The 72,089-nt window shown below is 39.4% G+C and overlaps 1 protein-coding gene across 1 annotated transcript; it reads left to right on the forward strand.

The window, feature by feature from the left end:
• The first annotated feature begins 648 nt into the window (after positions 1 to 648).
• On the forward strand, positions 649 to 59,946 carry SHCBP1 (SHC binding and spindle associated 1). The gene is made up of 13 exons (XM_004600976.2): positions 649 to 712; positions 3,812 to 3,979; positions 4,380 to 4,495; positions 6,293 to 6,501; positions 15,644 to 15,736; positions 20,430 to 20,663; positions 20,755 to 20,923; positions 21,529 to 21,649; positions 31,216 to 31,347; positions 31,894 to 32,012; positions 52,434 to 52,520; positions 52,880 to 53,021; positions 58,779 to 59,946. Exons 1-13 carry the CDS (start codon positions 649 to 651, stop codon positions 59,102 to 59,104), a joined length of 1,980 nt encoding a protein of 659 aa, XP_004601033.1. The 3' UTR covers positions 59,105 to 59,946.
• The last annotated feature ends 12,143 nt before the right edge of the window (positions 59,947 to 72,089 follow it).

A 72,089-nucleotide genomic window follows, 5' to 3' on the forward strand; every position in this document is an offset into this window, starting at 1 on the left:
TTTAGTTGTGGCAGTATATTCACATCTCTTCATTTCTGGTATGTGAAAGAATGGCTTGCGGAAGGTAACAGACACCATTAGTAATGGCAGAAGTTTACATAGTATGTTTTGTTTTTCGGACTTTGGGCCACATCTGGCTGTGCTCAGGGCTTACTCCTAACTCGGTGCTCAGGGATCCGTCCTGGGTGCGTGAAAGGCAGGCACCCTACCAGTTGTACCATAGCTCCGTTTTCTACATACCATGTTTGTTCCCAGTGCCTTTTCCTCTACCTCCCATTTCTTTTTGTAAAAAAATAGTTTAATTCACTTAATGAGTTTTTAATTTTTGTTTAATGACTGCTGCTACACCAAGGCATACCCTATTCCAAGGCGTGGCTTATGAGCTTCTCCGAAGAGAGCAGCAGTCCGCCGGCCGATAGAGGGCGCCGAGGCGCTGTCCCTAGCGTTGGTGGAGATGGAAGGCGGGGCTCGTGAGAAAAAAAAAAAGAGAGAGACACGTCAGAAACCTGCTTTTAATTGGGCAAGAGCTTCGGCCCGCCATCCAATCAGAAGCGGCTGCGTCATCACTTTCCGGAGCTAGGAAGTCACCCGCGGAAATTTGAAATGTCTTACGGGTTGCCGGCGGGTGCGGGGCTGGGCGTGAAGGCGATGGCAGAGGAATCTGAGCACGCAGACTTGGAGGCCGACGAGGGGCTGGCGACCCTCGAGAAAGGTGAGTGTCAGCCGGGCCGGAGAAGGCGCAGCCCCCTCGTGACGCCGGTTTCCGGGGTCCGCCTTCCGGGGCAGGCGTGGATCGCCGGTCTCCGCTCCAGCTGCCCGGGCGGCGCCGCTGCCTGCGCGAGGCCTGGAACGCCCGAGCTGGCGGGGCTGTCCGAGTTCCCGGGGCAGCTGCTCCAGCTCTCAGCCCGGCCTGGCGCAGCGGGACCGGGACCGGGCCGGGACTTCTCAGCCCGCCTGCATGCCGGCAGGGCACTGCGGGTGTGTGCGCGTTCCTTTGTGGAGAGCGGGCGCAACTTTTCCATCGGCACTCTCTTTTCGGGAAACAGATGCAACTGGAACCCGTGCTCTAGAAATTTGGTCTAGAAACTCGAATCCTAGGTCTAGACTCTCAAAGAATCTGTCAAAGAACGCGAACACACACACACACACACACACACACACACGCACGCACACATAAAACCAAAGAAGCTAAGCAAGCCAGTTTAGAAGCACACACACACACAAACACACACACACACACAGAAGCTAGGCAAGCCAGTTTAGATACACACACACACACACACACACACACACAGAAACTAGGCAAGCCAGTTTAGATACACACACAGAGAAACTAGGCAAGCCAGTTTAGATACACACACACACAGATACACACAGATACACACACACACATACACACACACACACACACACACACACGAAGCTAGGCGAGCCAGTTTAGAACTGCCTGAAAGCAAGGCCCGGGTTTCCTAAACTTCAGTTTTCATGATGACTTTGTTTTGGTGATATTTTAAGGTGATTCAGGATTTTTCTGTTGTGTAGTAGACAGAGTGCTGATGTTCGCTGTGACTTAGTGGCACGACCAAGCCGTCGTGTGAACCGGGAAACGTCTTTTGGCTTCTGTTTTCTCATCTGGAAAACAAACAGCCACTAGCCCAGTGGAGTGGTGAAAAATGAAGTGGAATGTGTGAGAAGTAACTCTCAAGTGACTGTTAAGGATTGTGCGCTAAAATGTAAGGGTATTCCCCTTCCGCCCTTAAAAAATGTTTTTAAAGGGGTCAGGGAGATAAGACAGCTGGTAAGCCTTGCGTGGGACCAACCTGGGTTCACTTCCCTGCACCCTGCGTGGTCCCAAGCACTGCCAGGAGTGATTCCTGAGCAATGAGCCAGTAGTAAATCCTGAGCACCTTCCGGTGTGGCCCTAACCAAACCAAAAAGCTGCCATAAGATACACATAACATAATTTACCTTCAGCCGTTGTAAAACGCACAGTTCAGAGGTATTGCACAACCAATGCTTTGTTGTATAGCCATCATCCCGTAATTCTCTTCATCTTGTAAAAGGGAAACTATTGACTAAATAAAACAAAACCTATTGAACAATAATTTGAGTAACTAAACTTAATTCCACCACTGAGCTGTTTGTAAACTGACAAATGTCTTTTGGCTTCTGTTTTCTCATCTGGAAAACAACCACTAGCCCTATGAAGTGGTGTAAATGAATAACGAATAGCGTTCAAAACTTTCATCAATAGCAATAAATAGACAAAACCAATTGAACTATAACTCCAAAATCTCACTGGCACCCTCCATTCTGCCTTCTGCTTTTGTGATTTAGTCAAAATTTAGTGAAATCATTTGTGACTTCTTTGTGACTGGCTTATTTTACTAAACACAGAATATTCAAGGTTCAGCCATGTTGCAGCATAATGCAGAATTTTCCTCCTTTTTAAAATCAAATAATACTTTATTATATGTATTTATCTTGTTTTGCATGTCTGTACATCTGCTTGTGGACACTTGAGTTACGTCAGATTTTAGCTATTGTGAATGATGCTACATTGAACATGGGTATGCAAATATCGTTTGGAGATTCAGCTTTCAGTTCATTTGAGTTTATATCTAGAAATAGAATTGTTAGGTTACATGGTAGTTCTATCTGTAAGTTTTTGATAGTATTGCTACCTTTTTCCCTTGATAGCTCTTGCTGATTTTCTTTTGATAGATTAAATATAAAATTATTAATATCATAAAAATAAAACTGCATATACAAATGTTGTTTAAAAACACATATATGCTGTGCCCTTAATTAAAGTAGGCATGTTATTTTCATTTTTCCTTTTTAGGCAAGGAAACTGAGGCATAGATTGTCACACTAAGTAAGATCTCAGGTTTGTGAGTAGCAGGCATTTGAGTACATTTGGGCCATTTGTGGAGTCAATTAATCCTGGTGGCATGGACAGGGCAAAAAAGTCTAAGGAAGAAGAAAATATCATGGGGCTGAGATTGAGATTGGGGAAAGGCTGCTATTGGTAATCATCTCTGAAACCCACTTTAGAAATAGTTTGCTAGTGCATTGTCCCCAACATTGTTTATTTAGTAGTCCTTTTTGTTTATTAAAAACATACTTGTAGACTCAGATTTGCCTTTGGCCAAATCACATTTTATGAGATCTAATTACATGTAGCCCTAACCTAATGTGATTAGCATTTCCTAATCTTTTCCTTAGCTACAGTCATTGAAATTAGTGAGGAGGAACCTAGTAGCTTTAATGAATATAGCCTTATGCATTATTAAGAATCTCTCAACCCTGTTGGAATGAGAACCTTTGGCAGACTGATAATTGTAGAAATAAAGGAGACTTCAACTCTTCTGAGGAAGAATATGAAATTAGCTCCTTATTTTAGTACAGGCTTATAGAATTGTTTTGGAAAAGAAAATTACTATGGTATTTAACCATGATAAGTTTGCTATTTAGCTATAGTTAAAAATTAGAGCTGTATCATTTGAAGAAGATTTTCTTGGGTGATTACCCCTGGATTAGGAAAAAGGTATTTTCTCCCTGAAAAACATCACAGAACAACAATCTAACAACCTGGTGAAAGATTTTTAAGTTCTTATTAAAATCTTACTAAATTTTGAGATATTTTGAAAGTTAGAAAACTGGTTTCTGCTGACAATGAGAAATGTAAATAAAGTATCATACCCAAACTCTTGTTTATGTTCGGAGTTTTAAGGCAAAAATATCAAAATAGAAGGACTCTATAAGCATTGGATAGTTGAGCTGTTTATCTTACTATTTGTTCTTTTAGATTTGTCCCAAGATGAAGATTCATGCAGTGATTGTAGCAAGCACGATCAGCCAGGAACTAGTTTACAAAGTTTTGTGCTAGAAGGAAAAACCCTTTTCCCGGAAATGTTTCAAACAAATCATCTTTTATTTTATGAACGATTCAGAGCCTATCAAGATTACATTTTAGGTGAGTTGGTTTTTTTTTTTTTTTGCTTTTTTTACATTTTTGCTTCTTTCATAGTTTCAGTTTTACAGTAGCACTGTAGCACTGTCATCCCGTTGTTCATCCTAGTTGCTCTAGTGGGCACCAGTAACGTCTCCATTGTAAGACTTGTTACACTTTTTGGCATATTGAATATGCCATGGGTAGCTTCCCAGGCTCTGCCATACCGACAGGATACTCTCGGTAGCTTGCTGGGCTCTCTGAGAGGCGTGGAGGAATCGAACCCGGGTTAGCCCATCAGTTTTACAGTAGCTTATCTATTTCAGTTCCTCATATTGAGAGCTGTTGGTTCTGAGAAAGTACACTCTGTAACTTTGTTCTGCTTTATGGGCCTCAATTCTTACTGTGTTTTATTTGTTTGTAGCTGATTGCAAGGCCTCTGAGGTAAGAGAATTCACAGCTGAGTTCTTGGAGAAGGTCCTTGAACCATCTGGATGGCGGGCAGTCTGGCACACTAATGTGTTCGAGGTGCTGGTTGAGGTAAATTTAATTCTGTTGTTAAGACATTTGTTTCTAACTAAAAGTACTTTCCTTCAGGCAGTAATAACCAAAGTGCTTATTTTTAATTAAAGTTTATGAGCTGATTGAAAATACCATGCTTTTCACATCTAATTGCCACAGTGTATGAAGTGTGCTGCTGCAAATTTTAAAGGCCACTGAGAACGAGTTCCCAGGGAATTGATGTGGTTAAAGTGTAAGTCTTTTTTTGACAAGGAAGAATGGATTTATAAACCTAAGAAGTAGAGGAGGTATTTAAGATCATTTAAAAATAGAGACCTAATTATGAAGTCAACCGGAGTTTCAATTAATTTTTTTTTACCTTCTTAGTTGTAGCCCATTAAGTAGCTCAGACCAAGTAGCATTTTAAAACAAGCCTTTTTTTTTCTTTTTGCCTAACAAATTTGTAGGTATGTGGTTAATCTCTTGATAATGTGTCTCATTGCAGAAAGTAAAAACAATCTTATTTTTCAACTGACTAGGCCTTTTCCATTAGATTTGCACTCTAATTACAGCTGTGAATTTTTCTCAGCACTTGTTAACCAGACCACAAAAAAATACCCAGTTAAACTATAATATTAAACCAGGGAGTGTAAATGAATACAAGTTGTAACTGCATCTCCTTTAGATAATGACATCACATACTGCAGTGATTATGAGGCAGTGGTTTGCAGCTGTTCTTTGTGTTTTTCAATTTCAGATTATGTTAATATTTTTGTACAGATAACAAATTGGGCTTGATAGCCCCCCACATCAATTCTGTAAAAGCAGCTATAGGCATTATTTTATTTTTGTTCATTTGTCTGTTTATTTTTGGTCTTCCCAAGCAGTGCTCAGGCAACTCCCTAGTTGCCTAGTGATGTCTGGGGGTGAGGCGGGTAGGGGCTTAACATGCAGAAGATGAAGCTAGGGGGTTGCATATAAAGCATGTGTGCCTAATTTCTGCCATGTCCCTGGTCTATAATCATTAAGAGAGCATTAAGAGAGAACTGTGTCATCAGTCTGCTCTGAAATATTGTTTCTACCAAAGACACGACAGCAGTTAGCTTTATGCTTCTCATTGTGTTGGAGAACACTTAGACACCTCCTTCTCATGCCTTTCAAATCCTGGTCTTCCCTTCTCTCATTTTTTGCTGCTCCTTGCACCCATAGTGTATTTCCTTCCTTTTATTCCAACAGCAAATGTTGCCTTTCTGCTAAGCTTGTCTGCGGTTGCTGAAGTCTGTCTCTGGCACCGAGCCTTTTGCATTTTTCTGCTTTTCAGAGGACTGCTTCCTTTGTTCCTTTTCATTGTTCCCAGAAGCACTGCCTCTAACCATCGCAGCGAAACTAGACTTCATCCCTACTAGTTGCCATCTTGTGTGTTTGTTTCCTTGACATTCTTTTTTATTACGGATTTTAAAAAACCCCTCTGCTCTAATTTCATGCTTTTAAAAACATCCATGCACTGCACTGTAGCACTATTGTCCCATTGTTCATCAATTTGCTTGAGCGGGCACCAGTAACGTCTCTATTGTGAGACTTTTGTTACTGTTTTTGGCATACTGAATATGCCACGGGTAGCTTGCCAGGCTCTGCCATGCAGGCAGGATATTCTCGGTAGCTTGCCGGGCTCTCTGAGAGGGACGGAGGAGGAGTCAAACCTGGGTTGGCCACGTGCAAGGCAAACACCCTACCCACTATGCTATCGCTCCAGTTCATTAGGCTATAATGTTCTATATGTGTTTTAATTTAAAATATCTTTAATCACCATGTTAAATTCCTTCTTTTAAACTTCAGGTCATAGATGTGGACTTCGCAGCCTTGAAGGCAGTGGTGAGGCTAGCCGACCCTTACCTCTGCGAATCTCAAGTGAGCACATTTACCGTGGAGTGTATGAAAGAGCTCCTCCAGCTGAAGGAACATCAGTTACCTCTGCAGGAGCTGTGGGTGGTATTTGATGATTCTGGAGTATTTGACCAGACAGCACTTGCTATCGAGCATGTCAGGTAGGATGAAAACTCGGTGAAAATAATCACGTGGCCAGAAACTTTGAATAAAGTGCAGCAATTCCAATCTGTTATTAGACCCAGATTTAAAATTCATACTTGGGAGGGAGGAATGGAGAGATAACTCGAAGGGCTAGAGGGCATGCTCTGCACCATGGGTCGCTGGGTTTGATTCCCTTTACTCTGTGATTTCCCTGAGAAACCAGGACTGACCCCTGAGCACTGAGCTGAAAGTAGCCCCTCAGCACTGCCAGGTATGGCCCCTCCCCCACCCCGCCAACCAAAGTAAATAAATAAATAAATAAATAAATAAATAAAACTCAGACTTGTTCATTGCAATATTTAAAAAATATTCAAAGACAAGAAACTCTTTAAACGACAAACATTCACACAATTGGTTAGGTTTTAGGGCTATGCTTGGCTTACTGCTGGCTCTGTGCTCAGGAATCACTCCCGATGGGGTTCAGGGGACCATACGCAGTGCCAGGGATTGAACTGATGTTCGTCACTTGCAAGGTCTGTGTCCTATGTGCTGTACTCTCTTTGCCCTACTCTGTGGTCCCACAGCTATTTTCTTTTTCCTTTTTGGTGATGGGCTTGGTGTGGCTAACACTGTTCCCCTAAAACTTAAAAAACATTTACTATCTTATTAAAGTTACTTAAAATTAATCATCATCATCATCATCATCATCATCATCATCATCATCATCATCATCATCATCCCGTTGGTCGTGGAATTTCTCGAATGGTCCCAGTAACTTAAAATTAAAGTTACTTTAATTTTAAAAATGTGTCTTTTTTAGGGGCTGGAACAATAGCACAGTGGGTAGGGTATTTGCCTTGCATGCGGCCTACCCGGGTTCAATTCTTCCATCCCTCTCGGAGAGCCTGGCAAGCTACCGAGAGTATCCTGCCCGAATGGCAGAGCCTGGCAAGCTATCGTGGCATATTGGATATGCCAAAAACAGTAACAACAAATCTTACAATGGAGACGTTACTGGTGCCTGCTTGAGCAAATTGATGAACAACAGGACAACAGTGCTACGACAGGGCAGTGCAGTCCTATTTTAAAATATTTGAAAAATCCTACATAATTATACTTTTATTTGGTATTATGTTAGGTATTATTAGGTATTCATCTTTTCTTTTTTTCCCGCAAAATTTTATTTTATTAAAGCTCCGTGAATTACCAAGTTATTCATAGTTGGAATTTTGACATACAATATGTCAATATGAAATCTTGCGATTTCAGTATTGTTGACTCTGTGGTTCAGATGCCTCACCACCACCAAGGTACCTGAATCCTCCTGAACCCTGCCCCGGTGTTTCTCATCTATCTCTTCTCTCCCTGCCCCCATTTCATTCTCCTCCCTATATTCTGGGGCCAAGGGTGATCTAGGTAGTTATCTCCCTTTAAACCATGTACAATGGAATACTATGCAGCTGTAAGGAATGATGAAATTAGGCATTAACCATTTCTTTTGGTATTCTATATACTTTGCTAGATACAAAGTGTATTCTATATACTTTGCCCTTTGATAGAATTTTTTTCCATTCAAACAGTACATAAGGCTGATTTAAGCATGTTTATTTTTGTTTATATTTTAAAAATACACCTACCTGTTTTTATATTTTTTGAGTTTTAAAATTCTTTCTATATTTTAGGTAATGATCATTTATCATATATGTCTTTTACAAATATTTTCTCTAAGTCTGTGATTGCTCTAATAATTTTCTTTTTCTTTTTTTATTTAAAAAATTTTTTATTTATTTATTTATTTTTCTTTTTGAGTCACAGCTGGCAATGCACAGGGGTTACTCCTGGCTCATGCACTCAGGAATTACCCCTGGCGGTGCTCAGGGGACCATATGGGATGCTGGGAATTGAACCTGGGTTGGCCACGTGCAAGGCAAATGCCCTACCCGCTGTGCTATTGCTCCAGCCCCTCTTTTTTTTATTTTAACCATTTTTATTGAGGTTCGGGTTTTTCAACATTGTTAGTCGATTTTTCATGAATACATCATTCCAACACCATTCTCACTACCAGAGGACTTACTTCCCTCCATCAGTGTCCCAAGGATCTTGCCCACTTATCCCATCCCCACTTAAGCTCAGTTCTATAGACAAAATCTCCAATTCTGATGACTTTGTCCGTTTTTTCCCTTCCGATGTATACCTCGACCAAATAATGGCCAGTTTCTGTTCCGGGAAGACTATCCTCTTCCATCTACCATGCAGCTTCAGGAGGGGATGAACATCCTTATTCACTTTTATCACTTCCACATCCTTTATCTCTGTATTTGGAATAGATCTCTCTCTTTCTATCTCTATGTTTTATTGTGGAGGTGGACAGAGTTAATCGGGAATTCCAGACAGAGTTTATCTGTGAACAGAGTTAATTGGGAATTCCACAAAATTATAAATCTATGATATAATAAATAAAAAATATTTTTCAAAAATTCTTTTTGTTCCAGGTATATAAATGGAAGGATTAATATTATGAATAATTTAGTGTTAATGCACTTTAAGATTTATGAGATAGATAAATCCTACAAAGAAAATTTAGTAAGAGTGAATAGAATGAAGAAAAATTTAAGGGGAATATCTGAATAGGTCTATAGAAATATAAAAGTTTGCTTTATTCTAAGAAATGGAATATTGGTTTTATGTTAGAAAATGTATTATAGATACTGCTTAAGTACCTGCATTAATAAGTAAAGGATTATAATAAAATTCTCTATGGATATAAAAGGGAACCTAATCAGATATATAACATTTGATAAAAACATTCATTTCCTATTGCGAATGTATAAAATAGTGAAGTAGAGTAGGAGTAAACAAACCTTTCTTAATCTAGTAGAGAACAGTCAGTCATAAGCGCCATAATTGAATGCCAAGCAGGGTCGAATGCTGAGGAGTTTGTGTTGCCTTTTAAAGAAGCTTCTTTAATGCTTTTTCACAAGCTGGGTTTCAAGGCTGTGAATTCCTTAAGCTGTTGCCTCTCCCTGAGCCTCTGTATTGTTCCTTTAAAACTGAATGATATCTAGCTGAATATTCCTAGGGACCTATTCATTTCATCGAGTTTCTGTACTGTATTTCTATGGATGTGGCCCTACTGGTCTCCATCACAGTTGTGGTGGACCAGATGGTTCCTGGCATTGCGGGGCTTGAGGGCAGTTCCAAATCCTCTGGCCTTAGCACCGAAACATCCAGAATTACCCCCAGACTCCTTTGCCACTGCATGGGAGTACCCGCCCCTCCCCCCAAAAAGTATAATGTGTTCTTCCTTCACAACCTTTGCTCAGTATTCCCAAATGTTAACATGATGTAAACATATTTAGAAAGTTTTTGAAAGTTCCAACTTCAGATTGTGTACTTGAATATCAGAGGAAGGAGGCAAAGAGGAAAGAAGACTTATACATTTGATTTTTCCAAGGGTCTATCTGATTAAAGAAGGCCATTTCCAAGATGCTTAGGGAATGTGTACATATCCTTCAGCCACTTTTGACTTTGTTGATTTCCACTTGTACAAATGTGCCTCTTGTCCTAGATGAGAAGGAAGACCTTCTGTATAAAGCCTTCTTCTAGATTAATAGGTATATATATTTTAAAAAGCTTTTGGATAGATTTTTTTGATAGAATTCCTGATACAGACATTCTGGATCTTTTGTGTTTTTATTTATTCATTTGTTTTTTTTGCTTTTTGGGTCACATCCAGCTGTACTCAGGGGTTACTCCTGGCTCTGTGCTCAGGAATTACTCCTGGCAGTGCTTGGGGGGACCATATGGAATGCCAGGGATTGAACCCAGGTTGGCCGGGTGCAAGACAAATGCCTTACCCACTGTGCTATCACTCTGGCCCCCACTAAACATTTTTAAATGCTGTTTAAGAATGCTGTTTGAGAAACTGGAAGACTGGGTGATACAATGAGCATGCCATTAATATTGTTTGCTGTTTGTAGTTTTAAAAGTACTTGCTAGTTTTGAGCTTGCTTTTGCTAAGCTTAATTTGAATACAAAGAAGCAAAGTGTCCAGGGTCCCGCTGCTGATGTCCCCAGGAAAAATTTAATTTTATGCAAGAATTTTACTCTGTATTCAATATTAGGTCAAGCAATATAAATCTAAATAATTGGCTTCTTCCCAGTATGGAAACAATTCTCTGTTCTTCTCTCATTAAAAAAAAAACCACAATAGAGGGACTGGAGTGATGGTACAATGGGTAGGGTGCTTGCTTTGCACCGGGCCAACCTAGGTTCAATCCCCGGTACTACATATGATCCCTGGAGTACTGCCAGAAGTGATTCCTGAGCATAGAGCAAGGAGTAAGCCCTCAGCACCACAGAGTGTGACCTAACCCCTAATCCCCAAGCACTCCAAAATAAACAATAATGACAGCCCCCCTCCAAACAATAATGAAACCCCAATACATTCATTTAAGTTGGCAAAGGGATGACTGATAAGTTCAGGCAATTCGGAAACAGGGAGCTGATCTCATTTAGTATAAAAGTTAGAAAGATGAGTCTCTGAAACTAATAATGGTTTTATTTAAATAAGAACCTAAACTAAATTTATTTTGAGGGTTCAAGTTCTGGTCAGTATCTGGAAAATGTCAAATTATAAGGATTTTGTTTGATTATTTTGTAAGTACTTGAATGCTGAATTCTTCCTGAGTGAGGTGTGAGGTTTGACTGGTTCATGAACCAAATAGCCACTGAGGAGCTCTTGGTCCAAAGATGGAAGATGAATCTCGATGAAATAATTCCACAAAAATCTATGGATGATTGGAAAATGCAGTGTTAGCTGTAAACAAAGTAGCCTAAGACTAGCTTCTTTCGCTGTGTCCTGTGATTATTTCCCGAGGAATGGTTTTGCTGTGCTTGACTCTGAAGGCTTAGCTAGACGAAGGGGCTTGTGGTGGGAGTTGGAGAGGAGCAACTTGAGGAGTCTGGAGGGTTGGGGCGCAGAAAGGCCAGTGTCAATATGGGACAGACCTTGGAAACTAACTTAGAGAAGTACCAGGATAAAAGTTAGTTATATCAGAAGATATGGGGTTTTGTCAGCCTTTTTTTTTTCCCCCACTTAATTTTTTTTTTTATATTGAGGCATTGTGGTTTAAGAGTAATATTGAGTCATTATTGTATAGAGTACTATGCCAATCCTTCCTCAAATGTTTAAAAGTCCCTCCACCATTTTCCCATGATCTTTTCTCTCTCCTTCTCCACTGCCTTTTCTTTGTTGTCTTTAAGACTAGCCTGTATAACCATGGAAGAGTTTCCGTTCAGATATCGCCAACTTTTTGTTTAAAACATTTTATTCTGGCTGCTTTGTGAAAATGAGTTTATTGAGATGGAACTGCCAGACCGATTAAGAGGCAAGAGAGTGGGACTGGAAAGATAGTACAGGAGTTAAGGCAGTTGCTTTGAAGGCAGCTGATTGATTTAATCCCCAGTGTTGCATTTGGTTCACTGAGCACCAAGCCAGAAATAATCCCTGTGCACTGCCAAGTGTGACCCTCCCTCTCTAACTCCCAATAAAGACAGAAAGTGGACTAAAGTTGAGGCTAAGAAGAGGACAGATTTGAAGCTTGTTAAGAAAGTGGGATGGTTAAGACTTACGGATATACGTGGATGAAGAGGTGTGGGTAGGTGTGGGAGAAGTAGGATTGGCTCTCAGCTTTCTATCACCAGGGAATAAGCAATGGTTTATTGTGATGATGTGAATGCCCAGTGTGGAACTTGTGAGCATCATATTTGAGCAGGGTCATGAAGCCTGAGTCTTAGCTTACCAACCACAGAAGGCGAAAGGCTCTTCCAGTAATCCAATTTGTTTGTCACATGGAGGTTTGAAAGAGCTTGTGAAGTTGGGAGCTTGCTTGCAGAGGCTCTGAGTATCTGTGGGAATAGAGTTCAGGTAAACGTACTTTATCCTGGGACAGCCAGTGGAGCAGTGGAGTGTTTTAGTTTTATTTTTTGTTTTTTTGTTTTGGCCATACACACAGTGCTCAGGAGACCCTGTTGTTCTGTTGATGGACCCTAGGCTTCCTGCATGCAACCATGTGTTCAGTTTGTTGAGATTTCTCCCAGTCCCCAACTGGGCCTTTGAAGTTACTCTCATTGTGTAGAGGCATACTTAGGGTTTAAAAAAAATTTTTTTTTAAGTTTTTTAAAAGAGGAACTCTAGAAGAAACTGGCAGTCTAATTTACCAGAATTAAGAGATGGTTTCATTTCCCTGCTTCTTCCTTTTTATAGCAGAGCTTCTTGACAGAGTTACATATTTAGTTACAGTCTGTACTTAACTGTCATTCCAGTAGTGCTCCTACACCTACACCACGACTGAAATTGTGCTGCGTTCTCCATGTTCTGTGTACAGTTGTCACTTCTCTGATCTCATCTTGCTTTGCCTGTTGGCCACATTTTACTTATTTGATACTTTTTTTATCTTTTTAATATATTCTTGGTGTAATATACTTAATATACCCTTCATATACTCCCTGAGACATCCACCATTCTGACAGTGCATGATTTTATTGGCCATCTTGGCAGGCTCTTTTTTTACTGGGGGCGGGGGGTCCATAACAGTGGTACTCAGGGCTTTTTCCTGGTTCTGTGCTCAAGAGATCATATGCACTACTGGCGATGGAACTGGGGTCAGCCATGCATGTAGGGCAAGTACCTGTCCCCGAGTCTCTTATCTTGGCTAGCTCTTCCTCTACACGTGCCTGTAGCCAATCACAATTCAGTCCTTGACACTACACGTACCCCCAAGTATCACAGGGTGCAGCCCTGGAGACCCTTGAAACCTCTCCATGTATGACTTTGGAGCCCACCTAACATCAGAATGTTGAATTATCTGCAGTTAGCTTCTAGGTTGTTTTCTCCCTTTCTAATTCACATTGGAAGTACATTGGAATCATGAAGGAATTTTCTTCATAGGAATATTCCAACTAATACATGAAGAAGGGATGATGGAATATTTATATTTTCAGCTAGTAATATATGAAATAAAGATTCTAGTTAGTGATCATCACTGACTGCTTTGCAACATTAGGTAAAAAAACAGATGGGAAACTATTGTAGGTGTATCAGGTTGATAACATCTAAACCCATTGATCGATATATATATATATTTTTTTGGTCTGGAGGAGGGGCCAAGGGATGCAGTGCCACTCAAATTCTGTGGTTCCAGGGATTACCAGGATCATGTTTGGTGGTGTTCAAGGCCGTCAGGGCTGCATTCTATGATGCTTGGGAGATCATGTGGTGCCAGGGATTAAAAAAGGATTAACTGCATGCAGGGTATATACCTTAAGCTCCATACTACAGTTCTGGTCCCCCATTGAAATCACTCTTGATTATCAAATAAAATGACCAGGTATTATGTGCTTTTAGATGGCTATACACTGTATATCCTTTGATGTATTCTTACCAAAATAAGAAAAAACCCTTTCCTTATCCTGATCAAGTTTCCCGGTCCTTATCAGTTTGTAATGAAGGAAGGAGAAACTAACAAAGATTCCTATGGAGATGAAGTCAAAATTCAAAGGGGTAAAGCTGTTAAATTGCAAGGATTAAAAAGTAGGAAGGGTAATTTATAATGAAAGTGATTTAACTAAACATAGATTTCACTAACTAAATTTAACTAAATCCAAACTGACCTTAGTTTGGATCCTGATTTAAACAACCCAATAATTGTAAAACAACAATAACAACAACAGAAGAGGCAATTGGATAATTGGATATGAAAGAATGAAAACATTTTTGTAAAAAAACTAAAGCACCGAGGGGTGTGAGGGGTGTGAGGGGTGTGAGGGGTGTGAGGGGTGTGAGGGGCGTGTACCGAGGGGCGTGTGCAGGGGCGTGTGCACTCGTGGGCTCTCCGGCTGTGTCTCACCGCCCGCATTCGGTGCCCTGGAACTGCTGTGTGTGCTGTCGGTCAAGGGCAAGCGACAGAAGGAAGAAGGCCAAACTGGTTGCTCGATCAGTTTATTTCGTTCTCTCTCTCTGCTTCTTCTGAGTCTGGGACTCTCTCTGGATCTTCTTCTATCTCTCCTGTCTTCTTCTGTCTCTCCCTCTGTGCCCCACAGTCTCAGTTTATATAGCAAATTACATAGGGCAGTAGCACAAAGGTGGGTTTAACATCAACAAAGAAGGGTAAGACCATTTCTTGAGGAGATTAACAAAATCTCATCTAAGGAGATCCGCTCAAGGGCGTGATTCCAAACAAGGGTGTGTCAGGGTGTGAGCTAGTAATCTGCTTAAATAGTTACAGTAAATCTACTTCTATTATTTCTAATATTTCTAGCAATTTCATTCTGTATGAGCACAGTAAGAGATATAAAGTTAGGTTCTTCCTGAGGACATCTCACTATATAGTCCTCGCGCCAGGTTAATCTTCCTAACCCCAGCAGGGTCCTAGTCTTTTGGATCATGACAGCACTTGTCTATGATCAAGCTCTTATAGTTAAGAATTAGGCACTTTGGCCAGACCCATCTCGATGCCAGGGTAGCACATAACTCACCACTTGCCCTGGATCTGTCCTGTCCCTCGTGGGACCCTGCTTTTGGGGTGCTAGGAACTGAGGGCAACTGAGGCTTAAGTGGAGAAAGCAGATGCCTGGGAATGAATAATATTTGAAGCCAATTAAGTCCCAAGTTACAAAAGTATAATATTGTCTTCTTGTGTCCATACAGAAAGGCTCTAAGGTAAACTAAGTTCCCTGTGGCAAGGCTAAAAGGACAAAACCCATGTTATCCTACACATATCCTACACAGTTTTGTCATAAGGATTTTTTTAGGGTGGGGGCAGAGAGATGGCACAGCAGGTACGTTTATCTTGCAGGCAGCCAACCTGGGTTCTTTTTTAAAAAAATTTATTAGGAAGAAAGATTAGGTCACAGTAGTGGTACTCAGGGCTAATTTTTTAAATTTGTTTTTTGGCTACGCCCAGTGGAACTCATTTCATGAGAAACCTTTTGCTAATTCAAAGAAAATGTGACTTACAACTATGAAAATCAGCAGACATGCACTGTTCTTTACTATTGTTGATAGACTTGTTTTGATTTATGTATAGCTCCCCAAATCCTAACAAAATCCTAACATTTTGAGACTGTGAATTTGAATGATACTGATTTTCATTTCAGGTTTTTCTACCAAAACATTTGGAGGAGTTGGGATGAAGAAGAAGAGGATGAGTACGATTATTTTGTCAGATGTGTTGAACCTCGATTGAGATTGTATGTATTTATAAATACTCTTGCACATATAGAAAAAAACAGCTGTCCTTGGCTTAATCTGTGTGGTATTTATCTCCAGGGGCCCTACATATATGAGCAGACTCACACAAACTGTATAATCTGGATCAGAGAGATAGTACAGGGATTCAGGCGCTTGCCTTGTGTGCATCTGACCCCAGTTTGATTCCTGGCACTGTGTATAGTCCTCCTAAGCACTGCTAGGGTGTGACCACAAAATCCAAACAGACAAGAATGAAAAGCAAATAGTATAATCCATTGACAACTTTCTAAATGAAACTCATACAAGTGCAAAGAAACCTATTAGAGTTTATAAGTAGAGTCTAAAACTCCTGAGTCTAAAAGTAGAGAGTTCAAGATGACCTGAGTTAATAACTCAGTTTTGTAAATCTGAATTAGCTCAGTTGAGCTAGTGTGTTAAATTCCTTTGTTAAATTCAAAGATGGTTGTTTAAAAATGTGAAATTATTTGAATTATAGATGATGACCCCTTTTTTTTTCTTTTTTCAAAGTAGGGTTTTTTTTTTTTCTTTTTGGGTCACACCTGGCAATGCACAGGGGTTACTCCTGGCTCTGCACTCAGGAATCACCCCTGGCAGTGCTCAGAGGACCATGTGGGATGCTGGGAATCGAACCTGGGTCGGCCGCGTGCAAGGCAAATGCCCTATCCACTGTACTATTGCTCCAGCCCCTCAAAGTAGGGTTTTACTAAGAGTTCTAATTTTACGAAATAGGTTAACTTATCAGATTTGCTTCAGGATGTTATATTGAACTCTTGTTCTTAAATCTTATTTCACAAATAGATGAGGGTATTGAATAGTTAATATTAATATTGAATAAAATTTTCCAAAATTCTTAAACATACTCTTAATAATATGTCATATTTTTGTAGGGAAAAATTATTTCATACAAAAGTACCCCAAATAAACAAACCATGCAGCCGAAGTAGTTGTTCTGCATTGACTATTAAATGTAGACTTTTAACTTTCCACTAGGTGGTGGCCTAAGATTAGCTAATTTTTTTCTTGCATTCCTGAGTGATAATAGGCAGTGCTGAGAGGATAAAATTAGAGCTTAAACTACCCCTCCAAAAATTATTAGAAGCCTGGGTTTTTCCTGTGTGTGGCGATGATTTGATTACATAAAGCAGTAACCCTTTTTAATTCTGTGAAGCCTAGTTTGACTTAGAAGCTTTTACCTGGTTTAAATAACAAGTGAAAAATATGTGAAATATCTGATAAATGGTTCTACCTTGTTTAGAACTATAAATGACTGAGTTCTTCATAAACTGGCTGTGATTTCTACTTAGACTTTCTGGTTTATTCACTGTACAGTTTATATTTTCCCATAGTATATTGAATAAAATGCCAAAATTTCAGTAAGCTTGCACATCTTTGGAATACTTGCTCTTAAAAAGCTACGATTCATTTTGATTGAGGTGAATGAGTAGTAGGTGACTATTGTGTGTCAGAAAAATTTCGTCTTTATTTGGAAAAAGATTGCATTCTGATTTGGCAGTGTTACATGTGTGAACAAGAAATGACTTACATACATACTTTGTACATCACTGGCAGACGGAAACGTATAAGGCAGGATTGTCTTCCATTATGAGCAGAAGCTATGGCACTTGATGGAGAATCTGGAGTATTATCCAATGTAGGTTAGACTTTACAAAGAGTCCTAGGCTAAGATAAGAGTATAGCTATCAAAAGGCTATTTTTATTTTTATTTTATTTTTAAATTAAAATAATTAAAAAATTAAAGTTGTTCAATTTTGATTTAGATACTATGTATTTAGTATTAATAATAGAGCTGCAGACATACAGTGTATCACCACACCCACCACCAGAGAGTCAATCCCTCTGCCATGTCTCAAGGTCCCTTGACATCCAACCATTCATGTCATTCCCTTGGTAAACTCAGTTCTGGAGTGCTCCTCTTAGGGGCTTTTGCCATTGACCACTTTTTTTTTTTTTCAGGAGTGGGGACATTGGGGCTACACCTAGTGGTGCTCAGGGCTTACTTAATCTTAGCTCTGTGCTCAGGGATCACTTTTGGTAGGCTCAGGGAACCATATATGATGCTGGTATCGAACCCAGTTCTACTGCATGCAAGGCAAATTCCCTGTACTCTATATTATTGCTCTGGCACCCATTGACAATTTCTTACTTCCTTGCTTGGTTTCTTTATATTCCACATATTAGAGAGATCATTTTGAAAATTGTCAGTATTCTGTAGATTAACTTTACTTAGTATGATACCCCCTAGTTCCATCCAAGAAGCTCCTAATTGCATAATTTTGTCTTTGCTTATGACTGAGTAGTATTCCATTGTGTATCTAACCACAGTTAATTTATCCACTCATCTATTCTTGGACACTTCAGTTTAACAGGTAATTTTAAAGGTAATCATGGCATATTTTCCTGCTTTTGTATCATGTGTAAATACTTTTCTTGATCTAATTCAAAGCACTTTGCTTCAAAACTTATGCCTCTAAAATAGTTTATACATTTATTCACAGACTTCAAGTATCACTATAATAGGAGAGAGACATTGATTGGCATAAATATTGAAAAGGCTAAGACTTATTTTAAATTTTGAATCTTAGTCATTATAATGGGCTGGGGCAATAGCACAGCGGGTAAGGTGGTTTGCCTTGCACACGGCCAACCCGGGTTCGATTCCTCTGTCTCTCTCGGAGAGCCCGGCAAGCTGCCGAGAGTATTTTGCCTGCACGGCAGAGCCTGGCAAGCTACTCATGGCATATTTGATATACCAAAAAACAGTAACAAGAAGTCTCACAATGGAGACATTACTGCTGCCCGCTCGAGCAAATCGATGAGCAACGGGATAACAGTGATACAGTCATTATAATATATCTGATCTAAAAGACATTGATTTTGCCCCCAAATTCTTACTTACACAGTTATCATTAAATGAGTATGGATTAACCATTGTAGACAGAATCCTTACTTTTCAAACATCATCTAATTCATTTACTTGAAATGCAAGAAGCAAAGATATTTAAATGTATAAACATTTAAAAATTATATATTTGGTGATCACCATGATTTGTTATAAATTGTTTAAAATGTGATTCTGTCCTTCCTCCCTCTGCCATCTTATTTAGAGCATGACAGAGTTTTTTAAAAAAAATACACCCCCCCAAAAAAAATAAAAAATTAAGGCAATAGTTCTGAACCTTAACTAATTAGAAACCTCCTAGAGACCAACTAATTGGTCTGAGTAGTGTGACCTGTTCATATGTATGTTTAAATGCTTTCCAGTGGTTCTACTATGCCGTCAAAGTTGAGGTATCTCTGGCCCAAGGCATGGCTCGCCAATATGTTTTTAATTGAGAAATAAAGCAATTATTTTAAAACTATAGGTAATGACAAAAATATTGGACTTTATTTTTAAAATCTATTAATTTCATGTTCATGAATTAGCTTGATTGTGTATTCATAATTTTTTTTTCACATCTAGAAATTGCATCAAGTTGCTTTTCCATTTTTGTTTGTTATATTTAAGATTATATATATATATATATACACATTTTGACATACACAGTTATCACTTGTGTTACTTTTGTATCACTTGTCATCCCGTTGCTCACTGATTTGCTTGAGCGGGTGCCAGTAATGTCTCCATTTGTCATTGTCACATGCCAGTGTAGCCCAATGGCATGTGCTTGCTCCAGGAACACGAAGAGCATTCAACCGCTCGTTCAGGGTCCTGACTGAGAAGTCTGAGTCTGACCATCTCGTAGGTGGGCGACCAGGCGGTCTTTTGATCCCGTGGAATCCAGTTGGTAACAGCTCTAGTCCAGTGGTCATCCCTAAATTAAACACAATTTTTTCCTTCCAGAATCTCAAAGGCTTATGCTTTTTACATACTCTAATAATCTTCCTTAGGTAGTATTCAGCATGATATTATGCCATGATATTTGAAATGTGAGGAAGTCCTGGGCTGTAGCGATAGCACAGTGGTAGGGCGTTTGCCTTGCACATGGCCAACCCAGGTTCAATTCCTCCATTTCTCTCAGAGAGCCCGGCAAACTACCGAGAGTATCCCGCCCGAATGCCAGAGCCTGGCAAGCTACCCGTGGCGTATTCGATATGCTAAAAACAGTAACAACAGATCTTACAATGGAGACGTTACTGTGCCCGTTCAAGCAAATCAATGAGCAACGGGATGACATTGACAGTGAGGAAATACTAGAATATTTAAATCATTTCTAATTTTCAATTCTACAAATATGGTATTTTATACATTCTAATGAAACTATTTGGGATGCTTCCTTCTCCACCCCTAATGTCTAGGGCTCTCTGCCACCCACTCTATAAATTGATAGAAGAAACAATTCCTTTTTGAATAACGATTATAAAAGGTGCAGCATTAATGTTCAGAGTTTCTAAAGCACAAATAATTGGATTTTAAAAAATGGTGCAATTCTTCAAAAGAAGAAAAGGAGTGACCTTAGTGAAGTGGTGGTGCTTAAAACTTTGAATAACTTCCACTTACGATGAAGTGCTATTCAAAAAACCTTAACATTTTTCTGGTTATTTAACATAAAACATTTTGCTTATTGGCCCTTCGAGGACCAAATGGCCTGCCTTAATGGTAGAAAATGTGCTTGAAAAGCAATTGGTTTCAATTTGCTTTTTACCTTTTAGGCATTATGACATTCTTGAAGACCGAGTTCCTTCAGGACTTATTGTTGACTACCGTAATCTCTTGTCGCAATGTGAAGAGAGTTACAGAAGATTTTTAAATCTGAGAAGCAGCTTGTCAAACTGTGACTCTGATTCTGAGCAGGAAAACATCTCTATGGTAGAAGGTTTAAAATTGTATTCAGAGATTGAACAGTTGAAACAGAAGCTAAAACTCATTGAGAATCCTTTGTTGAGGTATGTTGGCGTTGCCCGTGTAATTCCCTCCTCGCCTTGTTTCCTTACCAGGTACCTTACTGAGAACTAACTAGTCTCTGGTTTATTTAAGGTACGTGTTTGGTTACCAGAAGAATTCTAACATCCAAGCAAAGGGAGTTCGTCCAAGTGGTCAGAAGGTCACCCACGTGGTCTCGTCTGTCATGATGACTGGTCTGCTGCATTCCCTGGTTAGGGACAGACTTTGTCAGGAGCCCTGTGAGGAAGAAATAGAAATTCAGGTAAATGGAGAGTTTCTTATTCCCGATGGCTTTTTCTTTCCACTTCTGATTCATTCCAGGTTTTTATGAATTCTATCAAGTTTTCAGGAGCTTCCCAGAGTTGGTTTTCTGTGAAATGGGAAGTACTTAGGATATTGCCTTTCATCAGCACTAATCACTTAGCAAGCAGGCTTGGACTTTGTATAATAGCAAAGGAGATATTTAAAAGTATAGGTATCAGAGATACTGTGGGTTTGGTTCTAGGCCACGGCAATAATATCATGGTAATAGGAACCACAAAATCTTTGGTTTTCTGGTGCATAGGAGAGTTATGTTTAGATTATACTGTAATCTATTAAAGTATGCAATGGCATTGTCTAGAAAAGCGTAAACACCTTAATTTTTAAAAACTATTGGTAAAAAAATGTAGTCATCATCTTCACTTTAGCAAGTCATAATTGTTTTGCTTATAAAAAGCATTAACTGTGAAATGCAATAAAACAAAGCATAATAACATGAATTATGCATGTCTTCTCTCTTCGAAGTAAGATACATTCACACTCAGAGTAATTAATACTCAGATTGCTTTCGAAGGCTTGTATTTTCAATATATTGTTGTTTCCTAGTTCCATAGTGATCCTCTGTCTGCCATAAATGCTTGTTATGAAGGCGATACTGTTATCGTTTGTTCTGGTCATTATGTGGTACATGGCTCATTCTCCATTGCTGACTCCATTGAGTTGGAAGGTGAGTATGAAAGATCAAACAACCAAACTCTCAGGTATGAATTGCTTAAAAAATAGTAAATCCTGGAACTTGAATCTCCAAAAATGTGATTCCACCATTTGATTTCAAGTGATTTTCCTTGAAATAAAAAGGTTGCACTATTGACCAGTGTTTGAGCAATTTAAGATATGGTGTTTTTTGGTATGATATGTGTTGGGAAGACAAGCACATAACAAAATGGCTCATAACAAAATGGATCATCAGGAAGTAGCATACTTTCCATATTATAGATTGTTATGAGTAGGAAATCTTCATTTCTGAAATAAAACTATGTTCCTAGCAATATTTTTTCAAGGTTTTGAATTTAATTTGATGCTTACTCTTGGCTCCTGTGTTGCAAATATTTATGTGCATGTTTTTTGTTTTAATTTTAACTTTTTGTGAGAGGTAAAGTACATTTATCATTAAATCAGACCAAAACAACTTTATTTTGATTATGAGTTTTCTGTATGTCACAAAATGTACATTTTGTGTCTTGACCAAAGTATTGCCTCTGAAGATATTAATGTTGAAAGATCCTATTAAAAATAACTTTTTCGCAGTTATGATCTTATAATATATCTAGGATGCTTCCTAAATTTAGGTTACTTCCTAGTCATTCATCTCAGTCCTGTATATTTTCATAATGTGTCAAATTTAGATGCACCTGTTCAACTATCTACCAAAAGAGCTTCAAGTTAGTAATAAAGCTTGTAATGCAAAAAACCATATATCATTTTAGGAGTTGTGCAGCTGTTCACAAATTGCTTAAGCTGTGTTCTTTATCTTTATCTTGTCAAAGCTTCTTAATGGAAGCAAGGCTGGGAGTTTAATTTCCTGCTGTTCACTACCACATCACCTCATCCCCCTTTTTGTTTTATGTGTGTAATTTTTGTTCTTTCTCCTCTCTAACATTTGATATATAATAGATGTATGTATATAAATAAAACATCTGCAGGATAAAATCACTATAATAAAAACTTTTTGGTGTAGTGAAAATAGCATTGATATTATAGCTTGTGTTGTAGATAAGAATTGTTCCTAGATTGGTGAGGAAATTATAATGTAATTGCCAGAGTGTCATAAATAACCAGATAAAGTTTTGATAGTTACCTATAAAAATAACGATAAATTTGCTTACAGAGAAAATTTCTAAGACTTGAGGAATCAGATATTTCTAGTTAACACTAGAAAATGTGTTTTTTTTTAAATTAATTTTAAAAAATTGAATCACAGAGATATACACTTACAAAGCCGTTCATGACTGGGTTTCAGTTATACAATGTTCTAACACCCCTCCCTTCACCAGTGTACATTTCCCACCACCAATATCCCCAGTTTTACACCTGTTCCACCCCCTCCCTGCCACTTGCCTCTATGAGAGGTACTCTCTCTCTCTGCCTTATGGTTTGCAATCTCTCTCTCTCTCTCTCTCTCTCTCTTTCTCTCTCTCTCTGCCTTATGGTTTGCAATACAGATACTGAAAGGTTATCATGTATATCCCTTTACCTACTTTTAACTGAGTGTTAAAATAATTCTGTCCAAAATAATCATTTTCAACTATTATTGTCATACTGGTTCCTTCTCTATCCTAATTGCCCTCTGCATCCCCCCAGACCCCCTTACCTGCTCACGCACGCACGCACACACACTTTTTTGGCAAGCTTCCAACCATTGACTAGTCCTCCTGGCCTTAGATATTAGTCTCATACATTTTTTTTATCCCAGAAATTTTTGTAAGATTAATTTTATCTGATAGTGATCTATAGCTACTGCTAATAAGAACAGTGTGTGTTATTGTACCTACCATATACAGGATATTCACACTATATGCTGTAGGGTATTTCTGGAATAGAATATCTGTTCACTTTAGGTGATGAGTTTATCTTTAAAACTGCTCAGAATATGTAACCTATTTATATAATAATTTTCCCTTTAATATAGAAGTTCTGTATATTTTCTGTTATTTTGATGATAAATTGTTTATTGTAGAAAATGTACAAAGTACAGCAGACATATAAAAAGAATCAGAAAAAGAGCTAACTGTAATTCCATCATGCAGCTTCTACCCCTGGCTGCATTCCCTTGTTAGAGTCCTTTTGCATTCTTTATTGTCCCTAAAATCTTGTCTGTACTTCTCAAATATATGTAAATTTGGTAGCTTTGCCTATTTAATGCAAATTTTGTTTTCCTCATTTTAACACAATTAGATATATATATTTTTTTGCTTTTTGGGTCATACCCAGTGATGCACAGGGGTTACTTCTGGCTCTGCACTCAGGAATTACTCCTGGCAGTGCTCAGGGGGCCGTAATGGATGCTGGGAATGAAACCTGGGTCGGCCTCGTGCAAGGCAAACGCACTACCCGCTGTGCTATCACTCCAGCCCCCACAATTAGAATTCTTACATGTTTGTTCATGTGGTTTTCCTTTTTGTTGAAAATCAGGTAAGTTCTCTAGTTTTCTTATACATCAAATTTAGTAAGTCCATTGAGAAGTCTGACGTCTGTTATTAGTTTAATTAAGATTTGTAGAGTTCCATTTATTTTTTAATTGGCTAACAATATAGATCTTTAAACTTAAAAAAAATAAGTAAACCATTTTTGATCACTGTCAGATTTTGTTTAGGAGAGTACTAAAATTAGATAGTCTTAATGCTTGGGCAGTTTCCAACCTAAATTTCTTTTCCTTTGTTATTGTTGCTGTTGTAATAACCAGATGTCACACACACCTGGCTCTGGTGCTTGCACATTTAAGTTGTGGTCCTTGATGGGGGAGTTGTACACCTGGTAATAATGCTTGTAAATACTGCTGCATGCTACCTGGGTTCACGCCCTGTAGTTGTGGTACCCCCTACCCCCCCAGATCTGGCTGGTATGTGCTGGAGATCACACGCTGAGCAGCGGTGCCAGGAGTTCCAAACAGCAGAGCCGCGGGTCCTGCACTTGGCAGTGGCACCAAGCATGGAACTCACAACTTTCGGCTGATAAGGCAGGAGCTTTAAGCCACTGAGCCGTCCCCTGGACGGCCTCCACCCCACAACCCAATTTATATTAGAATAATAGAATCTTAGGGAAAATTTTCAGTGTTACATGCTTTCAAGCCTTTCAACTCAGCTGTAAGATTGTTTTCTTTTGTTTTTTCGCACCTTTCTCGCGGTCCTTAGGGCTTCCTCCTGGTTCTGTACTCAGGGCACCATATGCGGTGCAGAGGATTGGACCAGGATTTGTCTTAAGATAAGTGCCATACCCCCCTCTACTGTTTTTGGAAGCCTGAAACTTTTTTCTTTTCTTTTCTGTTTTTACTTTTTTTTCCTTTTCTTTTTTCTTTTCTGTTTTTAGTTTCTTTTTTCTTTTTTTCTTTTTGGGTCACACCTGGCGATGCACAGGGGTTACTCCTGGCTTATGCACTCAGGACTCATTCCTGGTAGTGCTCAGGGGACCATATGGGATGTTGGGAATTGAACCCGGGTCAGTGGCGTGTAAAGCAAATGCCCTACCCAATGTGCTATTGCTCCAGCCCCAGGTTTGTTTTTTCTTTTCTTTTCTTTTTTTTCCCCTTTCCTTTTCTTTTCCTTCTCTCTCCTCCTCTCTCTTTTTCTTCTCCATTTTTGAGGTACCATGATTTGTGATTTATGGTACTATAATTATACTTTTCATGCATATAGTGCTCCAAAATCACCTGCCATCAGAGTATCCACTTCCCTTCACCAATATCTCTAGGGCCCCTTCCCTCTCCACCCTCTCTTCCCTAGAGTCAGATCAGTTCTATAGAGAAAATTTCCAGTTCTAATACCTTTTTGTTGTTCCCTTACTATGTTTCTTTATATCCCACATATGAGAGACATCTCTTTGTTCTTCAGTTGTGGAGGTGGCGATACCTACACACATATTGATGAATAAAGCTAAACTACATCTCCGCAAAATTGTAAATTGATAAGTTGATAAAGAAAAAAATTAATAGAAATAATTCTATGCTAATGCATTTTAAAATTAGCAAGAAAAAGATAAATCCTACAAGTATACAATTTAGACTGAGGAGAGGAGAATTAAGAAAAATTTAAGAGAAAATATGAATAGATCTGTAAAATTATAAGTGTATCTTAACTTAAAAAGGAGATATTGGCTTTATGCTAAAATATATTATAGATAGTGCTTAAATATCTGCATTAATAAGTAATAAGCTTGTAATAAAAATCTCTAGAGATGTAACAAAATCGCTTGAACAAATATAGCACACTCAATATAAATGAAATGTTAATTCATTATTGAAGAAAAGAATAAAGTTCTTAGCAAGTTAGGAATAAACAGACCTTTCTTAGTCTGGTAGAGGGTACCCATAGTGCCATGAGGAAATGCCAATACTCAATGATGAAATGCTGAGAAGTTTGTCGTTTTTTAAAGATGCTCCTTTGATGCATGTTTGCATACCTTGTTTCAAGGCTATGAATTTCCTAAGCTGTTGTCTCCAGGAAGGTTTGCCTAAAGCTCTAAATTTCCTAAGCTCTTGCCTCCTTCCTTCAAACCTGAGTGATAATTTAGATTTAAACTTATTTAGAAAGATGTGAGCGGAGAGAGTGGGAGAAGTACATGTTTGAGAGTGAACACAGACTTCTCCAGAGTGGGAAAAGGGCAAGCAAAGAAACAGAGATGAACAAGCAAGCTGTGTGTCCGAGGGAGAATACTGGCTTGAAGAGCGGAGCCTTCTTTTCTTGAGTCTTTTTCTTTGTTTGGGGGTGGGGATGGGGGACACACTTAGCCGTACTCAGGGGTTACTCCTGACTCTGTGCTCAAGAATTACTCCTGTTGGTGCTCCAGGAACCATATAGGAGATTGAACCCTGGTCTGCTGCATGCAAGGCCTTACTGGCTGTACTATCACTGGCCCACATTTTCCTTTTTTAAAAAAAGAAATATCCCATTATTTTCTTCTAGCCTATAGAATTTCATTTGCTGGCTCTGCCGTGCATCTTAAGGGGACTTCTTGCTGGGTTCAGTATGCTGTCTCTGTCTTTGCTTTTGTCATTCTGAATATAGAGTGTCTTAGACTAGTTTTCCTATTTGGTCTGTTTTCACTGGGAATCTTCAGGTCTTCTAAACCTGGTTGCCTTCATTCAACTCTGAGAAAATTTTTTTTAAATAGTATCACTGTGAGATACATAGTTACAAAATGGTTCATGATTGGGTTTCAGTCATACAGTGTTCCAGCACCCATCCTTTCACCAGTGTACATTTCCCACCACCCGTGTCCCCACTTTTCTTCCTGACAACTTGCCCTGGATCCAGCTTGCTTCTATGGCAGGCACTCCCTCTGTCTCTGTCTGTCTCTCTCAGTTTTTCACACACACACACACACACACACACACACACACACACACACACACACACACTTTTCTTCTGGGCATTGTGGTTTGTAATACAGGTATTGAAGCTCCATCATGTATATCCCTTTACCTACTCTGAACACCCAGTTCTTATAACTCTGAGAAATTCTTATCTATGAATTGAATAAGTGGTTCTTCATCAAATTAACCTTCCTGTTCTCTGGTGCTCTGTTCATTTTGTTTTCATTGTTTTTTTTTTTTTTCCTTTGGTCTTCTGTTGTTTTCTAAAGGTTTCTTGCATCTCATCGAAAAGCTTAGTGATCTCATCTATAAGCTTATCTTCTATCGTTTTTTTTAAATATTACCTACCATTCTCCTCATTTCTGTCCTTTTGATTATAATTTTCTCATTTCCATTCTCATACTTTCTTGTACTTTGCTGGTTACCTGTACCATCATTTCTTTGAGCTCATTCAACATCCTTAGTATGGTATCCTAAAGTCATTCTTTTTTTTTCTTTTTGGGTCATACCCGGCGATGCACAGGGGTTACTCCTGGCTCATGCACTCAGGAATTACTCCTGGCATTGCTCAGGGGAACATATGGGATGCTGGGAATTGAACCCGGGTTGGCCGAGTGCAAGGCAAACCCCCTGACCGCTGTGCCATCACTCCAGCCCCGCCTCAAGTCATTTTCTGAGAGCTCGTTGAGCTGGTTGGTACTGGTAGAATCTTTCTTGTCATTATTTAACATTTCATTTTAGGCAGTAACCCTACATTTGTTAGGGCATTTGTTATTGCCCTTCAATGTTTTGTTATTGCCTCTAATGATTTCTCCCTCCCTCCCTTCCTCCCTCCCTTCCTCCCTCCCTCCCTCCCTCCCTCCCTCCCTCCCTCCCTCCCTCCCTCCCCCTTCCCTCCCTCCCTCCCTCCCTTCCTTCCTTCCTTCCTTCCTTCCTTCCTTCCTTCCTTCCTTCCTTCCTTCCTTCCTTCCTTCCTTCCTTCCTTCCTTCCTTCCTCCCTCCCTCCCTCCCTCCCTCCCCCTTCCCTCCCTCCCTCCCTCCCTCCCTCCCTCCCTTCCTTCCTTCCTTCCTTCCTTCCTTCCTTCCTTCCTTCCTTCCTTCCTTCCTTCCTTCCTTCCTTCCTTCCTTCCTTCCTTCCTTCCTTCCTTCCTCCCTCCCTCCCTTTCTCCCTCCCTTTCTCCCTCCCTCTCTCTCTCTTTCTCTCTTTCTTTCTTTCTTTCTTTCTTTCTTTCTTTCTTTCTTTCTTTCTTTCTTTCTTTCTTTCTTTCTTTCTTTCTTTCTTTCTTTCTTTCTTTCTTTCTTTCTTTCTTTCTGTGTGTGGAGGAGGGTTTCAGTCATACCCAGCAGTGCTTAGTGCTTACTCCTGGCTCTGTGCTCAGGGATCACTCTTGGCAGCGCCTTGGTGCCGAAGATGATCCTGGATGCAAGGCAGGTGTCTTACCCACTGTGCTATCTTGCTGCCCTACCCCTTCATGATGATTCTTTATGTCTTGCATATGCGAGAGATCATTCTCTGTCTGTCCTTAGGACTGCTTCACTCAGCGTGATGCTCTCCAGATCCATTAACATAGCAGCAGATTTCATGCTTTCATTTTTTTCTTAAAGCTTAGTACTATTTCATTGTGCCTATGTACTGTAGGTTCTTTATCCAGTGATCTGTTTTTGAACACTTGGGTTATTTCCAGATTTTGGCTACTGTGAATTGTGCTGCAATGAATACAGGAGTGCAAATATCTTTTCTGAAGAGAGTAGTTGGGCCCTTGGGGTTGATGTCCAAGATGTGGAATTGCTGGATCATATGGAAGCTCCATTCCTAGCTTTTTGATAAGTGTCTATATTGTTTTCCAAAATGATTGGGCTAGTTGACATTCTCATAAGCAATGGAAGAAGTTCCCCTTTCCCCCACATCCATGCAACATTGGTTTTTGTTTTTTGTGATGTGGTACAGTTTCAGTCGCGTGAGATGATATCTCTTTGTTATTTTTATTTGCATATCCCTGATAATAAGTGATACAGAGTATCTTTTCACATACATTTTGACCATCTGGATATCTTGATACTATTGTTTTCTTTCGGAGAGCTTGGTGGGCTTCTACCTGACTTCCCCATTGTGTTTGCTGTGCTCTGAGGGTTAACCTTTGTAGTTAACACCACTGGAAGTGTCTGAGGGAATAGGCCGGGTGTTGGTCTTTTCTTTCCTGCTGTCCTCTTCACTCAGTGACAGGAGAGAAAAGTGTGAGCAGTGTGAGGGTTGGCATACACGGCCCAGTGGTGGAGAGTACAGCAGCAACATCCCAATAACACCCTGAGGGTGTCAGCTGGGCAGGTAGCCTCACCTGGGAGGTTGCGTGAACATATAGAGGGTTTGAGATGTGGATGTGGGCCTTAGGAAACCAAAATTATTTTCTTATTGTAGTTTTGCAAGAGAATTTAGTGCTGTTGTGCTTCATAAGATGGCGGTTAGTGTAATCTTGCTGGTGTGGGAACAAACTGAGAAATTGTTATTAAAATTGTTACACCATTTGAGATGCCAGAGCGATACTACAGCAGATAGGATGTTTACCTTGCCTGTGGTTGACCCAGAGGTTTGATTCCCAGCACCCAGTATGGTCCCCTGAGCACCGCCAGGAGTGATTCCTGAGTGCAAAGCCAGGAATGATCCCTGAGCATCATCCAGTGTGGCTCCCCCACTCCCTCCAAAAAAAAAAAAAGTGATAACTATTTGAATACATTTCTTGATCTGTGTGTGCAAGCTTCTTGGCCCACAGCAGGGTCTGAGAATTCACTCAGTCTGATCCTCTGTACCCAGGCATAGCATTAGAGTTTGTGGGTTACCCATTCTACCGTCCATTTCAAATGCCAGCCATAAGCCTGACAGACTTGCTACAAAACACAAAAAGGTTTCAAAACCCCCCTTTTTTGGACTTTGTAGGAGATGTCTAAATCCAGGCTGTTACTGACTACAAACCAGGTGTTTCCATGACCTCTTCTCTGGGTTCTGTTTACTAGAATGCTTTACAAAACCAGGAAATTCATTGCTTTGCCAGTTTAATATAAAATTCATGAACTGGCAGATGGGAGGATGCACGGCTTCCACGCTAGTTCCAGTTACGCTATTCTGGACTTGAGAGATGCTTAATGAACAGGTTGAGTGCGTGCAGACCATACTTTGCAAGAGGGAGGCCTGAGGTCCCTGGCTCTATGGGGTCCCCCCAGCTCTACTGGCAGCAACCCCCAGAGCAGAGGTGGGGGATTGGCATACCCTGCCACCCCTAATCCTTAGCACCACTGGGTGTGGCCCAAAAACCAAAAAGGGGGGGAACCCCAAAACATTGTGCCATTCTCCCAACACTTTCAGCATTTGTTCACAAATTTGGAGACTCGTTAAACAGCACTGTCCTGATACTTATTTATTTATTTTTAAGGTGAAATTTATGGCAGTGTATAATTTGGTTTACTTGTGTTGTAAATACAACAAAATAAAGTTTTAAAAAATAATTTTAAAAGGAAAAATATTAACACTATGTCTCAGGTAAAAATTTTGGAAGGATCAACAACTGTTTGATTCAACTTTAACCTTCATGGTCCGGAATCTGAGTTGAGCAAAGTTGTTATGTTTGTTATAGGGAGCTGTTGCCTGATTTAAGGTAAAATTTTGTAGCTCGAGATAAAAGCTGGGCCTCATTCTGATCTGGAATGAAGGCTTCATTACATAGGCAGGTTGAACTCATTGATCATTGCCAACTAAACTCAGTCTCTTGGGAGGTGAGGGTGGGGGAGTAGGTGGTGGTGGATGAATTCCAAGTTCCAGCCTTTTAATCACTTGCTTGTGTCTCTTGGAAATCTGTGCCCCAAGTCCTTAAGTAGGGTTCAAAATTCTTTTTTTTAACAAAACGAAAGATTCCTAGGTAACTCCACAGGAAATTCTAAGAGTTTTGGGAGTTGTGTATGAAATTGTGGAAGAAGATGAAACATATTCCAGTGACTATATTTATCTTATATAATAATAAAAAATAGCAATATTATATCCTGATTTAAGTTAAAACGGGAATAATTAGGTAATTTAATGTGTTGGGTTGACTGGTCTCAAGTGTCATTTGGAGTGTTTTGAAATAGAGAAATCTATCATAGCAAATGAAAAAGTCTAACATTTGTGGTAGACCTTTTCCCTTCCTATCTTAAACATTTTTTGCTTTCCTCCTTAGGATATGGTCTACCAGATGATATTGTAATAGAAAAGAGGGGCAAAGGAGACACTTTTGTGGATTGTACAGGTGCAGATATTAAAATCTCAGGCATAAAATTTGTTCAGCATGATGCTGTAGAAGGAATCTTAAGTAAGTGTCTTAATATATGGTAACTATAGAAATTATCCCTGGAAGTATAGCACCTGAATAGTGTGTTATCTGTTGTAGGTTTTAAAAGAAACTTAACTTTCCCTGGAAAATCAAGTTTTAATAAAATACCATTCAATCAGTGGGAGACTGATTATTAAGTTTTATGGCATGATTACTTAGGAAACTTATACCCCAAAGTGAAAAATAGTTTAACCTATTCTTGAATATTGTGCTCCGTTTTTGTATTTAATTTGTTCTTGCATGATTCTCAGAAAAATACTTTCTGATACTTTTTCCTGTTAATGAAAATAATTTTAATATGATTCTGCGTTTCTGAGATTGTCACCATTTTTACAGAATGCCGCTTCTTAGATTTTCAAACAGTTGTTGTTTTGATGTATTGCCAATTTGTAATTCTAGTAACAGTTTAAATGGGAGTTACTATTTGGAGGAATTTAGATTATATTTAATGTCACCTCTAGTTCATATTTAATATTAGAACAAGCGCTACTTCTTAAAGCAGTTGATTGCATGTTTTTATCATAGTCATTCACCGTGGCAAGACTACATTGGAAAACTGTGTACTACAGTGTGAAACTACAGGAGTCACAGTACGAACATCAGCAGAATTTCTAATGAAGAACTCAGATTTATATGGTGCCAAGGTATGGTAACCTTTTCTTTCTGGGAAGTAGTTCAGTCTTGACATCTAATAACTAAACAAAATGTATACTGATACTCTTTTTCTTCAAGAAGTACATACACAAATATACGCCTATGTACTAACTCAGCAAGACTCAACTACATGAGGGTCTTCTAAAATGTAGCATTTTCAAAACATATTAGGGAAAAATAACAAAATTCAATTCATTAATGGTAAGTTTAATATTATTATAATGAATACTATTGTTTTGGGTTTGGGGGCCAATACCCAGAGGTGATCTGGACTTATTTCTCAGTCTGTGCTCAGGAATGATTTTTGGCAGTGCTCAGGGGACCATTTGCAGTGCTGGTGATTCAACTGGATAGGCTCTGTAGGCAAGGCAACCACCTTAACCTCTGTAGTATTTCTTTAGCGTTTTAGTGATAATTTTAAGAGTTTTTTTTTTTAATTGATTTTGTAAATATTTTAAAGCTCAGTTGCTCTTTTAAAAAGTTAGACTTTCAATTTTGAAGTACTGTAGATGTGACCATGCTGTTGTAAAAAAGTAATACAGAACTCTAGCCTTTGTTTCTTCTAACTGTACTTGGGAAACTGTCAGTTTATTACTCCAGAATAACATCAGTTCAGTCAGGTTTAATGTCTCCATCACTTTAATGATACTGCAGTTTTATAGCCACATTCACTTGCCTCTCCATACTAACTCTAGTCACTGGCAAATCCTAACCTGTTTTCCATTTTTATTATTTCATCACTTAAAGAATGTTATACTAATGTAATCATACAGTATAGAAACTTTTGGAGTTGTTTTTTTTTTTTTTCACTCAGCAGCATTGTTCTGCATAGCTTTATCTAGATTGTTGCAAGTACCTATGTCCTTTTTTTTCCCCCCTCTTTCCCTGAATAGTATTTAGTATTCCAGTGCATGGATGGTTGTTCCAGTTTGTTTAGTTGTCAGCATGTTGAAGGCCCTCTGAATTATTTCCAGTTTTTGGCTATTCTAAATAAAGGCTCTAAGTACAAGCTTACATGTTTTTCTTTCTTTCTTTTTTTTTTTTTTCTTTATAGGGCCTACACTTGATGGTGGTTGGGGAGAGGCATGCAGTGCTGGCCATTGAACTTAGGGGACACACACACACACACACACACACACACACACACACATACACACGGCATATACTCTTACCATTTGAGTCATCTCCTTGGCCCTGTATGCACATAATATTTATGTGAATATTATTTTCATTTCTCTGGGACAAATGCTTAGGCATACAGTTACTGATGAAATGGTAGTTACATAGTTGTTTTTTCAAAAAAAAAATAGTTGCTAAACTGTTTTCTAGAGTAGTTGTTACAAAATGTAAACTTTTACCTTCCCAAACAGCAATATACTAATGATTCAATTTCTCTATGGTCTCACTATCATTTCTTCTTCTTCTTTCCTTTCTTTATTTTTAGGCATGTTCATAGTTGTGTGGTTTTAAATTGAATTTTACTAGTGGTTAATAATGTACAGCATTTTTTCATAAGCTCATTATCCCTCTGTTCAGTGAAAGGTCTATTAATGATTTTGCCCATTTTCAATTTGATCTTTTTTACTAGACCTTTAACAGTACTGGTATCACTGTCACTGTCACTGTCATCCCATTGCTCATCAATTTGCTCGAGCAGGCACCAGTAAGTCTCCATTTTGAGACTTGTTACTGTTTTTGGCATATGCTACAGGTAGATTGCCAGTCTCTGCCCGAGAGGGGCAGAGAAATCGAAAGTACTCATATGCTAGCTATTAATCTTTTGTTAGTATATATATGTACATATATGTGAACAGATATGCTAGTCTCTAGTTTGTTTTTTTATCTTCATGTTTGCTTTTATAGAATGAAGTTTCATATTTTAAATATGATGTTTCGGTTTATCAGGTTTTCCTTTTATGAGTTGTGCTTCGGGTATCAAGCTAAATAACTCATTGCCTAGGCTTATACTTCAAATATTTTCCTATTTAAAAAAATTTTTAGGGACTGGAGCAACAGTACAGCGGATAGGGCATTTGGCTTGCACATGGTCAACCCAGGTTTGATACTGGGCATCCTATATAGTCCCCTGAGCACCACCAGGAGTAATTTCTGAGTGTAGAGCCAGGAGTAACCCCTGAGGATCGCCAGGTGTGACCCTTTTTAGATTTTGCTTTTTGCAAAAAAAAAAAAAAATTAAAAATATTTTTAAAAGAATTTCATAGCTTATATTTTATATTCAGATCATGATCCACTTTTGATGGTTTTTTTGGTATCAAATCTGTGACTTAGATAAATTTCACTTATTTGTCTCTGGATATTCAATTGTAACTGCACTGTTTCTTAAAAAGGCTTGATCTTTTGTCTATTGAGTTGGTTTAAAGCTTTAAAAAAAATTGTTTGTGTAGGGACTGGAGAAAGAGTATAGTGCTTGAGGTGCTTACCTGACATGTGGCTGGGTTTAATCCCTGACACTGCATAGACTGGTCCCCCTGAGCAGAGAGAGAGGGAGGAGTAAGCTCTGAGTAGCCACTGGTGTAGCCCAAAAGCTAAAGACCAAATTAAAGCAAAATGAAAAATATTTAGGTGTATTTGTGTGGGTTTGTTTCTGGGTTCACTGTTCTATTCCACTGATATATCTACCCATTCTTGAACCAATATTCGTAAGTAGATATTGTCTTCAAGTCAGGAAAAGTGACTCTTCTCACTGTATTAATATTCTTCAAGAAAATTTGCTCAGGGCGCACTCCTGGCTTTGTGCTTAGGAATTACTGAATTACTCCTGGCATTGCTTGTGGAGGGGACCATATAATATATCAGGAATTAAATTCAGGTTGGCCATGTGCAAGACAAGCACCCTACCTGCAATACAATCTCTCAAGCCGCTCAATACAGATTTTAGGGCGCATATGCTGCCTGAGTCCATATGCTGCTTGTGCCCATGTGGCCGAACACATGTGGTGCCCAAGCATATGTGTCGCCCGCATCTCCCCTCTTGAGATGTGTACTTTTGTGCTTTCATGTCTGCTGCCAGGGTATGTGTAGGGGCTCTCCTCACCTTTGGAGAAGTCTACCATTCTCTCTTGAGCGAGTTTCTCTCTTTCTCTCTCTCTCACCGTCCTCCTCCACCACTCTCTTCCCCTCCACACCTTCAAAAACCTCCAAATAAAATCTGTTTTACTATAAAAAATATATATAAATATAAATTTTAGAAAACTATTGTGTGTATATATAAGTATATAATATGTATTATAATATATTTATATATAAATGTGTGTGTGTGTGTGTTTTGTTTCTTTTTTGGTCATATCTGCCTGCCCAGGTGGAATTTCTGGTTGTGTGTTCAGGAGTGACCTATGGTGGCAGGGTGATACTTAAGAGATTGGAAAGAGGGTCAGTGGGATTCAAGGCCTTAACCCCTGTGCTATTCTGTGACTTTGATAGGAATTTTATTTTATTATTATTATTTTTTAAATTAATTTATTTATTTTTATTTTTTGCTTCTCGGGTCACACCCAGCGATGCACAGGGGTTACTCCTGGCTCTACACTCAGGAATTACTCCTGGCGGTGCTGGGGGACCATATGGGATGATGGGAATCGAACCCGGGTCAGTCGGCTGCGTGCAAGGCAAACACCCTACCCATTGTGCTATCACTCCAGCCCCGATAGGAATTTTAATAAAGCTATATATCAGTTTGAGGAGAAATGGCATCTTTGGTTGGTTTCCTCCATCTATGAAACTTGTATTCTCCTCATATATTTTTATTTGAATTCTTTCAATGTGTAGTTTTCAGCTGTAGGTCTTTTTGTGTCTTGTTAGATTTATACTTAAATATATAATTTTGAGGAATAATTTTAAGTGATAATTGTATTTATAATTGTTCATGTGTTCATTGCTACTAGATGCTTATTGATCTCAGGAGTATTTTCATGGACTCCATGGAATTTTCTTTGTAGACAATCATGTCATTTGCAAATAGGGGTGGTTTTATTTCTTCCTTTCCCCTCTGTACACCTTTAGTTTCCTTCTTTTTCTACCTTATAGCAATGAGTAGAACTTCTAGAATAAAAGTTCTGTGATTTTGTCATAGTTGATGTCTTTATCTTATTCTTAATGTTATAGTACAATTGTACTATTAAGTAGAAGGGAAACTGTAGGGTTTTTGTCAATATTTATTCCAGTTGAGATTTTTCTATTTCTGTTTTTTTTGAGTTTTAAAATAATGGATGGGTATTTGTTTTGGTTAATTGTTTTGTATTAAATTGATTAGACCATATGATTTTTCTTTTTGGAAGAAGTAAAATGTCAGATTATATTAGTTGATTCAAATTTTTCAACCAGTCTTTCATCCCTGGATTAAACTTTACTTAGTAGTATATATTTTATATCTGTAAACATACATAAAATTTTGGAAATTTTTTTAGGTATTCATGAGGGATAGCATTAAAATTTTTTTTAATACTTTTCATCTGATTTAGATATCAGGGTAACGACTTTAAAATGAATTTGAAAATACTTCTGTGCTTGATGAGATTGAATATAGCATTGGTGTTAGTTTAAATGTTTGGAAGTAATCTACCAATGCAAACCATCAGTGACTCTTCTTTTTTAGCGGTTTTAAATTATGAATTGAATCTGCCTTAATAGTTGTAGGGCTACTACAGTGGCTTCACATTGAGTGAATTGGTCGATTTCCTCATATATTAGAGGGCATTCCTGGTAGGCACGAAGCCAAGGACTTTCCTGTGTGTGATGGCAACAGTGGCTCCAGTGCACAGGGTCCCACTCAGCTCATTAAAGCCTCATATCTATTTGGGGAGGCAGGTGGATCACTTCTTCCCAGTTCTGTCAAATTTATGTGTTTACTGAGTTTATAAAATAGCTTTTTCTTTGTTCTTCTATGCCTGGGTTTCTGTAGTGATATCCCTAGTTTCATTCTTGATTTCTTTTTCTTTTTCTTTTTTTTTTTTTTGGGTCACACCTGGCGATGCACAGGAATTACTCCTGGTTTTGCACTCAGGAAATACTCCTGGAGGTGCTCGGGAACCATATGGGATGCTGGGAGTTGAACCCTGGTCGGCTACCTGTAAGGCAAAAGCCCTATCCACTGTACTATTGCTCCAGCCACTTGATTTTTTGTTTGTTTGTTTTGTCTTTTGTCAAGCATTTCTTAATTTTATTGACTTTTATTTTTTGTTTTTTTTGCTTTTTTGGGTCACACCTGGTCATACACAGGGGTTACTTCTGGCTCTGCACTCAGGAGTTACCCCTGGCGGTGCTCAGGGGACCATATGGGATGCTGGGAATCAAACCGGGTCGGCCATATGCAAGGCAAATGCCCTACCCACTGTGCTATTGCTCCAGCCCCTATTGACCTTTTCAAAGTAATAATGCCATTAAATTGATTTTCTCAAATTTTTGATTACATTTATTTCTATTCCTTGTTGGCCATGCATTTGGGCCACATTGTTTATTAAGGAATGTTTCTTGGCTCTGTGCTTAGGAGTCATTCCCTGTGATGCTTGGGGGAACTATATATAGTGCTTGGGATCAAACCAGGGCCAGTGGCATGCAACTAAGCACCTTAATCTCTGTGCTCTCCCCTACTTTTATTTGTCTTTTCTTTATTTCTTTCTTCTGCTTTCTTTGAGGTTGTTTTACTATTTTTTTTCCCCCTAGGATAGCTCTTAATGATCTGAAACTTCCCTTCTTTAATATATTCTTTAAATACTTTTAAATTTCTCTCTTGACATGACTTCAGTTCTATTCCACAATTCTTTTCAATTTTTAAAAAATTTAAAAATTAATTTTAATGTAGAAAAAACTACAACTGTTGATACAAATCTGAGTTAAAATGGATTAGATGACAAAGCTGCAATATTAAAATCAATAGGTATAGAAAATCCATTTATGTGAAAACTGTAATGTATAATCACAGGGTTGTTAAGTCCTTGTCTAAGCATCAATTAAGCTATATGTTGACTTGGGAGGTGTTGCGTGGCCACGTATGTAGCCACACAGTCCAGAGACTTCAGGGTCTGTGGTTTGGGCCTATGAATAGACATGGTGGTTGGCTGTGGGAGTGAGTGTGGTTGCTGGCGCTTTAGGAAACGTGGGGGTGCGTTACCCACCCCAACTCTGAAGAAATCACCTGAGTTCTCAGTCTGGGCACCAGGTACCTGAAATGACTCACAGATTGGTGTCTCTGCGGAGGATAGTCGTGAAATTGGTAGCTGAGCCCTGGGCGTGGCTTGTAGTGGTGAGTTGTGGGTGTGGCTGCCAAAGCTTTGGCTTAGCGGGTATTCGCTCTTCTGTGGGTGCTCCAGAGTTTTCAGGTGCAGGGATGGGGTGAGTTCATAAATTTTACTCTGCTTGGCGAGCATCTACTGGGAGATTTAGTCGGGAATTGATGAAGCAGGGCCAGCTTGTGAATCAACAAGTTGGCCGCTGTGGGAGGTGGGTGTGGCTGCTGGGGCTTTCGGAAGAATGGCACCCACCCCAATTCTGAAAAATATTTCATAAATTTCTATAGGTTGGCTGGAGCGATAGCACAGCTGTTTGGGCATTCGCGTTTAACGCGGACGACCCCGTTCGATTCCTCCGCCCCTCTCGGAGAGCCCGGCAAGCTACCGAGAGTATCCCGCCTGCATGGCAGAGCCTGGCAAGCTACCCGTGGGGTATTTGATATGCCAAAAACAGTAACAAGTCTCACAATGGAGACTGTTATTGGTTCCTGCTTGAGCAAATGGATGAGCAACAGGACGACAGTGACAGTATACTTACAGTCTTGATTCATATTGCATTTGAAAGTATTTTACTTAGTTTTTGGATGATTGGAGTTTCCCTGTTTCCAGTTTGATTTCATTGAGGTTATGAAGCATACTACTGTTTTGTTTTGTTTTGTTTTTGTTTTGGGGCCATACCTGGCGAAACTCAGGGGTTACTCCTGGCTCTGCACTCAGGAATCACTTCTTGCGGTGCTCAGGGGACCATACTAGAGATCCAAATCCAAACTGGGTTGCTGTATGCAGGGAAAGTGCCTTACTGTTATACCATCTCTTCGGATCTGCACACTACTGATTTTGATTCTTTCAAATTTGGTTTATTTTCAGTTAAGGCACCGTGACTTACAAAGTAGTTCATAATATACTTTCGAGCATACAGTATTCCAATACCAATCTCATTATTGTCAACTTTCCTCCACCAGTATCCACAGGTCTCCCACCTCCCAGCCTGCCTCCTTAATAGAAACATTTTTTTTTTTTGCAAGGCAAATGCCCTACCCACTCTGCTGTTGCTCTAATGCCTACCTGATATAACAACATCAAAGATATTGATATAACAATATCTACTTTTTAAAAAAATTTATTCTTTTATTGAATCACCATGTGGAAAGTTACAAAGCTTTCAGGTTTAAGTCTCAATTAAACAATGCTCAAACACCCATCCCTTCACCAGTGCACATATTCCACCACCAAGAATCACAGTATACCTCCCCCTTCCCCCCCCACCTCCCCAGCGCCCCACCCCACATGTGTAACTGGTAAATTTTACTTTACTTTCACTTTACTTTGATTACATTCAATATTTCAACAAAAAACTCACTATTATTGATTTGGAGTAATAGAAACATTTTTAAGTTTGGTTACTATAGTTTGGATTTCATGCTTGCAGTGTTGTTGGTTCTGTGTTAGATATATACTGTACCTCTACACTACTTATGTATGTACCAAGGCCCCTGTAACCTTCTATCCACCTTGTCATGTCTGATCCACTTTCTTCCTCAGTATTTTTTCTCCCTGTCCATCTGATTTTTAGGGTCAAGTGTAATGTATTTATTCCCCCTTTGGTTCATTCCCCTCTCCCGTTATTCTACACATCACACATACTGAGATCTAGTTGCCCTGTTTTTTCTCTTACTTTACTTAATATGATATTCTACATTTCCATTCAAATTGCAGCAAATTGCATGATTTTATTGTTTCTTGCACCTACATAGTATTCCATTTTATATAGTACAGCTTCATTGTCTCTCTGTCATTGGCCACTTATGTTGATTCCCTGTCCTAATTATTGTATGAAGTGTTGCAATAAATAGTGATGTGAAAATGTTCTTTTGAATGAATGTTTTTATCTTGTGGGTAGATACCAAGAAGTTGGGTTGCTGGCTCTAGTCTTTTCTGAGAAATCTACTGTTTTCCATAGGAGTTAAATCAGACATTCTTACCAGCAGTGGATGAGGATTCTTTTTTCCCACAATTCCTTCCAATACAGATTGTTTCAGGGCTTTTTGGTTTTGTTTTGATATGTGCCATTTTGTGTCAGGTTACCACAATAACTGCCTAGCAGGGGGTCACCCATTGGGGACCGGTCACAGAGAATGAGACATACATAAGAAGATAAACACATGTCCAAACATTGGGGTCACCTGAGTAGCCAACAGTGAGTTCTCCTTGCTCCCAGCACATGTTTAAGTTGACAGGGACACTCAGAACAGTTAGTAAGCTCATCAAATTCAATGGGTACATTCAGAGCAGAGGCTGGGATATTTACATAGTCAATCAGCAGACACCCTTAAAGTATAGAGTAAACTTCTAACAATTTTCTATCCTATTTTTATGCCTATGTTGTCTTTTACATCTAAAAGACCCTAAACTGCTTCAGTCTATCCTTTCTTGGGCACACATTTATTTGCTGACTTTCATCTATTCTTCACTGGGATATCAATATTTGCTGCTCTGTTATGTTCTAAAAGATTTAAACTGTTTTGTGCACGGTATTACCCCAACCATGGAATTTCCCACACCATTCTCACTGCTGTGAGATGATCTCTTATTGTTGTCTTGATTTGATTTTCCTGGTAATAAGTAATGATGAGCACTTTTTCCTATGCCAATTTGCCATCCATCTGTCTTCTTTGGAGAAGTGTCTGTTTATTTCTCATTCCGTTTTCTGATAAGAGTTTCTGGATTTTTGCTGTTGATCTTTGTGAGTTCTTTGTTTATGTTGGGTATTAACCCCCTATTTACTGTATTAATTGTGAGTATTTTCTCCTATTTAGTTGGGTGTCCTTTGTTTGAGCCAGTATTTTAGTTTTGACATGCAAAACCTTTTTAATTTGATGTCGATTTATTTTTGCTGCTGTTTTCATTGTCAATGGAGTCATATCATTGAAGATACTTTTGATATCTAAATCTTAAAGTGTTATGCCTATATTTTTCTTTGTGTGCTTTATAGATTCTGGTTGATCTCAAAATCTCTTTGAATTGATTTTTGTGCAAGGATTCTGAGTTTTTATTTTAAGGCCCAGGATATATAATCTGTCTTTGTACATTTTCTGTAGCAGTAGAGAGAAATCTTTTTTTTTTTTCCCTGCAAAAAACCATTTGAATATTTTAAACATAATTTATGGACCATGCATTATGAGCAAATGAGCCACAGGCAACTAATGAGAAGAATACATGTCTTTTCCATCATAGACCAGGGCTAGACCACATAATTGATTTCATGGGCCTTATATGGCCCACAGGCCAGGTGTTTTGCAACCCTTGTAGGCGCTTGAGAAGAATGTATTTTGGTGTGCTTGGGTGAAAGATTCGATTCACTAGATAAAATTGGCTCTATGTTCTTTTTAATTTTTTTCTACTTCTGTCAAATTGTTAAAAGAGACAGATGTTGTAGAAATCTCTGTTATTTTGTGTGTTCTTCCTTGCAGTTCTGTTATCTTTTGCTTTACATAATTTGCAGTTCTCTTATTTGGTGCATGACAATTCAGGATCACTATGTTTTTGGTGAATCAATCAGTTTATTATTATATAATGTTCATATCTTTCTCTGATAGTTTTCTTTAAAATATACTCTGTCTGTGTTAACAAACCTGTTTTCTCTTGGTTGTCATTTATATTCATGATAAAGTCTTTTCCATTCTTTTACTTTCAACCTACTTATGCCATTCTATTTGAATTGAATTGCAAACAGCATATATTTGGTATTCTTTTGTTCTGAATCAAATTTTATTCTATTTATTTATTTATTTATTTATTTATTTATTTATTTATTTATTTATGGCTTTTTGGGTCACACCCGGCAACGCTCAGGGCTGACTCCTGGTTCTCAGGAATCACTCCTGGCTGTGCTCGGGGGACCATATGGGATGCTGGGAATCGAACCTAGGTCGGCCGTGTGCAAGGCAAATGCCCTACCCACTGGGCTATCTCTCCAGCCCCTCAAATTTTATTTTTTAAAGAAACTTTTTTTTGACATAAGTTCTGAACCAAATATTTATTTTTTACAGAAACTTTTTTTTTTACTTTTTTTTGACATGTGATAATGAAATTGAACATCTATGTTAATGAAGAGTTAGGATCAGACATATAAGGAACATGTGCTTTAATTGAGGGCTCCATTTCTATGGTGAAATAAGTTCACAATGCATTAGCACTCTGGCAGAACAACTATAAATTATACAAATTATAAACAAAAAATAAATTAAAAAATGACAGCTATCTGAAGTCATTGTAATGTGCAGAAGTGGAACCACATTTTGGAAGGACTTCAAGACTTAAGAGAGAGAAATGGCAGCAAATGGGCTTTCATTTTTCAGTTTATGACATGAGAGTAGCACAGAAAGTAGCTAAAACCCCAGTTGAAAACTTGGCATCTTCCTGGCTTCCGAAAATCAAAAGATAATTTGAGTTAACCAGTGCAACTGAAAACTTAAGGTAGTACTGCAGTAATTAGAAAACTAAGAAGCAAGGTTTGTGGGGAGGTTTTTGAAATTTTGTCCTGAGTCCTAAATTACACATGTCCAGGTTGGTGTAAAGTATCCTGGTGAGGGAGAATAGAACTGAGCAACAACTTGAGCTCTATCCAAGAGACAGGGTGAGTCCAACTGAGCTTAAAAACAACAACCAACAATAACAAGATACAAAAGCCACCTAAAAATAATGATACAAAAAATATTTCTCAAAGGAATGAAAGATAATCCAGAAACTAAATAGAATATAAAAAAAAACACCTGGAATATAGTCCAAAATCATTCAATAAAGGACTCTGGGCAACATGACCCATTCGGAAAAGAAAAGAACATCAATAATAAACAATCCCAAGAAGCTGGAGAGATAGCTCAAGTGGCTGAGCAAATGCTTTGCATGCACAAGGCTCAGGTTCTATCCCCAGCATTACACTCTTTCCTGAGCGCCACCAGGAACAACCCCCAAGTTCTGCCAGGTGTAAAAACCAAAGCCAAAACCATCTTGATTTGAGCCAAATGCTGAATTAAGAAAAATATTTTCAGAACACATTCAATGATAGAATGAAAAAATATGCCAATGATAAATGAGTGTATATGAAGTGTTAACAAATAAGAGGTCCTTTCGGGGCCGGAGTGTCAGTACAGTGGTAGGGCATTTGCCTTGCATGTGGCTGACCCAGATTCGATCCCAGAATTCTATATGATCTCCCGAGCACTGCCAGGAGTAATTCCTGAGTGTAGAGCCAAGAGTAACCCCTGAGCATCACCGGGTGTGAAGCAAACAAAAAAAGTCCTTTCAAAGAACCAGATACAAATTTAGAACAAAAACCTACATATTTGAAAATTTAAATTCTTTAAACTTAAAAAAATGAAATTAACATGGAGTTAGCACTATGTTTCTTTCCAACATTTATAATTTTTTAGGCATCTTACTAGCAGGTAGGCTTTCTTTTCCATATATAGAAGTCCCTTAGGTATTTCTTAAAGGTGTAGTTTGGTGGTGATGAATTCATTTAACTTTGTCTGAAAAACTATTCTTCCTTCAAATCTGAGTGATAACCTGGAGGGTGCAGTACTGGTTGTGATGTCGGTGGGCCCCACCGGTGACTCATTTGAGGTGAGAAGGAGAAAGACGGTCACTTTCTCCCGATATGCCTCTGCCACCTGGGACCCAGGGTTACTAGGTTCTTGTCTCGCCACACAGAAAGGAATTTCAGGAGTAGACAAGCAGTGAAATTACAGTTTTTATTTGTAGGTTTTGAAGGGAAAGAGGGAGAGAAAGTGGGAGAGAGTGGAGAGTAACATGCTCAAGAGAGAACTGGGCTTCTCCAAGGGTGGAGAGAGCCCCTATACACATCCCACCATTAGGCATGAAAGTACACATCTCAAGAAGGGAGATGCGGGTGACACATGTGCTCGCCACTGCATGTGCATGGCCACATAGGCAGCACATGGGCTCAAGCAACATATGTGCGTGCTTCCTTTGTTCCAGGTGGCCTTTATAGGGTTTCTTCCAACCTGCCCCCATGTGGGGCTTCTATCTAGGCAAAAGTCCGTTGCTAGGAAGGTTACCAATGGGCTTGGGAGTGGGTGATGGTCCTCTTTGAAATTCTTTCCCTGACTTTTGTTTCTGCAGGAGCTTCTGTTGGAGGGGGTTGGTCAGATATCAAAGGAACCGCTTTGGAGTTTCTGGTGAATCTTTTTCTGTCCTTAATTGGTCTCTATTTCTTCTGCTGTCATCCCTGTAGATGTCCAGCCTCCACAGGGTCTGCCACAGACTGGTGGACTGGTGCTATGACATTCTCCATGACATCAGGGCTGTTGCTTCCCAGGAGATTTACTGCCATTGCCCTGGGAAGAGGCCTTTCCTACCTGCCTGCCGACATCAGTTGGAAGTCTTTTCTACTCAGTACTTTGAATATATAATGCCCCTCCCATATTACTTACTGAGTTTCTTTGGAGAAATCTGTTACAAGGACTCTCCTCTCTTGTATGTGCTACTCTTTGCCTTTCTCTTGTTGCTTTTAGAATTCTCTCATTACCTTTGATTTTTAAAAGTTTTGATCATAATGTCTCGGTATTATTTTTGGGGTTATTTTCTTTGGAACTCTTAGGGCTTCTTGATTTTGGTATCTGAATCCTTCCTAATCAAGGGGAGACATACTTTTTGCAGAATAACATACCTTTCAAGAGTATATCATTGATGACGTTCCTAGTTATCATCATTTTATTAGCGATCAAACAAAATCAGTGTGCTATTTATTTTTCTAAATATCAGCACTTTGAATCCAATCAATGGATCCAAGGAGTTCTAGCAGTTTTTAAGGTTACTGTCTGAGGAAGACTTTTGCCTAGGCCTTGGTTGCAACTGAGAAAGACAACACACATTCTGGAATAATTATAGCATCTATAATTGCATCAGGAGCTCTGCTTGGAAAAATGTCATTAAGAGATGCTTGAGTGGAATTTGGAAGAAAACTCTGAAGGTATTGTCCATGACTTCAAAGAATTGGCAGGGATGAAGAGGCTGAAAAAAATAAGGAAGACGGATTGAGATAAGTAACAGTCATCTTGGTGTGGATGAGAATGACATTGCTCCTGTACCTAGAGGTGGTTCTTGAGAAACGGAGTTCTTGAACTGCTGGAACTGGAACAGGAAGTGCATACCTGCAGAAGAGGCAAGAGAAGCATAAGAAGATTTTGAGGAAAATTTATGGTGAATAGTTTAGCAAAAGTTTCTGTACACCGACCTAGCTCCTTGAAAAAGTTTGGAAACATTGACCAACTCGGAACAGTTTTCAGTAGTAGAGATGACTGTTCATTGGGCATTGTGTGCTTGCAAGCAATCTCTGATTAAAAATACAAACCCCAATAAGCCACCCTGGACATATTTCTGAAAGGTCACTCCTTCTCCTACAGGTTCTTCAGGAGGTTTTCCAGAAGAACCTGTGTGATTCTCGACTATAATAGTAACAGCTTTCACAGAGTATTGTATATCAACTTATACAACCAGGAGGGCTCTGTATAGTTGTTACTCTAATGACCCTCTATAAGGGTGAGGTGTAGAGATGGAAGGCAGCTTATTGATGATCCTGACACTGTGTGAATATAGGCTAATGTTTGTTTCTTTGTTTTCAATAAAAATGTTTTTAGGGACTGGAGCAATAGTGCAGATAGTACTTGCCTTGCACTCAGCTGACCCTGGGTCAGTCCCTGACACTCTATGATTCCCTTATATCTGCCAGGAAATCACCTCTAAGTACAGAGCTATTTGTAAATCCTGAGTGCTGCTGGTTGTGGCTCAAAAACAAAACAGCCAAAAAATGTTTTAAAGTTTAAAAAAAGAAAAATTTAAAAAATTAAAGTAATAAAAGAAAAATCCTTTTATGTAGCTGTACAATATGTTTTAAGTCGTGTTATTATAGAAGAGTTCAAAAGTTAAAAAAAATTGAGGGAAGAATATTAGAGTAGGTTAATTTATTATTGAAGAAAGAAAAAAGTGTTTTAGTGTAACTTGCATGTACCATATTTTATAAAAGGCCTTAAGTTCATTCACTGCTCACTCGCACTCCTATAGTAAATTGAAGTCTTGAATGCTCAAGTGCCTATATAAGTAATCTTTGATATTGTCTTTGATACTGTTTTGTAATGGTTCCTTTCTATGTCTACATATGTTTAGATACACAAATGCCACTGTGTTTCAACTTTATAGTATTTAGTACCATAATATGTTGTACAGATCTGTAGCTAGGGACAATAAGCTATTCCACATAACCTAGGTGTCTAGTAAGTTACACCATCTAGGTTTTTGTAAGTATACTATAGAATTCACATAGCCATGGAAACACTTAATGATGCATTTCTCAGAATACATTACTGTTAAGTGGCAGAATGGGAGTGAAGATAGATGGTCAGCAACTATACCACCTCTGCTTCGCTGATGACATCATTCTAATAACACCAAACATTAGCCAAGCAGCACGAATGCTGGTCAACTTTGTGAGTGTGAAAAGGTCTGATTGCAGCTGAATCTCATGAAGACAATGTTCATGAGAAACGAATTAGTTCCTGACGTTCCATTTGCTCTCAACGGAACGAACATCTCCGAATGCAGCAGTTATGTTACCTGGGTCGAGAACTCAATATGAGGAATGACTTGGCGCCGGAACTGCAAAAGAGGAAGAGAGTGGCGTGGAATGCCTTCAGGAGTGTCGAAGAAGTTAAGAGGAAGAAGAACCTCCGGCTCTGGGCACATGCTTTTGACACCACTGTTCTTCCTGCACTAACATAAGCCTCGGAGACCTGGGCCCTGTGAAAACAGGATGGGAACACTATTCGGATATCCCAAAGAGGAATCGAAAAAGCTATGCTTGGAGTATCAAGTTTCACTCAAGTGAGAGAAGGAATCTTGAGTTCCAACATCTGTAGACAATCAAGGATCAGGGAAACTGCCTCGTATGCCAAGGTGTCAAAAATCAGATGGGCCAGACACGTAATGCAATTTGGAGATGACTGCTGGACTAGAGCTGTTACCGACTGGATTCCATGGGACATCAAAAGACCGAGGGGCTGCCCACCTACAAGAAGGTCAGACTTCTTCGTCAAGACCCTGAATGAATGGTTTGATGTTCTTCATGTTCCTGGAGTGAGCAGACACCATTGGCCTATACTAGCACATGGCAGGGACGAATGGAGACATTACTGGCACCCGCTCGAGCAAATCTATGAGCAACGGGATGACAAGTGATACAAGTGAAGTGGCAGAATGAACACTTTACCTCCCTTCATATCTCTTTTTTTTTTTTTTTTGCTTTTTGGGTCACACCCGGCGATGCACAGGGGTCACTCCTGGCTCATGCACTCAGGAATCACCCCTGGCGGTGCTCAGGGGACCATATGGGATGCTGGGATTCGAACCCGGGTTGGCCGCATGCAAGGCAAACGCCCTACCCGCTGTGCTATCGCTCCAGCCCCCTCCCTTCATATCTCTTTACCATCCCATTTCCCATCCCATTTATATTGTAATTGTTTTAAATTATTTCCTTTACAGATACTTAGAACATTAGACTATTGAAATTTTTTGTTCAGCTTGTGAGATATTAAGGGCCTTTCTATCTACACTCTTCTGAACCCTGATATCAACTTGGGTCAGAACTTGAGATCAAATCCAGTGCCTTATCTATGTGAGGAAAGTATTATATGTTGAACTCCAAATATTCCATTATGTAATTTCATTTATATAAGTAGTACTCTCGATTCCTACATTATGTAATCCTGTGAAATTTTATCCATGAATTGTTTTTTGTTGTCTTCATGGGGGTTGAATCTAGTGTCTCATACATAAAAGACAACCCTCCCTCTAAGCTACATCCCAGACCCCTGGATAGTATTACAATTTTTGTTTCACATGTCAAACACAATATGAAGACCCAAGAAAAAAAGGGTTATTGTATTTGCTCATATTTTTTGTTTGCTCTGTGTTTTCTTTCTCATATCCAAGATTTCTTGAGAGACTATTTGATTGAGAGTTGTTTTTATTTCAGCCCTTGATTAATCCTGTGCCACTTTCTTCTAAAATCATTCATGATTTCTTTTATGCTTTGAATTTTTGCCTTATAAAGTTTTTCTCTTACCTACTTTAAAGATTTGTTTGGTTGTTTTTGGTCTTAAGCTCTCAGAATTTTAGTTCTGATATATCTTGTCTTGGATTTCTTTGAGTATATCCTGCTTGTGATTTGCTCAGCTTTTTGAGTCTATAGTTTTGTATCTTTTTCAAAATTTGGAAAATTTTACCTATTTTTCCCTTCACCTTTTCCTATTTCCTTCCATGATGTTAATGATGTAAACTTTGGATATTCTGTTATAACCCCATGGCTCCTGAGTCTCTGTTCGTTTTTTCCTTCACTGTATTTTCTCTCATTCAGAGTGGGTAATTTCTGTCCTCTGTCTTCCTGTGGATTCCTTCCTCTTTCTCTTCCTTTCTCCTACCAAGCCCATCCACTGAAATTCTGTTTCAGAATAACTCCTAGATTTTTCAATTCTGAAATGTCAACTTAGTACTTTTTAACTAAGTGTATTCACTCTGCTCATTAAAACTTTTTTAGGGGGTGGTGAGGCGGGGTGTCGATCATGGCTGCTGTAATGACATTATCAGCCCATTCTAACATTTCTGAAATCTTAGTCTTACTCATTTTGATATCTTCTTTATTTTTGGTAGGATGAGCTGTTTTCAGTTGAAATCAGAGTATATTTTAATGTTATGTTAAAGAAGTCTGGATCTTCTGTCTTAAATGGCTTCTCTGATATAGTTACAGAAAGGCATTGGGTAGTATCTTAGATAGAAACCCAGTTCCCTGTTTGACTTCATTGATACCCAAGTTGAATGGACTGTTCCTTAAATATTGGTTGAGAGCGTGAGTTCCGTTTTTCCTCATGGTTCCCCCTGACATGGCAGCTCATGGCAGTCCAAAGTCTCTACTCAGCTTGCTTTGATAGCACTCCAAGTCACGCTTACCTCTGTTGGGTAAAGGCATAAGCCCAGGTTTTCCTATAGTCTCCCCTGGTACTGGAACAAGGGAGGACCATGTTCCTGACTGGTGGAGATGAGAATCCTGCTTGGTTCTCTCTGACACCAGTGAGTGTGTGTTAGGGAGCCTTGTTAGGTTTTGAGAAGCTCGGAAATCTAGATAGCCTCTTGGGATTTGCTGGCCCGGACGAGGGTAGGCTGCTGGGTTTCTCTGTGTTTGGTTTTGTTCTGCAGTATTTTGGCTAGCATAGACCTTTTGTCTAAACATTTTCTGTCTTTCTAGGTTGCCTGTTCCTTTGGCGCAAGAGACTACACTTGTGAGAGGCTTTTCTGGTCTTTGCTAGTGGTGGACTGCCAGCTCTTTACCTCTAAGTCAAGGGATTTGAGGCAAAAAGCTAATGCTGGCAATTCCTGCTGTGTTGTTGGAGTCATTTCTCAGATCACGAGGGTCCTGGCCGGTCTGCTTTTCCTCCTTTTTTGGGTGGGATTGGGCGTTGGCTACACTCTGTGGTGCTCCTGCCTCTGCTCTGAAATCACTCTTCGAAGTGTTCGGTGGGCCATGTGGGGTGCTGAGGAAAAACCCCCAGTTGGTTGCATGCAAGACAAGCATTGTATTACTCACTGGTGACCCATAGTATATCTCTCTGGCCCCAGCCTTTTCTCTGTTTTTCAGTCTATTTGTTTTATAGATAATGTTATGATTAGTACTTGTACCCAGCAGGAGGGAAATTTATCTATCATCCTAACAGCGATATTGCCTTCAGTTAGTGTTTAGTTACCAAATAGCTCTTCAGTGTCATCACATTTTTTTAACGTGGTTGTTTCATTGCTAACTAAAATTGTTCTCTTTTTAAAATTTTATGTTTTCTAATAATTTGAAATTACATTTTAACTATTGTACTCTCTATACATGTATTTTTAATGCAGTCATCCCTAAATCCTTTTTCTTCATTAGAGTGATAGCACAGCGGGTAGGGCATTTGCCTTGCAACAAGTTGCAACAAGTCTCGAAATGGAGACGTTACTGGTGCCCACTCAGCAAATGGATGAACAACGGGAGGACAGTGCTACAGTGCAGTGCTGCAGACCTAAATTAAGAATTTTGTAGCTGAAGACTTACTTGGGATTATATTTTTGTTCTTCTATAGAAGTTAGACTAGTGTGTGGTGGACCATTCAGATAGTTCTAGTAGTCCCCAACATGGGAAATGATAATAAATACTTTCTTGTGGCACATTACTAATCCTTAAAAGAGCTTAGCATGTTATAAGTGCCTAAATAGCAATATGTCTTTATAATATTGTGAATTAAATTATTTCCAAAATTATTTTTTAAATAACTATACAGGCTTTTTTGGTGTTGTTTTATGGTTTTGTTTTGTGGTATTGCCAGTCAGTGATTGAACCGAAAGCATCATACATGTTAGTGTATTTTTAGCTTTTGCACCACTGAACTGTATCCGCAGCCAAACTATATAGGTTTTTAGTGAATCATTTTTGTTTCCCATAGGTGTCTATCCTAATAGCATTATTATGAATTATTCCTGTTGCCTTTTTATTGATATCTTATGATACTGAAAAACAGTAAGAGAGAATTGAATCTTGCATGGATCATTTTGGTTAATGTAGCATAAATGGAACACTTAATAACTGCTAATTTTTATATGTAACTTGTAGTAGAATTTATTATTTAACTAATATAAGTAACTTAATGTTTTTTTGCTTTTTTTGGTCACACCCGATGAGTCTCAGGAACTACTGATGGTGGTGCTCAGGGGACCATATGGGATGGTTGGGATCGAAATCAGGCTGACTAAGGGCAAGGCAAGAACCCCACCTGCTTTATTATCTCTCCGGTCCCACTTTAAAAATTTTTTTTTATTAAGACACCATGATTTATAAATTTATTCATAGTTGAGTTTTAAGTTAGGTTGTAATATTTTAAAAGTAGTGTATTTTTAAAACTTTTACTTATTTTTTTAAAATTTTAAAATTTTATGAAAGCACCATGATTTACAAAGCTATTTATTTTTGGGCTTTAGACTTACTATGTTCTAGCACCAAATCCACCACCAGTGTCTTCTGTCCTCCATCAGGGTTCCCAGGTTCTCTGCTGTCCCCTGCTGTCCTCTGCTCACCCCGATAACCTCAGCCTTGACAGGGAACTTAAATTTTTGTTTCTGTTTTGTTTCTGGTTGATTTATTTTCCTCTTTAAAATGCTTTACTCTAAAATATTAACATAGTTATAATAATGTTAAACTTTGTGGCATTGATATCCAGAAGTACTGCACCATCATCATCATCACCAAATGGTATATTTGGGGTGCCAGGGATTGGGGGTTTCGTCCATATCCAGCTGTGCTCAGGGCTTACTCCTGGCTTTATGCTCAGAGGTCACTCCTGGAGGTGCTGGGGTGGGGGGTGGGGTCCATGTTCAGTGCCAGGGATTGAAGTGGGACTGGCTATAACCCCTGTTCTATGTCTTTGGGCATTAATAGTTTATTTTTAATATAGTGAGTCTTATTTCTTGCTTCAAATAGTATTTTCCAGGGTAAGTTATTGTTTCCTTACTAATTGAATGTTTCTGAATTGATCAATTTGAATAAAAGTAGTTATACAATTGAGTGCCTTTTTTTTTTTTCAGAATCAGAAAATTGATTTATCCAGAGTAAAAGAGTGGAACAGTAATCTAGTGTTGCTCTCTTTAGCTAGTGGTGTGTGTGTGTGTGTGTGTGTGTGTGTGTGTGTGTGTTTAGAAGTCTCTTAGCCAGTGATATATGTGTCTGTGTGATTTTTGAACGTGGTAAGTCATAGTAGACACCTTCTAAACTTTTGATAGAGCTAATTGAACTTTCTATAAGACACTTCCTATTTGCACTATATTAAAGCCTAGGAGGTAATTATAATACATCTCATTATAGTCTTTACTTTTAAAAATGTGTTGAGGCCGGAGAGACAGTACAGCTTTCCTTGCTTGCAACCCGAGCTCAGCCAGGTGTGATCCCTGAGCACTGAGCCATGAGTAAGCCTGTGCACACAGACAGAAGTAAGTCCTGAAGACAGCGGGGTGTGACCTCCAAACCTAAACACCCAAAACTCTAAATAAAAATAAATTGTGATTTGTAACTTGTAGGGTGCTGGTATTGAAATCTATCCTGGGAGTAAGTGCACGCTGAGTGGCAATGGGATCCACCACTGCAAGGAAGGTATTCTCATAAAGGTGAGCACCTCCCGAAACCCCTCTTGGCCAAGGCTTCACCTCAAGAATCACGATGTTCTATTAAAACTGCCCTGCAGGGTTCAGTTGCTTCCGGGTTTTGAAATATACGAACCATATCTAATTTAAATAATATTAGCAGTTGGTGATTGAAAGTCTCTTGTGAGAAAAAACTTTGCTGTCTGTAGACCTGCCGAAATGACAGAAATGCTTTGTCACTCAGGGCTTAAACTATATTATCACATACTAATCAGCAGAGCTTTTCTACTTTTATTTTTAGAAGAGCCTAAAAAAAGTGAGATTGTTAATGCAAGCAGCATGGAATGTGACAGTTTTTTTAAAATGTGTTTTCAATGTCACAGGATTTCTTAGATGAACATTATGACATGCCCCGAATATCTATGGTGAATAACGTCATTCATAATAATGACGGTTATGGTGTTGTCTTAGTGAAGCCTACAATTTTCTCTGACCTGCAAGAAAATGCACAAGATGGAACTCAAGGTAATGTTATTGTCAGGAATTTTTTAAAAAATATATATATAAACTAACTCTAAAATACTTGATTTTATCAGTATTTAATTCTGATAAAGGTTGTAAGTCTTCTTCCTCTCCTTACAAAGAAAGCTGGCAGTAGAGAACTATCTTAGAACGGTCGTGGAGGGTTATTGATACTCTGGTGGCAGGGACGGTGAGGTAGCAAGTATAAGACAATAGGGAAACTGTTGTAATATATAATATTAGTAATAATAATAACAAAGGTAGCTGACAATATTAAGAGGTAGGGAAGTTTGGTAAATTCCTACTATTATAAACTCAGGCTGAAAGAAACTTTCAAGGTCAACTAGTTCAACTATTTATTCAAAACTGTGATATGTGGTTTTGTGTTTCTATAGTTCCCTTTATCACGTTAGGTGGTTTATAAATTTATAGGATAAGGATGAACTTTTGATAGCAGTGATATCTCCTGCTGGTAGTTTTCAAGGATGGAGGCAGAGAAATAAATGTGTTACGTTAAACTCTTCATTTACTGGAGTGACTCATGGAGTTTGTCTTTATTTTTTATTGGTAGAAGTTTATGCCTCCCTATCACCTGCCTGTCTTGGCAGCAAAGCTGAACTAACTCAGTGGGAAGGAAATTCATAAACTCCAATCCATGACTCAGATCACTATGAAATTCCAGCCTTAGAGAGGGACTGGGCATTGACACGGGTGAGGGAAAGTTTAAAGAACCGGAACAAGCAGTCCTTTTTATCCTCCAGAATCTGCATCAGTTATAGATCTGGGAGATTTTTTTTTCCCCCCTCACAGGTCTGTATTCTCAGGAGGACTTGATTGCATTATCCGCTTAAGGTCTCACGGATGCAGATTTAGAGTTTCCTTTGGACAGGACTCTTATTTGAATACTTTGAGGGAAGAATCTGCTTTTCATGTTGTTGACAGAATCACAATGCTTTGAAATTGTGAAAAAAAGTCCCCGTTTTCTTGCTAGCTGTTATCAGGGGATCACTCTCAAGTCACCAGAGGAGCTCACTCAAGACAAACCTTACATTTCAAATCTTATCCATAGGCTTTGACTTGCTGTGCTACATGCTTTTTTCTTCACCCAGCCAGAAAAAACTTTTTAGTGACAATTTTTGGTCTGGGAGCCATACCCAGGACTTACTTCTGGCTCAGGGGTCTCTCCGGGCAGTGCTGAGGGAAACACTGCAGTGTCGGGGGTCTAAGTGGGGTTGGCCACACTTGAGGCAGCCACCTTTAACCCCCAGAGAAAACTCCCTTTAAAAGCTTCCAATGATTAGATTAGCTACCCCTGAATGATCTCCTGTCCTTCTTTTTCCTTTTCCCTTTGGGGCAGTCTCCCTAGCAGCACTCAGGGTTCAGCCTTCACTCTTGGTGACAGTGGGTTTGGTGGTGCAAGCCTGATCATTTCAGTTCTTTCAGACCAAGTGCTGATATGTTGCTTAGTACTGGCAGTGCTGTGTGTAAGGTTTGCTTGGGACCAAATGCTTGGCTGTTGAGATAGTGACATGTTCCCAGAACCAGAGATCACCCTACGCCCCGTGCGAAAGACCGTACTTATCCGCCCGATAGCCCATCCCTTGCCTGGTAGCAGCCTCCCATGGTTCCTTATATCCACCCTGTACAGATAACAGAATGCCAGACCAGGTGTACCGGTCCCACTGGTCTTTGTTCTCTTCCCAACTAAAACGACTTAAAAGTCTAAAGCCTTTCCCATGGCATGGCTCTGTCCCCAGCCTCACCAGAGGTCAGTAAGGCTTGCCCAGCAGTGCACCCCCATAACCTTCTGTTTCTTCACTTTTCTTGTCTCTGTGCCCCTGTCTGCCCAGGCGAGGTCGCTGACCTTTGACCCGGTGCAGTGCAGGGGACACGGATATGCTCAGGAGACAGAGAGTGCTGAGAACTGAACTGGTGCGTTCCAGGTCAGCCCTTTGAGTTACTTCCCCCAACCAGTTATCTCCTTTTCTTAAATCAGCTGATTAGTACATTTCACTACATCTGCAAAATCCCTTTGCTGTTTAGCAATTTTGGGAAAAACCGGAAGAGTGGATATCATGGGAGACATTTAGAATTCTGACTATTAATGGTCTCACTCAGCTGTTTCAGGCCGTTCCTTCAGGAAAAGGGGCACTGTTTTTTTTAATCTTTGCATGTGCCCCCTAAAACACAGTACTTAGCAGGTGGTAAATATCCAGGAAATGTCTACTGAATGAAAGATAATCTAGAACAAAAGGGAAAAATAATTGAAAATCTAGTAACACTGTACGAGGGTCAGGAAACCTTAGTGTGAAGGGTTAAGACAATTATTCACTGAGGTTTTAATGGAAAAGGAGTTGTAAAATCCAGTCAAATAACAGCAGAAATCCTTGGCAAGAAAACTTTAAAAAAATTAAATTAAAAAAATTTAGACTGCCTTATGTTTGAAACACCTGTATCATTAAAAAAATTTTAATTTATTTTTTAATTGAATCACAGTGAGGTACACAGTTACAAAGTTGTTTATGACTAGATTTCAGTTATATCATGTTCCAACACCCATCCCTACACCAGTGTACATTTCTTACCACCAATGTCCCCAGTCTCTTGTCTCTCTCTCTCTCCCTCTCCTTCCCTTCACCAAGGGGGTGGGGTGGGCCCCGCCCTCTCCCCCACTCCTTTCCTTTTGGGCATTATGGTTTGCAATACAAATACTGAAAGGTTATCTTGTAATCCCTTTACCTACTTTCAACACTTAGTTCTTGTCCAGAACTAAGTTTAATAGTTGTAAATGATCATTTACAAGGATTGTTTTCGTACTGGTCCCTTCTCTATCCTAACTGCCCTATGCCCCCAGCCCCCCTCCCACTTATGGTAGCTTCCAACCATTGATCAGTCCTGCTGATCCCTGTTTCCCCGGCCTTGGATATTAGTCTCATCCTATTTTTTTTTTATATCCTACAAATTAATGAAGTCATTCTATAAGTGTCTCTTTTCTTCTGACTAATTTCACTCAAGCATGATACTCTCCATGTCTATCCATTTATAAGCACATTTCATGACTTCATTTTTACTAACAGCTGCATAGTATTCCATTGTAAAAATGTACCACAGTTTCTTTATCTGGTCATCTGTTCTTGGGCACTCAGGTTGTTCCTGGATTCTGGCTATTGTGAATAGTGCTGCAATGAACATAGAAGTGCAGATGACATCTCTGCTGTTTGTTTTTTGGGCCCTCGGGGTATATTCCCAAAAGTGACATTGCTGGGTCAAATGGGAGCTCTATTGCTAGTTTTTTGAGGAATGTTCAGATTGTTTTTTAAAAAGGCTAGACCAGTTGGCATTCCCACCAACAATGAATGAGAGTCCCTTTGTCCCCACATCCATGCCAGCGCTGATTACTCTTCTTCTTTTGAATGTGTCCCAGTCTCTGTGGTGTGAAATGATATCTCATTTTGTTTTAATTTACATCTCTCTGATGATTAGAGTTGTAGAACATTTTTTCATATGCCTTTTTTTTGCCATATTAATTATTTGAGGAAGTTTATGTTCATTTCTTCTCCCCAGTTTTTGATGGGGATGGATGCTTTTTTCTTGTAAAGTTTTATCAGTGACATACATCTTGGATATTAACCCCTTATCAGATGGGTAATGGATAAATAAGTTTTATCATTCTATGGGCTGTCTTTGTATCTTGGTCACTGTTTCTTTTGAGGTGCAGAAGCTTCTTAGTTTAAGGTAGTTCCATTTGTTTATCTTTGCTTCCACTTGCTTGGTCAGTGATGTTTCATCTTTGAAGATACCTTTAGCTTCAATGTCATGGAGGGTTCTGCCCACATTTTCCTCCATGTACCTTATGGATTCAGGTTGGATACTGAAGTCTTTAATCTATTTTGATCTAACTTCTGTGCATGGCATTAGATAGGGATATGAGTTCATTATTATTATTGTTTTAATAATGTAGAAGTACTGTTATTTATTCAGCCATTGATTAAGCTGATTGAATTGGGATGAACTCCACATTACTTTTTTTTTATTCTATTCTGAATGTTAACTTTATTTTATTATTTTATTATTGTCCCCCCCCCCCTTTTTTTGGATTCACTGTGAGACACAGCTACAAAGTTTTCATGTTTGAGCTTCGGTCATATAATCATCAAACACCCATCCCTTCACCAGTGCACACTTTCCACCACCAAAATTCCCAGTGTTCCCCTCCTGCCTCCATTCCAACCCTTCCCCTGCTTGTGTAGCAGACAATTTGCCCATATTCTCTCTCTACTTTGGTTACATTCAATATTTTGACACCAGTCTCACCACCACTGAAACCTGCCAAAAAGGCAATGCTAGATGATTTGTTCTTTATTGCTTGTTATGGATAGAATATAATGTCCAGGAAATTTTATTTCTTTCTCTTCTGGGAGCTTTAGTTATAGTCTCTGGGTCTTGGCCATTGATGAGATTACATGGCACCAGGGCAGTTTGTAGGTGTGACTGCTAAGCTACTGGAAAACTGGGGACCTGAGGGGAGGAGGCCGAGTCTTGATCCAAGCAAGTGTGGGGCTCTCAGTCATGGGTTCCCACCTACCTCTGCGCTATAGGCCCTAACTGCATCTTTTGATCTCTTTCGAGATTTATGGGTCTCTGAAATAAGGACAGTAAATGAGCTTATAAAGCTGAGCTGAAGGTGGTTTGTGGATGTGTCTCCCACATACCTAAGTTTTGACCATTTAATTCTTGGTAAACTTGGCCCCAATTTGCTGGGGTCTGGCCAAACGCGCAGCAGCAATTATGGGGTATCTGGAAGTCTGAAGGCATCATCAAGCTGCTGATGCACTCACCCTACAGGTACAGGTTTACCTGCTGGTGGCGCCACACCCCCTGAGTTCATTATTTTACATGCAGCTGCCAGTTTTCCCAGTGCCACTTGTTAAAGAGCCTTTCATTGTTCCATTTCATATTTCTTGCTCCCTTATCAAAGATTAAATGATCATATATTTGAGTGCCTGTGTTTGGATAATCAATTCTATTCCATTGGTCTGCGGGTCTGTCTTTATTTCGATACCATACTGTTTTAATTACTACTGCTTTGTAGTACAGTTTGAAGTTGGGGAAGGTGGTGCCTCTCATCTTCTTTTTCCCAATGATTGCTTTAGCTATTCGTGGGGGGTTATTATAGAACACATATACAATTACAATAAGTATAAGAGGATTAAATAAATAGCATGAGACAGAGACACTTTACTTTTTCTTCTAATCCTAACAAATGCTGTTCCTAATAAAAATGCCTAAAGTAACATGGCTTGAAACTGACAATAAAGGATTAGGAAGAGATATAGCAGAAAATTTTTAACAGAAGTAAGCAGGAAGGCAATATTAAACCCAGGAAAAAGAAACTTCAAGAGAAAAGCCTCTACGATGATGGACATAGTGAGGAAACCAAAGGCAACAGAAGCTGAGAACTGGCCTTTAGTAAGAAGTATATCCCTTAGTTGGGGGTGGGAGGGCAATACGACAGTGGTGGGGGGCCGGTGGTGGTGGATGTACACTGGGACAGTGCTGGAGGTAAACTGACTCTGGTGGAGGGTGTGGTGATGGAATGTTTTATATACAGGACTCTGCCATTATCAATATTGTAAATCCTGGTGCCTAAAATAAATTTTGGAAAAAAAAAATCTCAAAAGTTCTATTGTAGCAATAGGTGTCTTCCCCTTGAGTGAGTTAGTATAATTAACTTTATTTGGTATCCTGTTGTTTCTTTAGAAAATAAAACACTTAAAATGCAGACAAATGAAGAGACAGAGGCACCCGAAAGAGTGGATATAGAAGAGCTGATTCAGTGTGCGGCTGGTAAAATGGAGCGTGATGTCAAATCTGACCTTTCTGAGCAAGTCGAAGGCAACTGTGAAATTGTAAATGAATTGGTTGCAGCGTCCACACAAAAAGGCCAGATGAAGAAGAAAAGGTTGAGTGAATTGGGGATCACGCAAGCTGATGACAACTTAATGTCACAGGAGATGTTTGTTTCAATTGTGGGGAACGAGTTCAAGTGGAATGGGAAAGGGAGTTTTGGCACCTTTCTTTTCTGACCACTGTGATGCGCACAAAGAGCAAAACATGGAATTTTGCACACGCTGCCCCAGTAATCACTGCTGCTACTGTAGTTGGCTTTGGGTTTTATTTTACATTTGATATATTTGATTGGGTTTTAGTGAAATGTAAATTAATTCTATCTGCCTATGTTGCACATGAAATATTTTCTGTTTAAAGAAAGGTTATAAAAACATATAAAATAGAAAATATTTGGAGATTTCTTATCTCTAAACTCTTGCTTTCCTAGACGGTTCTTTCATATTAAACCTACTAGTAACTTTCCAGTGTAGACACGCTTTAATCTAGCACTTCAGAAAGGAGAAAGAAGGGCAGGGAACACAAGATAAATGGCCCCCAAATGCAGTAGGTGTCAAATGTGCAGTTCTTACAGTTGTGGGTTTTTTTTTTTTTTAATCCCAATTATAAGAAGTCTGATTTTCATGCTGTATTTGCATACTTGTCTTAAAATAAAAGCTTTTATGATTGGGAGGTTATCTGCCTAATCAGACTTATTATTGAGAATATGAGTGGGATGCATTTTTATGTTGAACTGTGTAATCATCAAAACAGTCATAGATAGCATTACAGGTTTGAATCAGAAATGAAAAATGTTATTCAGATTCAATGCATATGTAGAGCATTTTCACTGTTTCTGAATAGGAATGATTGAAAAGAAGGTGCTGGCTGGAGAGAGCTAAAAGGGCTGATTGCATGTTTTGCATGGGACAATCCTGGTTTTGATATCTAGCTCTACATGAGTCCCCAAGCACAAAATCTGGAGTAGTCCTCAAACCCCCATTAGGTGTGATCCACACACACACACACACACACACATACACACACACACACACACACACAGAAATAAACCCCCAAAATAAAATAAAATAAAAAGAAGGTGCTTTTATTTTCCAAAACAGTGTTATTATCAACTTTGTTATATAGTCAAAATAATTACCTATACAATCTATCAATTCTGTGTTCTTGATGTATTATAAAATACAGCTCTTAAAGATATATATATATAAAGTATATGTGACATTAATATGCTTACTGATTAAAGTTATATGATGAAGTAATAAATTGAATTTTCTTAATTTTTCAAGAATGTTACGGGCCACGACACCAGTCATCTTTGAGGTACACACTCTATATTGGTATCTTTCAGTGTTTCAGAAAGGGTACTATTTCCTTCTAAAATTTTTCCTATTTTGTTTTTGTACCACACTTGGTGGTAGCACTGTAGCACTGTCGTCCTGTTGTTCGTCGATTTGCTCGAGCAGGTACCAGTAACGTCTCCATTGTGAGACTTGTTACTGTTTTTGGCATATCGGATACATCACGGGTAGCTTGCCAGGCTCTGCCGTGTGGGCGGGACACTCTTGGTAGCTTGCCAGGCTCTCCAAAAGGGACAGAGGAATCGAACCCCAGTTGGCTGCATGCAAGGCAAATACCCTACCGGCTGTACTATCAGTCCAGCCCACACTTGGTGGTACTTAGGGGTTACTCTTGGCTCTGTATTTAGGACTCACTCCTGGCTGGCTCAGGGGACCATAGAGGACACCAGGGATTGAAGCCAGGTCAGAGGCTCAAACCTGAGACAGCTGCGTGCAGGACTCCAGCCCTAATTTTTTTTTCTATTATCAAATTTGAATATTTTGTAATTCTTATTTTTCCAATGCTACTCAACTTGAAAGGATTTATGTTAGATTTTTGGTTTGATCACTGAAAGGTATTTTTCTTTTGCCCTTTTAAAATCCCATTACAGAAATAATGTGAATTGATTTTGCATCAACTTTAGCCACATACCAATTTTCTTTTTTTTAATTTGGTGCCAGGGATCAAATTAAGGCCCATATAACATGGTGGGCAGATACTCTCTGCTGAGCCACATCCCTGGCCCCACGTATTCATTTTAAAACCACTTATTCAACTTAACAAAATAAAATTAGTTTCCAATGGAAAAACAAAATTAGCTTCCACTTTATTTTGGAGTTCAGATTTTATATACTCTTATAATCTGCTAGAATTGTAAATAGCATATAACTAGATAAATGAATTTAATATTTTGTTCCTTTCTGTAGCATGGTGTTTTTCAGATTTCATTTCTGTCTTAATTGAATATAAAACGTGAATGTTATTTATGTGATTATTTATCAATGAGCTTAACATACTTATTTTTTTTTTTTTTTTTTTTGCTTTTTGGGTCACACCTGGCAATGCGCAGGAGTCATTCCTGGCTCATGCACTCAGGAATTACTCCTGGCGGTGCTCAAGGGACCATATGGGATGCTGGGATTCGAACCCGGGTCGGCCGCGTGCAAGGCAAACGCCCTACCCACTGTGCTATCGCTCCAGCCCCATTAACATACTTATTTTTATATGAAAATATTTGGTTTTATTTTAAGGTTTTTTTTTTTTTTTTTTTTTTTTGGCTTTTTGGGTCACACCTGGCGATGCTCAGGGGTTACTCCTGGCTCTGCACTCAGGAATTACTCCTGGCAGTGCTCGGGGGACGGGGACCATATGGAATGCTGGGAATTGAACTCAGGTCGGCTGTGTGCACGGCAAATGCCCTACCTGCTCCAGACCCCTATTTTTATAATTATTTTTAAATATCTTATTCTAACACCATGATCTACCAAGTTCATAATACAGTTGTCTCAGGCATTAAGTGTTCCAACACCAGTCTCTTCAATGGTCTCCTCAGTTTCTCACCTGTCACCCCAGCCTGCCCTCTTAGCAGGCACAAAAAAATTGACTTCAGATTATTACAACACAAAGGCAAAGGGAACTCTCAAAACTTGCTCATCTTCAAAAATGACCTCCACTACCCAGCCACCGCCACACTCCAGGCCGCTCTCCGGACACTTGGGCCAAACCTCAGGCGTGAGTGAAGCCCCACAAAACCAGATAAGCTGAACTTTTCGACCCTGGACTCTAGGCTCAAGGAGACCTGGAAACAAGATCCCCTGTCTGCCTCCTCCAATCTCCGGCACCTTAGGGAGGGGGTCAAACCCAGACGCCCCACCCTACCCAAGCCAGATAAAGACCTCACTGGCCGACCCCCACTACCTCCACTACCCAGCCATTGCCACACTCCAGGCTGCTCTCCAGACACACCATAAAACACTTAATACCCATTTTCCATAATTCCTGCACCATATTTGATCGGGTTCAAATATGGTGTGAACCATGGGAACACCTCTAAGTTCAATGGGAGGCTGCTCTAAAAGCCTCCATCCCAAGCTACTGAGAGTACCCACCCCACCTGCACGGCAGAGCCTGGCATAGCGTATTCGATATGCCAAAAACAGTAACAAGAATGGGCCTCTCAAAACTTAGATCAATGCAGGGCTGGAGCGATAGCACAGCGAGTAGGGCGTTTGCCTTGCACGTGGCTGACCCGGGTTTGAATCCCAGTATCCCATGTGGTCCCCTGAGCACTGCCAGGAGTAACCCCTGTGCATTGCCGGGTGTGACCCAAAAAGAAAGAAAGAAAGAAACAAACAAAAAAACTGGGGCCGGAGCGATAGCACAGCGGGTAGGGCGTTTGCCTTGCATGCGGCCAACCCAGGTTCGATCCCCGGCATCCCATATGGTCCCCCAAGCACTGCCAGGAGTAATTCCTGAGTGCAAAGCCAGGAGTAACCCCTGAGCATTGCTGGGTGTGACCCAAAAAGCAAAAAAAAAAAAAAACAAAACACTTAGATCAATGAAAGTCTCACAGTGGTGTTATGGAAGTCATTGTCTGAGCGTTTACTTGGCTAGCTGGTGGCTCAGGGGCTATGGAGCTGGAATAATATGGTGGCGTGGCTGCTCGATGAGTTCAGCTGTGGAGCAGGGTCATGTGTTTCTCTGTTGGAGGGTGTTGGGTGTGGTCGCAGGCTGCTAGGCCTTCAGGCAGAAAAGGGAATCTGCCTTCCCCCATTCTGAGAAGACCCCCAGACAGGCTTACCTGGGAAGAGTTAGAGGCATCGTGTTCTTTTTGAGATACGTTGTGAACTTAACATACCTTTACTGAGGCTATATAGAGCAGTGTTTTGGCCTCGTCACTTTACTGTTTTCTTCACTTCTCAGTGCCTCATAGTCTTGTGCCATGGGTTTCCATTTGTGAGATTTTTTTCATCTGGGAATATCCTAGGGCCCTCAGGGAACTATATAACCTCACTTGAGAGATGCTGATTTGAAGTATTTTGTCTGATATACTGATATTTTGTCTCAATTGTAGAGAGTTGAACAATACAGACGAAGGCTCAGGGATCGGACACAAATACCTTGCATATGCCAGGTACAGAGTTCAGTATACCACTATCATCCCCTTACACACTGCACTACACTGGGGTGACCCTGATGGCCTTCAGGACCACTAGACCCTAGCAGCACCACACTGCCGCATCTGAGCGTTGAGCCATTCAGCCCTGTTTTCCGACTGCTGCTGTGAGTATTCCCCAGAACCCCTGAGCGCTATTTGGGAACACCTCTGTTAAAATAAGAAAAAAAGGAAAGGAAAGGAAAGAAAAATATTTTGTTTACTCAGAGGTCATTGATGACAAATTATTGTTCCACTTTTATAGCGTTTCTACAACTTCTAGTTGGGAAAATGTGGGGAAAGGTCTTTATAGATTTGACTCTTCAGAAATAGTGTGAAGTACAAACCTATATAAAAAACACAGAGAGGTAGTCTCACTTATGTTTCTTTAGAATTTAAATTACTGCTATTATCGCTATTCTTTTCTTGATACAAATTTTATGCATGACATTTCACTTTTAAAGGTGATTTTTAAAAAAATGATATATATTATATCCAGAATGTTTTAGTTCATATGTATGAAGCAATCTCTTTCCCCCACATTATCATAATTAAGAGAAAAATATATATTCTTTAAAGATCACAAAAGATTGTAACAGCAGAGGTTCATTCCTTGCCTGGTTATGTCAGGCTCCCTAGATGGAGTCTGCAGGCTTGGTCCTCCCTCATACCTGAGGGTCTGATCTGGGAAAGGAAAGGCAGAGCCATTTCTATGCAGAGGACACTCGATTCCTTCCTTCTTGCTGGCTCTTTACCCTACTTCAAGTACTCATTTAGTGCGACTCGCCTGGCCTTTGCTGCGGGTCTTGCTCCCACCTTCCCAGGTTCCATAGGGTGTAGTTATCCATCCACTCTGTATTTGAGATTGTTTGTGTCCTTGTTCTCACTCAGAATGGCATCTAGCAATATCACCCATGGGTGTGAGAGACCCCGAGGGGCACTTATGGGAAGGGGCTCCTGGCCTGCATCCCTGGTCCTGGCTTGGGAAAGGATAGGCTGTACCCTGGCTGAGGCCCATTGTTGGCATAGGCTGTTCTCTCATCCTAGGTCAGGTCCTGGCATCGCTCAGACCCTTGAAAGATGCTGTGGGTCCTTGGACCCAGACAGTGCTTCATGTTCACCTTGGTTTTCCTGAGATGCAGCTGGATGTAGCTCCAGACAGCTTGACAACTTCCTGGTTCAGAGGCAAGCTCGAGAGTCTTGGGTTCATTTGTCTTTATTCTGGGTGGCTCTGTCAAGAATGTCAAGCTAGATGCTGTAACTCTTCAAATATAAATCTGGGGGGGCGGGGAGGCAAATCAATTTCTGACTATTGTGAGGACTTTTGGCTTATTTGAGAGAATGACCAAGAATGAGACTGTTATAACTGGAGCACACAAAGTGGTCACAAAGTGCTCCGAGCCTCTCCGTACCCTGGAAACAAGCAAACCAAGAAACAAAGACATCTCTGAAAATTAAGGGTATGCACCAGGCTACACCTCTGCATGCCAGGAGGATGAGCTGTTCCTCCTCTTGGTTCAGGCCTTGCTGACTCTTGGAACAGCTAGAGAGGGCAGACAGGATAAGTGTGACCCAGAAAAAAGGAAGGGTCAATGTTCTAGGGATCAGTACTCCATTGAAAGCTTTCTTTTTAAAAGTTTTAAAAAATTTAATTTTATTTTTATTGAACCACCGTATGGGCTGGAGCGATAGCACAGTGGTAGGGCATTCACCTTTCATGCCACCCGTGTTCTATTCCTCCACCCCTCTTGGAGAGCCCGGCAAGCTACCGAGAGTATTACACCCGCACAGGAGAGCCTGGCAAGCTACCTGTGGCGTATTGGATATGCCATAAACAGTAACAATAAGTCTCTCAATGAGAGATGTTACTGGTGCCCGCTTGAACAAATCAATGAGCAACGGGATGAACCACCGTGAGATATAGTTACAAAGCTTTCATAATTGAGTTTCAGTCATACAATGATCGAACACCCATTCCTCCACCAGTGTATATTTTTCACCATCAATGTCCCCAGTATCTTTCTTGCCACCTCCACCCCACCCCACCCCACCCCCTGCCTCTATGGCAGACAAATTCCTTTTTATTCTCTCTACTTTGGAACATGGTTTGCAGTATAGATACTGAGAGGCCATCATGTTTGGCCCTTTCAGCGACACATCCATTGAGACTTTTCAATGTGGTTGGAGACCCGCTTGGGATGGGAGATGCGTGCTGAAAGTAGACTATAGATCGAACACGATGGCCACTCAATACCCCTATTGCAAACTACAACACCCAAAAGGAGAGAGAACAAAAGGGAATGCCCTGCCACAGAGGAGGGATGGGGTGTGGGGGGATGGGATTGGGGTGTGGGAAGGATACTGGGTTCATTGGTGGTGGAGAATGGGCACTGGTGGAGGGATGGGTTCTCGAACATTGTATGATGGAAACACAGGCACGAAAATGTGTAATCTGTAACTGTACCCTCATGGTGATTCATTAATAAAATATATATATATATATAGTTTCATTTGCTTATCTTCTTTTGTGTTGAAAATACATTTAGATTCAAAGTCATGACATGTTCTGCCTGTTCTTCCCAGAATTATTTATGGATTTAGATCTTGATATCAAGGTCTTTAATTTATTCTGATTTGACTTTTGTGCATCATGTTACTTTTGTGCTTTTGTCTGATTTGACTTTTGTGCATTTTTTTTTTTGCATGACCAGTTTTCACAGCACCACTTGTTGAAGAGATAGTTTTAGCTCCACTTAATACTGTTTGACCCTTTGTTGAAGATTAACTGTCCATGTGCCAGAGAATCTGTCTCTGGGCTCTCAGTTCTATCCTCATTCTAGTATCATATTGTTTTAACCAGGACCACTAAGATTATATTATTTAGATAACATACATAAAGTTGCTTTGAATCATCATCATCATCATTATCATCATTATCATCTTGTCAAATTTCTCGAGTGGTCTCAGTAACATCTCCATTCGTCCTAGCCCTGAGATTTTAGAAGCCTCTCTACTCGTCCTTCCCAACGATGCTGCATTGGAGGCTCTTTCAGGTCAGGGGAATGAGACCGAGTATTGTTACTGGTTTTGGCGTATGAATACACCATGGAGAGTTTGCAAGGCTCTCCCATGTGGGCAGGAAACTCTCGGTAGCTTGTCAGGTTCTCCCAGAGGGAGAAGTAGGCTAAAAGGTGTCACTTTTGGGAACTTGGTTTTAAGTCTCTGGATGTTGACTGTTGGTGGGATTACATGGCGCCAGGGGTAGTCCCTGGGTGTTATCACCTAGCTTCTGGAAAATGGGAAATCTGGGTGGAAGAGCCCAGTCCCAATCCAAGCAAGCTTGGAGGTCTCATTCCAGTACCACATTGTTTTAACCAGGGCCACTAAGATTATATTATTTAGATAACATACATATAGTTGCTTTGAATAGTTGAGTAAAAATATTTGAAAATGTCTTTTATTGCTCTGTGAGGAAATTCCTATGAATGGAATTGCTGGACTGTATAGCAAGTGCATATTTTACTTTATTAGAAAGTTCTAGCTCTCCTACCCATGTCATCTTGGAGTCCTACCCTGTTTGCGTTCCTTGTTTGCACATGTACACCTACCCCATCTTGGACCTAGAGAAATTTTCTGTCCCATATCAGCCCACAATAACCATTTGAACCACATGGCCACACACATTTGTCCTTCACCCACTTCTTTTACTGCAAGAGCTGCTGAAAACCCACAGGGTCTTCCTGATATGCCATTGTACTCCTGTAAAGTCCATGCCATTAGAACAGAGAACTTATGGGGCTGGAGAGATAGCACAGCGGGTAGGGCGTTTGCTGTGCATGCGGTTGACCCGGTTTTGATTCCCAGCATCCCATATGGTCCCCTGAGCAGTGCTAGTAGAGATTTCTGAGTGCAAAGTCAGGAGTAACTCCTGTGTATCGCCAGGTGTGACCCAAAAAGCAAAAAACCAAAACATAACAAAACAAAAACACAGAGGACTTAGCTCCACCCTTTCCCTGTCCCGATGGAATAACTTTACAAGGCAGTGGAGATTGTCAGAAAGCAATAGAGAGGAATAAATAACAGCCTGATAGTGTAAACAACTTATTGGGTTGATAGTCAGATATTCTGGAATCTGAAGTTTGTAGTCAGTATCCACAACATTTTAAGAACGATGGGTAAACAGAGGAATTCAGCTGCCCCAGCAGATAGGGATGAAAGTCTAGGTAAACCTTCAAGTGCATCAAGATCTTTGATCTTGGTCAGGGAGGAACATAAAACAACACTCCATGTGACGGCCTCTAGAAGTAAGGAAGGACTAGAAGAGAAATTCAGGCAATTCAAATAACTGATTCAGGATATTAAAGTATTCATACAAGTAGAATTGAAAGAATGAAAAAAATGCAGTGGTATGTAACAGCAATAGAATTCTGACTGCCAAAACCCTTGTCAGTGAGCTTGAGGACAAAACGCAAGCCCTCAATAAAATGAAACAAAAGAAGGAATATTTTTTAAATGGAGGAAAATACATGCGAGGCTTAATGGACAACAGCATAGGGACACCAGAAGAAAAGGAAAAAGAAAGGGATGTGTTGTGGAAGAGATAATACCTCAGAACTTCCTCCATCTGTGGAAGGAGACCTGTGTACAGATTTATGAGTTGAAAAGTGCCAAAGAAAATAGACTCAAACAGAACAATACCTAGACACATCATAATAGAAATGGCAAAAACCAAAGAGTGAGATAGACTAAAGCAGCAAGGGAATACAAGGGAATAATATAAAAATCACAGGAAACTTCTCATATAAAATTCAAACTATGGAGTGAAAAAAATTTTGAACAAGAGTTCACTACCCTGCAAAGTTATTTAAATTTGAGGGAAGAATAAAAACATTCTCAGACAAAAAAGACCTGGTGATATTTGCTACATCTAAAATAACTCTGCAAGAATTATTAAAAAGCCCCAATTGCTAACTGCCAAAAGAACCAAATCCCACATAGAAAAATGGTAATACACTCCTTAGTACCAATTGATTAGGGAAAAAAATCTAACTTTCTATTTCTTGCAGGAAACACGAGTTTGTGATAAAAATACAGGCTCAGAATGAAGGTATGGAAAGTAATTATACATGCTAACAGTAGGAGAATAAAAGCAATGGCTATACTTCTATCAGATCAAATAGCATCCAAGCTATAAAGAGTAATAAGAGATAAGGACAGTCACTGTGTTATAGTTGAGGGATTAACAGATGAAGAGGCCTTAACTCTTGCCAACCTATATGCACACAAATGACTGGACAGCAGAGTTTATAAAGGTATTGCTCTCAGACCAAAAGGGCACATTGATGGAAACACAGGAATAGTGGGAGACTTCAACATTCCCATTTTCACCACTAGACAAGTCAAACAGACATAATCAATTTGCTCTAGTGGGCACCAATAGCATCTTCATTGTGAGACTGTACTGTTTTTGGCATATTGAATATGCCATGGTAGCTTGCCAGGCTCTGCCATGCAGGCGGGATACTCTCGGTAGCTTGCTGGGCTCTCCGAAAGGGACGGAGAAATCGAACCCGGGTTGGCCGCGTGCAAGACAAACGCCCTACCTACTGTGCTATCCATCCAGCCCAACAGATAGGATATTAGTGAAGAAATAAGATTCCTAAATGAGGAAGTGGAAGAACTGGGGTTAATTGACATATACACATCTCGTGCATATGAAACATTATCCAGCTCAGACCATATGCTAAGATACATGCATTCATGCATAGAGTCACAAAGTACATATCATAAGTATATTCTCAGGTAATGATGTTATAAATGTTGAAATTAACCATTAAGAGATTGAGGAGAGGAAGTAGAGATAGTAAAGCAGGTAAAGCACCTGCCTTGCATATGGCTGAACTGGGTTAAATCCATGAAAGCCTATATGGTGCCCTGAGCCCCATGAGGAGTGACCCCTAAGTTTAGAATAGGCCCTGAGCACTTCTGGGTGTGGCTCCCCAAACCAAAAAGTTCATTTAAAAAAGTAAAAGAAGATTAGAAGGGCCAGAAATAACATAGTGTATGAGATACTTACTTGCACACAGTTGACAAGGCTCAATCTCTGGTGTTGCATATGGTCCCCCAAGAACACCACAGTAATCACTGAGCACAGAGCAAGCCCTGGCCAGGTTGGCCAAAATTACAACTCCCCACCCCCCCAAAAAAAAAATCAGGAAAAGTACTAACACTTGGTAACTGAAAAAAAAAATGCTGCTAAATAACTGGATCATGCAGGAAATTAAAGAAATCAAAAGATTCCTTGAGAGGGTAGGAGAGATAGTATAGCAGATAAGGTGCTTGCCTTGTATGTGGCCTACCTGGGTTTAATCCGTCTTTCTAGAGGATCTCTTGAACCCTTCCAGGATTGATCCCTGAGCACAGTGCCGAGACTAATCCCTGAGCACTGCCAGATGTGACCCAAAAATCAAACAAGATTCCTTGAAAAGAATGAGAGTAATGAAAAACTACCAGAACCTCTGGGAAGTACTACAGGGGACATTCAAAGCAATAGACTTGTATGAGAAAAGAAAATAAATCCTCAAATCTACAGTATAAACATGCATCATAAGAACCTAAGATAGAATAGGATCAACAAATGAATGCAAAAACTGATAGAAAGAAGTCAATAATAAAAATAAGATTAGAAATTGATAGAAATTAAGAAAACATTACAAAGGATAGATGAAACCAGGTGCTGGTTCTTTGAACAAATACACAGACAAACCCTTAGCAAGACTCATGAGGGAAAAAAAATAAATTGGACTAGAGCTTCAAGGGGGAGAAATTACAACAGATCTATCTTAAATACAGAAGATCATGAGAGGGTATTACAACTACTCTATGCTGTCAACCTGGAGAATCTTGAAGAAATGAATGACTTCTTAGAAGCATATAACTTCCCAAAACTGAATGAGGAGCAGGTAGAAAACCTGAACAGACCAAGGAAATTAAAAAAGTAATGAAAAAAATCTCAAGAACAAGATTCTTGGTTCTGATGGTTTTATCAAAGAAGTCATATTTTCTGTATTCCTCAAGCTCTTCCAAAAACACTGACGCACCAGTAACCCTTCCTAGTAAATCATATAAAGCCAATATTGCATCAATACCTATAGCAGATAGAGGTATTACCAAAAGAAAGAAAGAAAGGAAGAAAAGAAGGAAGAAAGGAAGAAAGGAAGGAAGAAAACCTAGACCAATTCTATAGCTAAACAAATTTCACTAATGTAAAAATCCTCAACAAAATATTAGCAAACTAAATCCAATAGCATATCAAAAGTATAATATGTCATGATCAAGTGGGATACTAGGGATATAAGAATGGTTTAACATACACAAATTAAGTAGTTTAATACATTATATCAATAAAAGGAAAAATAAAAATCATGATTATATAAATGAGTACAGAGAAAGCTTTTGCAAAAAGTTCAGTATGCATTCATGATAAAAGCCCTTGGGGCTGGAGCAATAGCACAGCGGGTAGGGCATTTGCCTTGCACGCGGCCGACCCAGGTTCAATTCCCAGCATCCTATATGGTCCACTGAGCACCGCCAGGAGTAATTCCTAAGTGCAGAGCCAGGAGTAACCCCTGTGCATTGCTGGGTGCAACCCAAAAAGCAAAAAAAAAAAAAAAAACACCCAAAAACCCAAAAAACCAAAACAAAAGCCCTCAACAAAACAGGGATAAAAGAAAATTTTCTGAAGATAGTAGCAGCCATTTACTACAACCCTCCAGCTAATATTATAAACAATGGTAAAAAACTAAAAGCCTTCTCTCTGAGATCAGATATAAGACAAGGATGTTCACTTTTCTCTGTTATTATTCAATATAGTACTGAAGTTCTAGCTGCAGCAATTAGGCAAGAGAAAGAAATCAAAGTAATCCGACTTGGAAAAGTCGTAAAATTGTCACTATTTTGCAGATGACATGATAATATACAGAGATTACTATAAAGATTACACTACAAACTTTAGAAACAATAAACTAATACAGTAAGTTAGTTGGCTAAGTCAGCATATCAAAATATACTACACTATTTGCACTTCTTTGTGAAAATAGTGAATTATAAGAGAAATTAAGAAATGGAAGAGATACCCTATTCAAAAATGTTTCAAAAGCATTAAATACGTAGGAATCAATTTAACAAAAGAAGTAAAAGACCTTTACCTGGAAAACTACAGTCACTGAAGACCTTAAGAATTAAGAAATGAAAAATGAAATGAATTAAGAAATGAAAAAATACTATGAAATGAAAGACTCAACAGTCAAAATGAGCACACTAACTAAATTAATATGTAAATTCAACGCAACCCCTATTAAAATCACCATGACTTTTTTTTTAAGTAGAAAGTTTATTGGAAAGTAAAAGAGAAGAGAAAAGGAGCTCCCCAGTCAAGAGGAACTTAGTATGGGACTCAGCTAAGGTAAGAGAGTTTTGTGAGGCTCCTTAAAGGTTCCTGGCATTTCTTATGGGTTGGCATGTATTTACAAAAGAAGTCAGATAACCAGGGATGTGTAGCTGATCTAAACGTCTCCAGGCACAGTTGCCCATCTTTGTTTTCCTGTCAGCCTAGTCTTTCGGGCAGAGTTTTATGTTCCTGGGAAGCCCTGAGATGCTGAGACAGAACCTTG

This window comes from Sorex araneus, chromosome 8, assembly GCF_027595985.1.
Source record: "Sorex araneus isolate mSorAra2 chromosome 8, mSorAra2.pri, whole genome shotgun sequence".
Lineage (NCBI taxonomy): Eukaryota > Metazoa > Chordata > Mammalia > Eulipotyphla > Soricidae > Sorex > Sorex araneus.

Excerpts from the sequence above, each read along its gene's own strand:
- SHCBP1 (XM_004600976.2), top strand. The coding sequence starts at position 649 with ATGGCAGAGGAATCTGAGCACGCAGACTTGGAGGCCGACGAGGGGCTG. Across the intron at positions 6,502-15,643 it reads CTTGCTATCGAGCATGTCAG|GTTTTTCTACCAAAACATTT; the intron begins GTAGGATGAAAA and ends TTTTCATTTCAG. Across the intron at positions 52,521-52,879 it reads AGGAAGGTATTCTCATAAAG|GATTTCTTAGATGAACATTA; the intron begins GTGAGCACCTCC and ends TCAATGTCACAG.